General features: G+C 36.6%; 6 protein-coding genes across 6 annotated transcripts; 2 read left to right on the top strand and 4 right to left on the bottom strand.

The window, feature by feature from the left end:
- Positions 1–1,068: 1,068 nt before the first annotated feature.
- LOC580824 (polypeptide N-acetylgalactosaminyltransferase 13) lies at positions 1,069–26,718 on the top strand. The gene is made up of 9 exons (XM_030990006.1): positions 1,069–2,378; positions 16,898–17,075; positions 21,379–21,545; positions 22,246–22,453; positions 22,665–22,956; positions 23,704–24,018; positions 24,512–24,613; positions 25,450–25,584; positions 26,523–26,718. Exons 1-9 carry the CDS (start codon positions 1,667–1,669, stop codon positions 26,682–26,684), a joined length of 2,271 nt encoding a protein of 756 aa, XP_030845866.1. The 5' UTR covers positions 1,069–1,666; the 3' UTR covers positions 26,685–26,718.
- Positions 26,719–32,991: 6,273 nt separating this feature from the next.
- On the bottom strand, positions 32,992–34,057 carry LOC115926174 (allatostatin-A receptor-like). Its single transcript, XM_030990728.1, has one exon. It carries the CDS (start codon positions 34,027–34,029, stop codon positions 32,992–32,994), a length of 1,038 nt encoding a protein of 345 aa, XP_030846588.1. The 5' UTR covers positions 34,030–34,057.
- Positions 34,058–37,173: 3,116 nt separating this feature from the next.
- On the top strand, positions 37,174–42,740 carry LOC115925951. Its single transcript, XM_030990005.1, has 5 exons — positions 37,174–37,556; positions 38,644–38,786; positions 39,049–39,117; positions 39,739–39,834; positions 40,635–42,740. Exons 3-5 carry the CDS (start codon positions 39,059–39,061, stop codon positions 40,897–40,899), a joined length of 420 nt encoding a protein of 139 aa, XP_030845865.1. The 5' UTR covers positions 37,174–37,556; positions 38,644–38,786; positions 39,049–39,058; the 3' UTR covers positions 40,900–42,740.
- A 3,906-nt stretch (positions 42,741–46,646) lies between these two features.
- LOC115926173 (trace amine-associated receptor 8b-like) lies at positions 46,647–47,774 on the bottom strand. Its single transcript, XM_030990727.1, has one exon. It carries the CDS (start codon positions 47,772–47,774, stop codon positions 46,647–46,649), a length of 1,128 nt encoding a protein of 375 aa, XP_030846587.1.
- A 3,971-nt stretch (positions 47,775–51,745) lies between these two features.
- Positions 51,746–53,237, bottom strand: LOC105443377 (substance-K receptor-like). The gene is made up of 2 exons (XM_030990719.1): positions 52,310–53,237; positions 51,746–51,759 (listed from the first exon to the last, which is right to left on the bottom strand). The coding sequence occupies exons 1-2, from the start codon at positions 53,235–53,237 to the stop codon at positions 51,746–51,748; spliced, it is 942 nt and encodes a 313-aa protein (XP_030846579.1).
- A 3,631-nt stretch (positions 53,238–56,868) lies between these two features.
- Positions 56,869–58,359, bottom strand: LOC100889269 (substance-K receptor-like). Its single transcript, XM_030990717.1, has 2 exons — positions 57,387–58,359; positions 56,869–56,885 (listed from the first exon to the last, which is right to left on the bottom strand). The coding sequence occupies exons 1-2, from the start codon at positions 58,357–58,359 to the stop codon at positions 56,869–56,871; spliced, it is 990 nt and encodes a 329-aa protein (XP_030846577.1).
- Positions 58,360–60,948: the final 2,589 nt, after the last annotated feature.

The raw sequence follows: 60,948 nt of genomic DNA, 5'->3' as shown, positions 1-60,948 counted from the left end.
AGATACATGTTTAGGCCTGGCACGATGGAAACTGCTCCTTTTAGCTTTATAGATTATTATTGAATTTAAGGTTATGTTTAAAGACAAAGCATATTTCACTGGAATACGAAATGAACTAATGCACGAGTTCTAGAAAATTTTCATCAGCACATTGAATTGTTATAATTTTAGTTCGATGACTTTGCTCAATATAATTATTGTAATATTTTCCCGTTTATTAGAGATCATGAGTATAACGAGACATATGCTCAATAGGTCCAAAGTCTGCATTATAAAAGTTCGATTACGCAAAACCAACGAACAAACTTGCATGAACTAGGAGGGGTAAGGCAGCGAAACAAAACTATATAACCTCACTTATCCGTCGAGTATCCAATACAAATACACTCATGTAATTTCTATTTTTGTTTACAATTGATCTAATTCTTGCGAATAGCCTTTAAGATGAATAATTTAGTTGTTATGTGAAACAATGTAAATCATCGGATACAATAAAAAAATTAATTCTGATGATATTGTAATATTATGGCTGCATTGTGAACAGTTTCTTCACAAAATGGTTTAATTTGACTCAAATAAGATATCTAATTCCTTTTGATAACTACGTTGGCAATATCCAAAGTACGATATATACTGCAAATTATGTTTTATAAACAAACCTTTGGAATAATGTAGGCCTATTTTTCAGCGCGTGTTATTCAATAACAGGGAAATACAAACATATTTATTAGCGAGCTAGGCTGTTTCATTGACAAGACTGGGATTTATAGATAGCAAGCACAATCATTTCCCTTTTCTTTCAAATATTACCGTAATTGATTCGGGAATTGATTAATTTAATTCATTCACTTAAACGCTTTATCTGCGCATACTGTTCGCTCAGTGTGTATTCGAGACATTGTTTTGACGCTTTTACAACTCGCACAGGTGGCCGTTCAACGGAGCATGCGCGTGAGATGATATGGGATTGGTTGAAAGCTTCCATGACATCAACGCTCGCTACGGATTGGTGTCGCGTGCAGATACTTGACTAACTTACCGATAGGGTTTGCAAAAACATTTTGTTTCTCGCTGTTGCTCAGAGTCATGAAAGAGGCATATGTCAAGCGTGGAATCAAAAACAGTTGTCACACACTCTGCCTCGCCAGCGGATTTCTATACCATGGCTTCGCGCCAAAACTGAACTAATTTCTTTACAAGAGTCGAGTCGTCTGCCTCGAAAGCATGTTCCTTACGTGACAACCTCAGTCGACCCATGATCGACCTAAGCTGTGATTTCGGATATTTAGGCGTATGCCAGTAAACACTGGAAAGCTAGCTCGATTGCTTTTCAGGTCAGATTTAAAGGCCTGCCTCGCATCCTGACTTGATCAATGATCTTTAAAGGGAATATGTTTTGAAGCGAGCATCAGCTTGACTTTAATTCGAGATGCGAGAGGAAATGTTGAGCTGACGAAGATCCAACTCGGCTTGTCGGAATGAATTAGTGATCTATCATAGATGAACTTCTATCCACCACAATAGTACTACAATCTAATGCAAGTGGATTTACATTTGAATTGTTCGCATGTGTGCACAAAGTTCCTCCAACGTCATCATCTGCTACAACCTGTTTTTTTATATGTGACATTTTGTAAGCTTGGAAAGAGGGAGGATTTTACCAAATATGATAAAAATGGGGAAGTGGATTTCGAGAAGAAAGTTTTTGAGGAGTGGAGTTGTCTTGACGATGTTAACCACCGTCATGATAGTGAGTCTCCTACACTCTCATGGTTTAGTTGGCGGGCCTGGTGATGAGGGTAGGGTGGCTGGTAGGATGAAACATCTTCCAGAGAAGGGGCTAAGAACAGGTGTGAGGGAGGATGATGGACTGGAGGATGCTCCAGGGAACGATGTCGATGTTGGGCATCGTAGGGTACCAAGGCGGAGGAGCCGAGGCGGTGGCAGGGGTAGGGGTGGTGGTGTTGCTGCTGGTGGTGGTGGTATAGGGGGTGGGGGTGTCGTGATGGGGATGCAACGAAAGCTGGAGCAACAGGAGAGTCCAGCGTACTCTGTGGGTGGTGATGCCGGGGAGAGAGGGGAGGAACACATCCCTCAAAAGGGTATGGATTACTCTAACTCAGAGGAAAGAAAGAGAATTGCGGAGGATGACGCAGAGAGGATACTCGCGTTAAGGAGACAAGAAGATGATGAGGATGAGGGTTACCCTGGTTACTATGATCTGACGGAGAGGAGAGAGCTGGAGGAGAGGATGGAGAAAAAGAGGGAGAGAGTAAGAAAAAGAAAGAAACAATTTGGAAACATAGTACCACAGGATCATGGTGATGATGCAAAACAAATGAAGCGAGAGGAAATAAAACCAAAGAAGAGCAAAGGAGGTAAGATACCCCTCTACTGATTTACATTAATAGCATCATTTTATGCATCATATTCAGTTACCATAAACTAGTCTGTTTAAAGCCAGAAAGGCGTCTGCGCTATGTTTAAAAGCTAACTTCCTTCCTGCTCCAAATAGACTTAGTCAGTTTCTTGAAGTTTGTCTACAACAATCCCTCCTAGGTGAACATAATAATACGCAGAAACAGCTATTTAAATATCCATTTGGAGCTCGCTGTGGTAACTACTTGCTTAACCCAGTTGATTTGATTTACATGTAGTAGACAAATCTGATAAAATAAGATCAAGTCCATATGCATATTTCGATATAGAGATTTTTCGACTTGGAGTTTTACACGTAATATTTATTCAAGGGAGAAAATTTTGTCCAAAAAAAAATGATTTTGAAATCCCATTTACTTGGTGGAAATAAGAGTACTTGCATTTACTGTCCAATACTATTTCTACATAAGGAAGAGCCAAAATTCAGATTTAGGCATAAAAAAAAGAGCGTTATGACATCATACCCTGACTTTTGAAAACCTATTTTTCTTTTTGTCTCTATTCATTACAGTGCCCCCTGTTCTCTAATAGAGATAGATGTGTCACACTAACCCAATTGAATCCAAGAAAAATATGCCGTATTGTCCCAATTATACTCATTCTTAAACGGTATCCTTTCCGGAAACTGAATCATGATTATAACAAATAGGCCCCTTATCTTTGGTGTGTCTTCAAGATAGAGTAATTCATTGACAGTCAGTGTGTCGCAAAGACCCTGTAGACGTTATCCTGATATATATCAGTGTGTTTACACGTCAATGAAATGTCATGGTATTCCAGTTGAAAGAATAAAAAATAAAGCAGTTATGAGCTCGTTCGTTATGACTATAGTTACCATGGTTACAACATGGGTGAGGAAATGCGCTGCATGAATAATTCTTGTTTTCCTCCTACCCTCTTCCTTTGTCCCTTTCTTCTTCTTCACCATCATCTTATTATTAGTTTTTTCTTCTTCCTCCTCTTCTTTTTTTTCTTCTTCTTTTCTTCTTCTTTGTATTTCTTATTCTTATTCTTATTCTTTTTCCTTCTCATTCTCTTTTCCCTATCCTCTTCCTCCTCCTCCGTCTTCTTCTTCTTCCTCCTCCTCTTTTTCTTCTCCTTATCCTCTTCTTTATCCTCTTCCTCCTCCTCTTCCTTCTCTTTCTTCTTCTTCTTCTTCTTCTTCTTCTTCTTCTTCTTCTTCTTCTTGTACTTCTTCTTCTTTTTCTTCTTCTTCTTCTTCTTCTTCTTCTTCTTCTTCTTCTTCTTCTTCTTCTTCTTCTTCTTCTTCTTCGTCGTCGTCTTCTACTTCTTCTTCTTTCTCCTCACCACTTTCTTTCCTGTTTTGTTTTTTATCATTTATATATTATTCATTGGAGTTTAGTTCCAATTGTTGTTCGATTAATATAAATCAAACTGGAATGGGTGTTTAATTTATGAAATAGAGCCTCATTCCCTCCAGAGAAAAATCAAAGGAGCCTGAAGTTATTCCGATTTAAGTAATTGAATAAAAAAATAAAAAAACCAAGAAATATTTGACAAGTGCTGGATAAAAATAAACAAATAATCTAAAGACCAAGTCTTGACGTTAACCGACCGCATGAACGATGAACCAAAATGCATTCCTATTAATCTCACCCCAATCCCTCTGGGGGCACGAGGCGGGGTGTAACGCAGATTAGGATTAATAAAGGGTGCAGCTTAAACCGCTGAAGTTAACCTCTTTACATTTGATGTTGAGTCGGATCTTAAGTCGAGATGGATTAATACTAATCATCTTGACATGTCTGCGTGAAAGGGCGACCGAGATAGAAGAAATAAGAAAGTCTAGGTTCGGGCAAACGCCACTGGGAAGTGATTATTTATTTCACCAACAGTACGTGTAATCAGCTGGCTAAATATATATTAATCCTAATTAAGACTGGAATTAGGTTGGGCGACACGAAGCTTAATTATGTGCTACCTGACATTCGTGATAAACAATCTTTATATTAATGTAAATAACAAATGTCGAAATGCTTCAGCTTATCATGTTTCCAGATATATATAAAATATGAAAACATATTTTTTCGTAAGGAAGATGCAACATAAACGTATGCTAGTTTTTCTTGTTTTGGTATGAAATACCTTGAAGCTGGTCGCATCCGATGAAATTATGTGTGAGTCATGATGATTCTAATTATTTTTCATATTTCACGACATGATAATCTTTCTTGTTCAGACTTAATTATGTGTAGGCCTATTATTTATTGGAGCTCACATGCTTCTGATTTGAGGTCAAATGATAATCAGCAAATACTAGCTGTTCCTGAGCTAGCGCCACGAGCGTCCATAGACAGTGTGCGCGCTCTATAAGTTTACACTTCTATTAAAATTATTATCATTATTACATTTTTTTTCCTCCAAATCTTTAAAACAAAAATAATGCAATTTCCTTTGAATTTTTACTATACGTTTGATCTTAGATAGCTAGCGAACATAAATGTTTTTTCTCCAGAAAATTAGCACAAAGTATGTCTATGTCCTTCTCATTTGCCATCAGTGGAATGCCTTATCCAGTATTGGATGGGCCTGACGTAGCCCCCCCCCCCCACCTTCAAGCACAGACGTCTTCAAGCCCGTAAAATTTGCTTGGGCGTACATCACCTGCGTCTGTCCAGATACATCTCACATCCCACCCGCGGAAGATTCCACCCCCTCTCAGTGCGGACCCCACCCCTGTTCAATCATCTTCTGGATACCCTATTTTTAGTTCTACAGTGTAATCATGTAAGCTTCCCTTTTCGAGTCTCTTTCTTTCCTGTAGAAGAACCAGGTATCACCCACTTGCAACCATTGTAAACAAACAGAGAAACTCCTCAACAATTTCTCAACATCATCTTACTCACTTGAAATGTTGCTTTATTTTCGCTAAAATAAAATAAAAATATTATTTCCATCGTTACCTTGCATAGACATGACAGAGAATAGTTCAATTTGGCATAACTTATTATTTTCTAATTGACTACTGTGGAGATCGTGTATGCATCTCACGGGTATATGAGCGAGTAAAAAATTATGTATGCTGACGACAGGCGCAGCTAGCTGACGAATGATGTCAGCTACCCCTCCATTTTATTCCAAACCACTGCCTCCCCCGAAGAGGTAAAGATTTAACTGGAATTCATGTACAAAAATTGAATAAATCTAAACACGCTTGTTATCCAAATTACGCATTAGTTATGAATCGGTATCAAGAACGTCAATAACACGTACGTAGGCGAGACAGCTACTGGTAATATTTCCTTCAGCAAATCTACCATAAGTCCTCAGAACTAGTCTTAAAGTGCGATCCAACCTTTGTATGAAGTTCATTTGTATGAAAACATAAATATGAGAGATACAGAACTGCAAAAAATTAAAAAATATATTGACCCGATAATACGAGGGTTGTGAATGTTTGAAACATGAGATCACCAAATCTCAATTTGGCAATTTGGTCAGTGGATTGTGACGATGTCACGGACCACTCTCCCGTTTGTCGTGTACAAAAATATCAATAATTTCTGTTTTTATTCTCACTGCCTTCTCCTTTGGGGTACTACTCAAACCATATTTTGAGTAGCAACATTTTGATAGCAAAGACCCTCCTGGATCCTATATAATACGACATTTTAGTCATTTTGCTTTGTTAAAACATAAGAATAAGTTGTTCGGCATTAGGTCAGAGTGACATTACCGATTGAATTGCCAATATACATCATATTTTTTTTGTCACGATTTCATTCAAACTTTTGCCAATCTGCTTCTCTGATATTTCTGATTTCTCTTAGAGTAGTGTCTGTTAAGATTGGATCTCTTTCCTTTAATCATTCTATATTCTGTATGAATCAAGCATATCAGGCATGTTTGTGTGGGAAGGAATGTGGGTTAATGTCAAATTTAATGCAAAAGCTCACCACGTTTCCTATAACGATAAGAACATATCCCAATACACTGTTTTTGATATGTGTGTGATAACCTTTCCGTCTTTGTTATACGTTAGTATTTGACTCACCAATCTTTCTTTATGGTTGATCTTGACCCAAAACAGATACTAGTGTTGCTTTGGTAATTTGGGAGAGTCAATTCCTTTTATCTAAATGCATACTGATGCTTAACAGGCTCTTCAGTCGCATATTTAAAAAAAAAGTATAATGGATATTTTCTTCTCTGACACGGAATTCATGTCCTTTTGCAAGGCATTAATTTGCATTTGCCACTACATACCCGGGAGAGAAATGGGGACATGGTAGGATGACGAAAGCCCCTGTGTTAATAATTGCCATATGCCCTCACAGTGACCATATTGTAGGAATACCCCCTAGGGAATGGAGATGGTGCACATTGTGTTTGAATAAATCCGATGACTAGGAAGATAATATCGGTAAAGCGCTCAGAGACGGTAATCTGGTATAAGCGCTATATAAATCCAGAATATTATTATGATTAATAGTCCGACACTGTTTCTATCATCCGTTAGGCCATTACCAATAAACATTCCCATTGCGTATTATTTCTTCCTTTCTGGGTCCGGCTGTCTTGTAAAGAGTTGATACTAATTGCAACTATTTAGATAAGAGATAGTGGACTGCAAACTTGCGATTGATTAGAGACCTTGTGATTGATTTGGATCGATGGCAACTCTGTATAAGAAGGGGCCTAGGTGTTACAAGAGTAACTGTACCATGTAGACCAAAAAAGTTTATATGCAACTACGTCCTGTCTGACATTGCTTCGTCTACCATAACCACAATGAACACGCATTTTTCTATTCAATCCATGCGGAGTTTATGAAATTCCTGTTCCGATGACAAATCGATATTCTTTCCCTATACTGAAACGAAGTGACTTTGAAAACAAAATGATTCATTTATGTAACACCCCCCCCCCCCACCCACCCCCAGTAGCTACAATGGTTAGAGAGATTGTGACGACATTAATCAATTGACCATATATAGTTACGATGTCCCTAACAATTTAAATCTCGCCTTAAGTCTTACATGACAAGGGCCTTCAATTCATGTAATCGGTGTGAGCAATATGTCATAGTAATGGGATTATCAACACCGCAAAGAATTATTGGTGAAGCTTCGGAGGGGATAGGTAGCAAAAACCCTTTACCGAGTGGCAAAAGTAGAGGGGGGGGGGGGGGAGAAAATGGTAGAAAGATAAGGGGGATATGAATGTATTGTATTGTATTTATTTTCTGTCAATTAAAAATACATCAACATGTATTTACAATCATAAAGACACACTTATAGAAAACAAGGAAGACGGAGGGATGGCCCTACTCAGCGCTGTTAAGCATAACAATGCTGTTTTACAGAGGGGTCCCTATAGACATAGGAAACATGAAAATAGATAGGACAGAAGTAAGGAAACTTACAGCAAAATAAGAACTTACTATAATGATAAGAGCAAATTAAAGTAAAACAAGAAAAAGGAGAGACATATTTACGATATATACAAAAGAGAAAGCTAGACAAGTAAATTAAAAAGCATATCCGAAGAATTATCAACTATATTATTACGGCTGAAAAATGGGGGGAGGGGGAATCTTTTTTAATACAAATATTCATTTAAAGTGAAATGTAAGGGTGGCGTAGCCCCTTCTCAAGCATCACCCCTCTGTTACATGAACCCTTTCTTAATATCCCAGGAAGGCACGACGATCATGTACCATTTCAAACTTCTTTGTTCATGGTCTACTGAAATCCGAGGGAAGCAAGTATTTGTGATGAAAACAAGAACAGAGGGGTGCAGAGAGATACGATGGGGGTGATCGACTAATCCGTATTTCCTGCTCGTTCTTACCCCCTGATACACAATGATTTATGATTAATAGAACATTAATGATCCACATCCCAGCAGTAATTGTATCCTTCAACATCCTGCGCCTGGAGAAAAAACACAATGCCTTTCCTTTTACTTTTGGTCTGCTGATTGTGATAATAAAGCAAGCGGAATACATATATGAAATATAATATAAACGATAAAAGGCATGATCAAAAGTCATCACGGTTGCAGGAACATGATAGAGTTGACAATCTGGGAAGTGAAAAGAAATAAGAAAAATATTATTTTCATTTTCTTTTAAAAATGCCCAAATTTTCAAGATTGTTATTACCCATGGAAGGATGTTCTTCGTTTTATATACTCATGGAAAACCGTTGAGTGACCGGTTTTTACCATACTCGTTTTCCCCAATAGACTGTAGTGTTATGAAAACCGTCAGGCGAACGGTTTTTAAAATTTGAAATTCCAATCATAAATATCTTGATAATCAGACAGGCGATCGGTTTGTAAAAGTCATGGGGTTCCTGACTGATCTAAAGGTTTATAATTATCATTGCATCATGAGCTAAATCCAGAATTTTGTTTCAGAATCTGAAACAAAGTTACCGGATCCCTTTACGACCGACTGCTGATGCTTCTATAATACACAGCAGTCGGGGCATTATTAAAAATTACCCACACGAGGTACCTTTGGAACAGTCTAACACACCCGAGGCGATGGCCCAGGGTATTCAGACTGTTTTGAAGGTACCGAGTGTGGGTAATTTTACTAATGCCCGAACAAAATGCTGTGTATTATTTGTTTTATAAGATTAACATGATTTTGATAATGACCGGTCATTATCCAAATTACGCGTTAGGCAAAATAAATGCCTGGTCACGTGTACGCTTTCAACCAATTATTTGAATAGGATCATGTCATCATCTTATAACATAATAAACTGCACATCTTATACAAAACACAGGATGACGAATAAGTGTATTTTCTCCATTTTGCTCTTTAAGTGTCAATTTTTGTTTCGAATCTTGGCTTGATATCAGAAGCCTCTATAACCTCGCTTGCCCCAGATATCAAATACAGAAAGCAAACTAAAAATAATCCCGAATTCAACGATTCCGGGGGCTGATAAGTCTCTTGATTCATGTGTCCTCCCCCTTCCTATTTACTTTGGCAACAGTTTCATCTTTCAATACTTTGTTTCGTTAACCCTTTACCCGCCATGACCCCTCTTTGCAACGCAATCCGACCTACGCACGCTTCCAAGCAGGACTTTATGGGTTGAGATGCGTCTTTCCGCAAAGGAATTATGGCCATACTGAAAGAAGTCAATATTCTTAAAAGGCCTATATGGCTATTCATGCTTTGTCATAGCAACTATATTTGCTAGACAGTTATTCCACGTTTTGAGGAAAACAAATTTCAGACGTCTTATAGGATACAACCATGAAGGTGATAACTCAATATTATGTCATATATTAAACGAGGCGCACTGTTGCCCTTTTAGGCTTGAGTACCATCGCTTTCTACTGGCGCTTAGCTCTCCAAATATACTGACCATTTAGGCATCATGTAGAGATGCCGTGGTCTTGTGGATAAGGCATGAGACTGTGTATCATAAGGTGCGAGGTTCGAACCCATGCCACTTCGCTAACAGTGCTGCCTTCGCGTCAAGTTTCAGCCCTCGATTTGCTCACACAAACAAAATCTTTGTTTGCAAAACTTATAAAGTCGTTAAATTCTAACACGAAGCGTCAAGGAAACATCACATTTGAAAGCAAACCTTATGAAATTATTTTGTAAGTTTTATTTTAATTCAACACTTTAATTTGAAAATTAACTTGACTTTGACCTCGCCATAAGGGACTGACTGATATCGTCTTCGCGTTTTTCTTTTAGGCCGCCATCCTAGTCAAGTGTCGCTTATGATGGCGGTTTCCTACACTAATTTTCCACAGACATTTAGGATAATACTTTAAATTCATAATACTATATTATAGAAGTATTAAGTTCGTTACCATATGTAAATCACATTTTGTCATGAAATGTTTATTGTTTACATATTTGTATTACACCTTACGTTTACATGTTCTTTTTTTATTGAGTTATTGTATTTGGAAAATGCAGAACAGAAATCAAATAGAATTCAAAACTCTACATAGAGCAGTTTCAACTCCTCAAGTCCATAGATTTCGAATATATATAATGTAGGGGAGGGAGAAAGCGAGAGAGAGAGAGAGAGAGAGAGAGAGAGAGAGAGAGAGGGGGGAGGGAGGGATAGATAGAGAGAGCTTTGTCACCATCTGCACAAAAGCCATTTTAGCATTAGTCAAACCTGTTGTTTGCCATAATCAAATCAGGCAAGCAAATTAAAGTATCTTTCCCTGTCAAAATCAAACGAAACTATTGAATCAGTTCATTACAAATGAAATCTGACACATTGACAATGATGATTTACACCTTAGGGCCTCATGGATTACCAGTTTTAGCCATTTTTCATAAGCTGACCTACACTCTGTGATGACCCATACATCATCCTGTTATTAGATTCATTTCATGAAAACACAAATGTGTAACCGTTTTGTGACGGATGTTAAAAGTTCTTGAAACTTTTTTTTTGTCTGGAATACCTGAGTGAAAACGCGGGAAATTAGGTTTGTTATATCAAGATGGCTCAGACAACAGTTGTTGTATGCAATCATCTTGTCACGTTGACTTGTCATACATTCACACGAGGTAGACATCGTATAGAGCAGAGGCAGGTGGTGGAAGGGTGTCAAAAGAGACTTGAGACAAAGAAAATTGCAAAAGACAAAGCGAATATAAAAACACAATATAATAGGCTCATGCGTTATGCCTTGTCTAATTAGATTGTCCATGGTCTAATTCATTACACCAATGTTATGATGGGCCGCATGCACGACACAAACGAGTAATTTGTAATGTAGGTTTGTTTGCATCTTAACACACGTATGAGTAAAGGTAGTTCAAGTTTTGTTGTCAACTTTTAAGATATTGTATATAAAGCTATCAGCAAAAAGTGAGTTTTCTTTCCTTATCCTACATAAAGACGCGTTGTACGATTATTTCACGAGTTGGAGATACAAAATGTTGCTTTGTCTAACATGAGCCCCTAGCAATGGGGTATCTAGCATACGCCCCTGTATGAAGCCCCAATATGAAAACAATGCGTTGTTCCATATTGGGTCTCCCCCCCCCCCATAATACATAATAGAGATGATAATTATACGGCTTTAGTTATGAGTATCGGTTTAAAACGTTCAAAATATAATCTTTGAATGTGGTTTACAGAAGGTTATTGGCAGAAGTGTTGCCTTGTCGGTCGTCCTATTTCATTAGGGCTGGCGATGAAAAGAAAACGATGTTTTACAATCTGAGTGAGACGACATTCATTTAATGATATCTTCCCCGAATAAACAATCGAGAGAATTAGATAGTCTAGCTTCGGACTAAGAAATCAAATCAGATGGTGTTAGACGATTGATCAGACTGATTATGACTTGTGATCGAGAGAGAAAAACTTGTCGGATGACTAATCATTGACTAATCTTTGGCTGACCGGTGACTGACCATTGGTTTAGTGTCTGTGATGTCCTGGCTCAATTTTCTCCTTGACACACAAGCATATTTGGTCACATATTTATTGCAGCCTCCTCACCCTCCCCCTTCACCTGGGATGACCCTTCATTATTCATATTTATCTCCCAAGGGGAAATACTTATAAGCAAACAAAAATAGTAAAATAGCGGCGAAAGAATCAGAATTTTAAGCCCGTCTGTTCTAGTTAGACCAGGACGGATTAGACCTCCCAGGTGGTCACTGACAGGTGGTTATCTCATCAACTCAGCTCTCTATTAACATAAGAAAAAAAGGATCATGGGGGAACAACGGGCACCACTCAGGCATTGTTTTCAATAAAGAGGGAGCAAGTAGCTAAAGTAGTGCAGTGTGGCTTTAGATATAGCAATATTGGTTGCAAAATCCAACAAAATACAAGTGATACTTCTATAAAACAGGTAGAATGACAATTTACCGACAAGGTTGGTACATCTCTTTACTTTGCCGACATTCTCTTTATTTTGTCGACAACAGCAGCAACATTGCTTACGGATTTATGACAGATGTTATATACACGAATAGGCCTGATTTGGCTACAGCCCACTAGACCCGCGGCCCTTTAGACTGACAGCTCATGAGACCGATATTGTTCGTTTCGCGGTCTTTCTAGCCAATTTTTAGAGGGTTCACTCTACCTAAAACCAAAGAGAACGGCTGCCCACGAGACCGACTATTTATGTGCTGCCTCAAGTACTTCTTTGTTTTGTAGTTCTCTTAAGCGGTTAGCCTCGTGGACCTTTTGGAAATTTTGCTTTACAATATTTCCTTCTTTTGTCTGTCACGTGGTCTGTCGGTCTGCTAGGATGACCCCTTATAGGCTCTTTTCGGAAGGCGTATCACAATCTCACCTCTCAAACCTTACGACCTGTCTGATTGGTGGAAAGCTTACTAACTCTCTCTCGATCTTACTTAATATTAACGGGATGGCTATGCTAGATGGCATCATGACTTCCTATTGTCACACGCAAATGTGATCTTTGCATGCGTTAATGAAGTTAATGAGTAATGTTGATTGTAACATCCTTTTGTTTTGAGCCTAACACAATCATGATAACATAATTAGGACATTCTCATTTTGACTCATCAATTTGCAACGATCTTCAAGCACATACCCGGTCGTCTCAGGATCTTGAAAGGGTTTATTTAATTTAAGAAGAATCTATATTTATGAATGGGTAATTAAGTGTGATTAGTTAGGTGTCAGACAATGCCTGCATGAAGGAGCGGGATTGGGTTGATGGGGGCTGGCAGGGCTAGCAGGGATAGGGCAGCCACGTATGAACTTCAGAAGACACGACGTTGTCTCATGAGTTACCTAAAGTTAAACAACATACATTAGCGTGTATCATCAAAACAATAGGATTTAAAGGATTTGAAGGAGTATTGTCTCTCGAAACATATTGTTAAAACAGCAGGAAGGACCTCACGTCACTAAAACAATAGGGTTTAAGGGATTTTAAGACGTTTGCTAGCTCCTTTGTTGTCTGTAGACAGTTTTGAATTATATTATTCCCCTACAAGACTGCCATTCAGTGTTTCTTGTTTAGAAAGAGAGATAGATAGAGAGAGAGAGAGAGAGATATTGCAAGAGGGTGGAAATGGGGGCATAATTTATTCATAAAGGAGAATGTGAAGGAAAAAAAGGACAGAGACACTATCGGAGAGAGAGAGAGAGAGAGAGAGAGAGAGAGAGGGGGGGGGGAGGTAGACAGAATAGAAACTTTTGAATGATTTCTTTTCATTCCTGTTTGAGTGGGTGTGCTTTCCTGCAGAGTACGTGTGTGTGTGTGCGTGTGTGTGTGTGTGTGGGTGCATATGAACTTTTAACATTTAGTTATTGTTTTAATTATTTATTCATTTTTTTTTAATACAGTAGATTATTTCTATTATTCTGTCGCTCCAACAGTGTGTGGTATGTGTATGGAAGTGTCGTCGGGTGGTGTGTATGTGTCGTGTGTCGCATGGTGGTGGTCGTGGTGGGGGGGGGGGGGGGGTAGTAGTGTGTTTGGTTGGATGGGGTTATTTGTTTTACGTTACAATTGATTTCATCTTTTTCCTTCTTCAATCTTACAATCTATGTATTGCAAATGTATTGAATCATGTCAAGATGAAAAACAACTGTATTTCTAAGAATGATTTGTATTGTTTTGGAATCAATAACAAAAACAATTGAAACAAAATATAACCATAATTATTTTCACGTATGTTCTTTGATCACATAATGTGACGATGTGTGAACAATCCGTATTTACACAAAATTCACTCTATGCGTAGTAAAACACTGTTGCTATTAGGGGGGGGGGTGCTGATGACATAATATCCACACTCATATTACACCATCTGGTATTGTACTCTTTCAAGTGTCCTGTCTTATTTTAAAGAAATAAATCCATATTCCATTTATTTCACTTTTATGCCTTTCGATTCAAATACATTAGTAATAGCGAAGTCCAACTGCCTCATTTCTTAAGATACCAAAATATACAAGTTAATGAGAATAGCTAGGCTAAGAAGCTTACACTGAATCAGAAATCCGCCCACCTTTTCCTTTCTAGACATTTTCTTGTAAGCTCTAGTTTGCAGACATAGACTTGTAATTTCTTCTGCTGACGAATTCTAATCGATCTTACAAACAACAGTCACGTCAGTAATGAATTCAGCAGTGTCATTATCTTACAGTTGTTCCAACAAACCCCAAATCCCCAAATGACATAGATAGACTAAGGAGTTTTCTGTTCGCGATCATGGAATACAAGACATTGTCTGGACCCTGGGAAATCAATGACAAACACGTTGATGTTGAAAAACGGGGGTAACGATGCCACATCACCTGGAGTATCGAATACATTACGACAGACATAAGCACAATATCAATATCATTGTTACCATTATCATACAATATTATTATTATTACAATTACCATTGAAAATGAATAATAGAGTAGACATACATCTCCAAGTTCCAGAGAAAATGTTAAGGGTAGGAAAATGTTTAACAAAAAATCAGTTCGGTTATGTCTCAACAAAATTCCGATGTGTATAGGCCTAACTCAAAATGATCAGTTACGTCTGGCACCACTATTTGACGTCTTTATCGAACATGTCTAACAACTTCTTTGATTATAGTCTTGTAATTATGTTAATTAAGCCATTGGTGCTTGATGTGTTCCTTTCGGCCTTTAACTGCATTATACTGTTCAAATTTGCAGCTCTGAAGGTACAAACTGTGGTGTGGAACATAACATGAGGTCTATTAAACTATAAGTACTATTAGTAAGTTTGCTCCAGGGTTTATGCTTTTGAACTCAGTTGATGTACAGACTTATCGTGACCTTATTAATATGGGGATATATTTGCGATAAGTGCTTGAAGTGAAAGCAGGAAGGTCACAAATCTTCTAAAAAGTAAAAAAAAAGAATGATGAAGGAAGTCACACAATTTAGTTAAACGTGATGTAGGCTACTTCTCACGTAAGTACCAATGATTAAGTCACTGCATAGCACAGATGGGGACTAGGTATTAAGGGGGTAAATCTAATTGATTCAGACATGACCTATATTCATTGATTACTCAATTACCCTACAGCTATGTAGGTATGAAACACTTTAGATTAACATCTTGAAGCGGTTCTAACAGTCTAGTTTCCTCTGTTTCCCGAGACTTTTCATATATGTGGGATTCGACAGCAGGGTTTTGACAAGGGTGATACTCTAATTAGGGGTAAGGGTGGGAGTGGGCGTGGTGCCATATTGCTACTCGATATTCCACTTCGTAGAATGCAGTTGTTGCATTTATATATACATTTACATATGATATATGAAGAAGAACAAGAGGAGGAGCAAAAAGAAAAAAATGAAAAGAATGTGAGGAAGAGGATAAAAAGAGTAAACCACATGAAGGCAGACCTGTCAGAGAATCATAGGAAAAAGGAAAAGAAGATTAACAACAAAAGGAGAAGTAAACTTTGAAGAAAAGAAGAAGAAAAAAAAAAAAAGAATCAAGAACAGAAGTATATGAACTGAAATCCAAACATACAGATTTTGTGGAAACGTTTCAAATAGACATTGCCCCTAGGGCCCTACCCTGGCAATTGTTATTCAAAACTTTACAGCCCCCTTTCTCTCTCTGATCACAAACCACTCGATCTTAATGGTGCTGTAGAAAGGAAACAATGTCACAGTCTGCCATCAGAATGTTATTGACTCCTATACCATGCATGAAGGCGACAATGTTATAATGGCAATGTCCGCTTGTCTAACAGTTCAATGATCTAATATTGACAGACTCCGAACACATGCCATCCCATGTACTGAATTAGTTTGTTGATTTGAACATTTCACGATATAAATTTGAAATAAGGTTTTAAAGTATTTTTTAAGTGCTAACAAGAGAGCATTTTCCTACGGAGTTTATTTTGAGAAAAGGTGTTTGACAGAATAACTTATTTGATATAATTATGTACATCTTGAAACTAATAATGAAATTATTTTTGCAACTTTTACTTCACCTAATACTACTACTACTACTACTACTACTACTACTACTACTACTACTACTACTACTGATACTACTGCTACTACTACTACTACTACTACTACTACTACTTCTTCTTCTTCTTCTTCTACTACTACTACTACTACTACTACTACTATTTCTAATACTAGTACTGATACTACTACTACTACTACTACTACTACTACTACTACTACTACTACTACTACTACTACTGGTACTACCAATTATCCTCCTCCTCCTCCTACTACTACTATATTTGCTACCGTTGCTATACTGAAAATAATAATTATACTTCTAATGTTACATATGATGGATGATGGATGATAATGATATTGATAATTTGAGAGATACCGAATATCAAATTATTATCAGAAAACAATAATCGAATTTACCCATCAATGAAAAAAACTTTCACTCAACAATGATGTAAACGAAAACAATATCAATAAAATACATTTACACTTCCTCTCTTTCACTAAATTTCTATCTCTCTGCTTTCTACAAATTACAGCTCAGCCAATGAAGTACCAAGCCGATGTGGAGCTCCCAGGAGCAAACGGGAAACCCGTTCAAATCCCGTCAGAACTTCAGTCAGAAGCAGACGATCTTTTCATTATAAATTCATTCAATCTAATGGCTAGCGATATGATCGGTATTAATCGATCACTTCCAGATGTCAGACCTAAACAGTAAGTTCCACCTGCCATTTCGTGTTCTGTAATCTGTAATTGAATTAGATTGTGGGTTATTATTGATCTCCATAAATCCTCTGGTTTGAGATAATCCGGTTTCATGAATCAACATGAAATGTTTAATCAGTTCTGCAATTTGTGAGGTTCTATCCAAGCACTAACAAAATGAATTGGTTTGAATTTCAATGTATGAGCTATTATTTCGGTATTGTTTGCGAGACTCAATTCACCCCCTCCCAGGCTCCCCCACCCAAGAAAGAAAATACATTTTGTGTCTAACCATTCAAGGTCAACTAAATGACTTGGTCATGGGTATTTTTAAAGGGCTATGGCCAATTTAAGTGGAACTAAGAGATTTATTGCGATATTGAACACACTAGCAACAAAGATAAACTCAGCTTATGAAAAACATCAGTAAAAGTAACCTTGGATACAAAAACAAAAACACATGTCTCTTGCGCCCAGTAACCTCCGATTACAGGTCAGATCTCTTCAAAGAAGAAAGAAAAAATTGATGATTTGATCCTCGCAATCCCTGGATAATCATTGTTGAGTAAGGTTTCATAGTGATGCATGCATCTAGAGATGATAATTGATGGATGTAATAAGTGTTGTAAGAAGTGTATTGGCAGTCGTTCAAAATTTACGATCAGAATTAAATAATCATGATCATGAGAGACCTGAGTCAATGATACTTCTTCATGATGGAAAGGGAGTAGGAGAAGTTATTAGGAGAGGAAGGGTTGAAGGTTACAAATCAACACAATTGATTATACTTGTCATTGTTAATTTAATACCATTGGTTATCATCACCAGTATATTTAGTCTCTAACGGCGTGGTAGTGGTGTATTATTATCATATTTCAAGTCACTGACACATCATTGACCTTTAAACCAAGAAGTGATCTTTGCATGGATAATTAACTATTAAATGGCAGCAGATAATTTAAGGCCTCTCATCGAATAAAATTTGTCTAACGAGAAACACATTTAGAATGTTAACTTGAAACGCGGCCAAGAATTCAGATCTGCGGGGAATGAGGTGCACATACACCATAAGAGCTAGATGTTCTTTAACTTTACATTTTAACATTTTAATGATAAGGAAAGTTTAAGTGTTATGCCGGATGTTGAACATGCAAGATTAGAATGTCACTAATATTATGAATATGTTTCATTAAAGGGATCCAGTAACTTTGTCTCAGATTCTGAAACAAAATCCTGGATTTAGCTCATGCTGCAATGATAATTATAAACCTTTTGGTCAGCCAGGAACCTCATGACTTTTACAAGCCGATCGCCTGTCTGATTATCAAGATATTTATGATTGGGAATCGTAACCAAATTGTGCGATTTACTTACGGTTTTCATAACACTATATACAGTCTAGGGGGGGGGGGAACAAGTATGGTAAGATCGGTCACTCAAAGATTTTTAAAAACTTTTTCGAGACACTTCTTGATGATTTTAAAGCGCGTTGTTTTTTAAGGGCTTCAATATTACACCATATCACAGACACTGATAACACGTAGGACCGTGCATCTCAGAATTAACATTGTTAAACGATGCCTTTAATATCAATGGAATAACATTTCTACTCTTATTATTGTCCGTATGTTTTCTAAAATATGTACTGGATGAAAGTGACCCCAAACTATTACTGAACTAGTCTTACTAGGGGTGTATATTTAGATTTTTAAAGCACAGATTGCGTGCGGGCCAATATTCAGGCGAGGTCAAGATTCATGGCTGTAGATTCATAATTTTCATATAACACTAATTGAGAAGAACGTTTATGTATCAACACTATGTGACTCATACAAAGCTAAGACATCATACTAGCTACAATTACGTAATAAGCTCCCCGAGCGACTGGGGTTTTCTTTTTTTGACATTGTTTGTAATTATTTGGACAGGATTTCTACGAGGCATCTCTTGAAATCTACTCCTTTAGATTTAATTTCCATAAGGGAAGTTATTATCAACCATTAGTCACATTTCTTATTTTATATCGAGGGGATATGAATCAATATTCGAGTTTCATGGACAAATTGAAAGAAGGCGAAAAGTTATGATCTGACACGATTTAAAGATAAACGAAATGGTATAACCCTAACAAAATACAAAACAAATCGAAACAAAGTCATTAATTTATACTATAGGGTTGCTGGTTAGAACTACCAGGTATACATCACACTATTCTAAGATTCGTCTATATTTTTTAGGGATAGCTACGGAATACCATTCCAGATCGAGACCGAATCAAGATTAAAGGGTGCTTTACTATCACCCCTCTCTATCACCGCCTTGCACCCCTCACTACCCCCTCTCGCCCCGGAAACACCCTTGGAGGATCTAGAGTGATGTTCATGAGTGATTAAATTATCGTTTTGACTGAGTGATTATTGGAAGGTGAAGTGTCTGTTTTAGGTTTTTATTTATCTCACATGCATTCCAATTTGAGGCTATAGAGTCATTAATGTAAACCGGTACGAGACCCCTTCCACCGTGTTTAACGCTTATATGTGTAGACGTACATCAAAGTATATAAACGAACGTACAAACAAACGAATAAACAAACAAAATGAAACGAAAAATAAATAAATAGACAGACAAAACCATAAACTACATGCTTGTTCATGCAGAGAAATAAGAAAAGAGAGAGGAAAAAATTGGGCATACTAGAAGAGATATGGAGGTAGGAAGGAAGGGAGGGATTGAAAGCAAGGGGGGAGAAAGGAGGGAGGGAGATAGATAGATAGAGAGAGAGAGAGAGAGAGAGAGAGAGAGAGAGAGAGAGAGAGAGAGAGGGGGGGGGGGGTGAGTTTGTAATGAGGAGGGTAAGACAGGCGGCAACGAGAGGAAACCAGACCGATTTCACCGCGTTTCTCGACAAATTGAAAGATATCCTTAACCATTACTAGTATGTACATTCATAATTCCCTACGTGATTTTTCGATTTGCTTTCCGCGTTTTGAGGAAAGCTTGCAAGGCTTTTAAAGTCATGTTATCTTGACACAGGAAAATGGGCCCCGACGCAAACTGGTCATGTTTCCTCCTTTTCCTCTCCCGTATAATAATAAATAATAAGGATATAAATTGCAGATGAACGTTGACGTGACATCATCAGAATAAAAACAATAAAAATGGTATACCAAAATACCAAAAATCAGAGATTAAGATGCATAGTAAGTACGGATAACCGACATCTTTAATATAACAGATGGTTCTGTTTGTAGTTTGTATTTGCACATGGTACAAAATGTTGGAATTGATATTGACTGAAAACAAACAGACACAACATATCAAAGAGCATCTGGGAATCACAGCGATTTGGTATAGACAGGATGGAAGGCAAAACCGCCCTTTTTGAGCTGTGTAACCAGGATATATTTTCTTTTTTCAGGGGATGGGAGAGGGGGGGGGGGGGGGGGCACGCATCGCTGTAAGAGATAAAAGCCTATTACCATGTACTTTCTACCATGATCTACAAAACATCATTATACCTCAGTATCATCATTATGACCGCAATATCCAAACGTAAGTCAAAGGGACGAGTAAAAAAAAAAAAAAAAAAAAAAAAGTTTTTGATTTTAAACCGAATTTTAAGTTAAAGTATTTGCCAAATAATATTCGCGTCAAGTCTTGTGTAGTGCATGTTCAGCGTCCCCATAGTCTGATAGTAGTCCTGAAGCTAGTACTCCTACTAATTATAAAATCTTTTAAAGTGCGCCATGCCTACGTATATTCCTTCATGTTCATTACTCTTGTGCCAACTACAGGTTTACATGTAGATTTAAAAAAAAGTTTAAAAAAAATAGTATTATGTAATGATAATCTGTTTGAAGACAATAATAATCTGGTGAACCTCATACGTCACGGAACAGGAAATAACCCAATCATGCCGATAGGGGATTGTAATAAATTCAGATCAAACAAAGCAATTGACCTCACTGGTGATCTAAAAGTAGAGCTTTAAAAAAGCGGTCGAGTTAAAACTTCATTAGGCATCTGGTTCACTAAACTGGTGTACTAAACTGCATAATACTGTTTAGCTGTCAAAGGAATTAAAACAACGCTTCTCACCACGGTTCAATACATCATGAGAAGTAAGGAACCAAGGGGACAAAGAAGAAAAAGTACAATTTTAATGTGATCAATTTCATTTACTAGCAGGTGCCCATGTAAACAGTAATCTATTTGACAATTCGTTGTGATTTGATATGTTAACTGTTGCCTATACAAACAAAATTGTATGTCAAATATCGTGTTTTTTGTTTGTTTTTGTTTTAATTCGCAGGTGCCTATATAAACAGTACTCTTCAGCACTTCCAAATACAAGTGTCATTATTGTATTCCATAACGAAGCATGGAGCGCCCTCTTGCGGACAGTCCATAGTGTGATCAACCGAACGCCACGTCAATATCTATCGGAGATCATCCTGGTGGACGACGCTAGTATTCACGGTAAGGTGCAATGTACTATTAAAGAGAAGGTTGAGTTTTGGGAAGAGGTGACAAATAATTTGTGAGCGTTATCATTCTTGTTATGCAAGTGTGGAAGAACATTAGATTAGACATGTTCCCTGAAAAGCATGGCTCTTCAAATGCCTCCATATTCTAAATATGTCATGTAGCCTAACATTGTAAAACTCCGGGGTAGTATTTTTACACCACGTGTTCGTGTAGTACCATATACATCTTTATGTGTACAGTGTTTGTAACTATACCAAGACGTGGCCAAATTTTTTATCATTTTGATGATTCCAGAACCTTGCAATACACACAAATTCGTGTATGCTAGATGATCAACCTTTTCTGGTCGATTCCACACCGTTTCTTTCACGATGCAATCGCATGACCAGAACTCTACTTCATCTTTAAAGATCCCCTCGAGAAAATTAAAGATGGAAAATGAAATAAAGATATTGAGTGTTGAATGAAAGAGCTTCGTTGTTCAAAACAAAACCATACGATTGTTTGGAATATACCAAAAATATAAAAGATGATGAAATTAGTTTTTAGGTCAAAAGGAGAAAATGAAAAATTCATGATCAACATATTTCTGTTCAAAAATATATAAGCCAGCTTCACATAGGTATTTTGAGTATTTGAATGTGTCACCAATTCATCAGCATTTACCATGAGTTAACTGATTTATTTACAGCTCATCTTGGTCATCAGCTGGACTCGTATGTAGCCAAGTTACCCGTCCCCGTCCACGTAGAACGTATGGGAGTCAGATCCGGGCTGATACGAGCACGCATGCGCGGTGCTCTCGTAGCTCAAGGTCAAGTATTGACGTTCCTTGATTCCCATTGCGAGGCTTCTCATGGCTGGCTGGAACCTCTCTTAGCCAGGATAGCAGAAGACAGGTGATTATTAAAGATGGTGTTTAAGTCACAATAAGAAGTGAAAATGGAATCATTTGAAATATCACGACGAAATTGCATAGCAGAAGGCCTATTCGGAAATAAACATTATGGAAAACTATTAATCTGTATATTTTCGTGTCATACACTATGGTGTCATTGCAGTTGACCTAACAATTTTTTTTAAAATTCACTATCCCTGTCCATATTTTAGGAGCAACGTTGTAACGCCCGTTATTGACGTCATCAACGCACAAAACTTGGCTTACGAGGCTGACAACCAAACTCCAGCTATCGGCGTTTTTGATTGGTCACTTACATTCAGATGGCAGAGCATTCAAAGACGTGACCTTCCGCTGCTCAAACATGACCCCACGCACCCTATCCCTTCACCGACGATGGCGGGCGGGCTATTTGCTATAGATCGGAGTTACTTCATCGAAACTGGAATGTATGACTCGGGTTTTGAGATATGGGGAGCTGAAAACCTGGAGATTTCATTCAAGGTAAGCATGAAGTAAAACACGATCTGTTCCATGAATAATAATAATAATAATAATCAATTACATTTATATAGCGCTTAATACAAAGTTTCTAAGCGCTTAACAAAAATAAAATTAAAGTAATGTTAACCTACAAATTACAACAATATAATACATGATACATAATTATAATAACAAATTCCTAATAACAATCATACAATAATAATAGTAAATATTTACATAACGCTTTATAGTTTAACAAACAAAATATGATTACATTACATTACATGTTGAACAGAGAAGTCTTAAGTTTACTCTTAAATGTTTCTAACGTTGGGGACTCGCGTATTTCATGGGGAAGATTGTTCCAAAGTTGGGGGGCACAGAATGTTAAAGGTTGTTTAGAATTATCTTTGTTCAAGATGGCTATATGATCGATGTATATACATCAAGGAGATGGGGTTGTGCCATGCAATATGATTTAGGGAATTTTGTCTAATAGGCCGTAGTTTAATCTCTGAATAACCAGAAATGGTCATTCTACGGAAAAAGTATCATGTACAGAGTAATGAAAAAGATCGAACTCGATTTTTCGATGCCCCCAAAAAGAATTATTGTTTCATTTTGTCACATCGTTATCTCATCACGGAACTTAAATTTTACAGTTTGATATATAATGGTCGATACTTTAAATTAGCTAACTTCCAATATAGCCTATAATTTGTTGATTACCATTAAGATATATTTTTAACGCATTTTAATTGTTTTCAGACGTGGATGTGCGGTGGCCGAATTGAAATCCTTCCATGCTCACACGTCGGGCATATCTTCCGCAAGCATGCTCCATACTCCAACACCCTTACCGACTTCATCAGTTATAACAACAAACGACTGGCAGAAGTCTGGCTAGACGGGTACAAAGAGTTCTTCTACTTCATGTATCCCAGTGCGATCAAGGTGAATGCTGGGAACTATACGGACCGCGTCGAACTGAGAGATAGACTTGGATGCCGGTCGTTTCAATGGTATCTTGAGAATGTGTTCCCGGAAGGAGGATGGCCAGGCAGGAATAAATTATATGGCGAGGTATGAGTGCAATTTTAATGTACACTTTGCTTCCTGACATGATTTTTCTTTTTTGATAACAAATTACGCTCACCATTAAAACTGTTTTTTTTAATAATAAAGCGACATTGACCAGAGTTGTTGCATAACTACCTAAGAAACACATAAGAGATGAAGCTACCCATTTCGGAAAAAGAACTCACATATACGATTAAAGTTACGAATAAAATCATTGCATTGCCTTTTTTGTACCATTATCATTTTACCACTTAGAGAAGAGGAAGTTATTAAATGCCTCATTGCTAACATTATGCAAAGGCCGGACACTTTCGCAAACTAATGGGAAAAGGGTCTCCTTTCAAATAAAATAATGCAAAATCAAAAGAAAGAGTGGACAGCCTGAATCTGATGATTTTAACCAATGACTTTGCAAGTAACCTACCTTTTATTAATCAAAAACCGAGCCAGGTTTCCAGGAATTAACATCTTTGATTTGCTATTACCATGATTACAGGTACGACATACAGCCACCAACTGGTGCCTTGACACAGGAGGTAGGACCACGCCTATCACTGAACCAATGGTGGCACATCGTTGTGACAACAACGTTAATCAGGTATTGTTATAATTTGTATAAATATCGTATTTTATTAGCACTGTAAATACATGTACAGTTCAGTTTTTGACTGCTACTCGGGTTCTGATAAACCTTGATAGGATTGAACTGAACTGAATTGTATGACTGAAAATTACCTTAAGAAAAACAAAACATGAAAGGTTGCATAAGGGTTGGAGCAGCGGTATTGATAAATATCTTGGAGGAGGTGGGCTTTCGTAAACTTCATTTTAGGTAGCGGACATTGAATCAAGTTCAACACTATTTTCAGAGGTTGATATTAATGAGAAATGTACCTACCTAATCGAGAGGTGGCGCTATTAAGAAAGCTCTCTGACACCAAATTTTACTTCAATGTTGAATAGTCTATATCGATTTTGAGCAATTAAATACCCTTTTTTCATTCGTCTCTTCAACTATATCAATCGCGATTTCATTTCATGTCCGTGCCATTTGTAACTCAAAAACGAGGAAAAGAGTTAACGATAATTATGCGTTTGATATCTGGAAGAGAAATGTCACTCGTCTTACATTATCAACCTAATCATAATTCAAATGATGTACGATTCGACATTTTCATTAGCCAACATTTGCACATTTTACGGTTGTCAGATATAGCGTTTCAAGCAGATTTTAGGCTAGGTTTAAGGTTGGGGTTAGGACTAGGTATAGTATCTGGTCAAGGATTGAAGTGCAGAATGTTGTAAATGTAAAAATCAATTGACCCCCGGATAAACTGTCACTGGAACCTCTGTACTACATTGAGATCATGGAATAAAAATAAAGTATTACTAACATGAACAAATGATTGCTTTCGCTCCAACCATGTTACTCAGATCTGGATGTACACCGAAGAGCAAGAGATCAAACATAGTTCACTCTGTCTGGATTATGACGTCACAACTATGACCTTGACCTTGATGGGGTGTCATCAAATGGGCGGCAACCAGCTATGGGACTATGTCAGTGAGGTAAATTCGAATATTCATTTTATGATAATAATAATAATATTCCGCTTTCATATATCGCCCATTACACCGATACAACGATGTGTCTAAGCGCTTTACAGAATACCCCGTTCATCGGATTCAGGCTTACCCGCACACAATGTATGCACATTCTCCACTCCCTGTGGATCATTCCGACCAGTGCGACAGTGGCCATTTTACAAGCGTACACTTGCTCATTCAACCACACTCACGTTCGCATCCTCCCAAGGAGTTTGGTATGATTAACAGGATCGAAAAGAATTCCCCAAAATCGACATAAAGCAACTTCGGTAACCTTTAGCGTCGTCACATTTTTGAAATGTGAAACATGACAATGACAAATTAACTAGCCCAGAAATTATTTTTAACTTAAATTGATTTATTTATCCCTAATTTATCAGAACATGATGATAAACATCGGAGATCAGTACAGTAAGAATTTAATCAAATTATAAGGCGAGAAACTTGAAAAGCAAGGCTTGTGTTGATAAACGCCCATTACAAATAAAGACAAGTTACTATAAGAATATTATGATATGAATGCTACTTTCTTGCATCTGAGGAAGGAAACGACGATTTCTGAAGGTATACACTTTGTATTGGAATTGCCTCTGACTGAAATCAACTGAGTTGATATTTTGATCAAACCTTTGTGATCATGTTATATGCCTGAAAAACACAAATCAAAAGGCGCATATATACTATTCTATGTTAATAGTTTGACAAACATTTTATAATCACAGAAGAATACTATTTAAATGTCAACTCCCTTGAGCAAAATAAAAATTATCTTCAAATTTCATCTTTAACAATTTCGTTTCACAATGTCATCATGTTACGTATATACTCCGAAATGAAATCAACCAGTAATAAAATTTGCTTCACTGAATTTATTTTTCCTCCTTGCCACCTCTCAACAGACGGGTGAAATCAAGAACAGAGCTCGAGATTGCTTGGATCTGGAGGTCGATGATGACGACGACTCTTTCACGCTCACTGTACAGGAATGCGATGGACGAACTAGTCAACGATCATGGCAGCTTAATATGAAAGAATGGGACTTCAAGAAACACTCACGTTGAACACCATGATGTAATTTTAGGGTTAGATATATTCGGTGAGGAGGGTGGCGCAGGGCTTTATTTTCTTTACAATATCGATTGGATGGAGCCATCAATGGAAAAGAACACTTTAATAGTCTGTTCAAAACCAGAAGGACGTTAACGCCCTTATGGCTCCAACCGATTTGACCCTCAACATTCTACTTGAAAATGCACAACAAGGGGGTAATTTTGTGTCCAGCTTGAATATCTTTTGCTCAGTTTGTAGTAAAAGGTGGTCGGGAATGTGCAAAACGTTACTAAGGTTGGACAGATATATAAACGCACTCGTGTTGTACAATTAACCCGGTGTTTTAGGGATTGGCTAAAATAATATAAACCTTAGTACTTTAATCAAAATAAATTGATAAAACATTACATGTGTCATTCATGCTTGTATATAATGTTATCATTTATTTATGTCCATTTTGACCAAAAGTGACATTCCTTATCATATGTATATGTATAATGAAATTGAAATGTAATCATCTAAATACCATTTTATTGAATTCATGGGCTGAGACATGATGCTGAAGTACGAAACCATGTTTTCAGGAATAAAAAGTTATCATGGCGAGAAAAAGGTGGTATTTGTTTTTGAGTGTACAAGACGCACGAGACCGAAAATTGTCTGAAAGCCCAAGGAACCGATAGAACGCTTGTCGGTTTTGTGGGCTATCGGTCTTGTGGGTCGATCATCGGTTTATTGTGCCTTGAATAAGATTTGTCATCTTAACGTTTTACTTCTACTAGAAAATTGAACTTTTTAATTATTCTGGAAAAAAGAAACCCAACTAAATAGCAAAAATCATAATGCATAATACATGATAAATGTAAAAAGCAATGATGTATATGAAGCAAACATCATATATAGACAGAGACTGTTGTATTGCAAATGCCAAAATGCATTGAGAATGATTACATTTGAAAACATCATCACGAATGATCACCGTGTGATTTTAATGGAATTCGAAAGGTGGAAAGTGTGAAAAACGACTTCGCAGCTACAGTTACTTTATGTGGCAAAAGGTTGTTCGATGTACGTGAATGTATTGAAGAGCCTTTGATTCAGATAAAATAAATGATGTTGTTTTTAAAATGTGGACGATCTTGGTTGTATGTGTATTCAAAGTATTTTTTGAATAAAAGTAAATAAAACGAAAAAATACAAAAGCTAAAATGTTAGTGAGCCTCTATGTTTGATGTGTCTCGCAGTTAAATATTACATACAGGTTTGGGGCTTAATATACAATTTTAGTTTCATTGTATGGCGCAATCAGTTCAGTAAAAATTGTTTTCCGACCGTTTGTCGAAAAGTGCATTTATCATTGTCTCTGTATAATATAAAATGAATTGGCAAATTTTATTACAAAAGTCAGGCAAACGGTGGCGTCGAATTACCGGGTACAATATTATTGTCATTTATGGTAGCAAAATCTTCTGCTTCTTCTATTTCTTGTTCTTGTTCTTGTTCTCGTTCTTCTTGTTCTTCTTCCTATTCCTCTTCCTCTTCTTCTTCTTCCTCTTCTTCTTCTTCTTCTTCTTCTTCTTCTTCTTCTTCTTCTTCTTCTTCTTCTTCTCCTTCTTCTTCTTCTTCCTCTTCTTCTTCTGCTTCGTATGCTTCTCCGGCTTCTTCTTCTCCTTCTTCTTTCCCTTCTTCTCCTCTCCTCTCCTGTCTTCTCTCTCCCTTTCTGAAAAACGATTGCATGCAGGATGAATCTGATTTAAAAACAAACAAACAGACAAACAAACAATAAAGAGAGAGAGAGGAAGAGAGAGAGAGAGAGAGAAAGAGAGAAAGAGAGAGCAAAATATAACACTACAGTCTACTGGGGAAAATGAGTATGGTAAAACCGGTCACTCAAAGATTTTTACTTTTTTGAAGCACTTCATGATCATTTTGAAGCGCAATTTGTTTTGGGCTTCAATATTACACCATATCACAGACACTGATAACACGTAGGGTCATGCATATCAGATATATAAAAGTGGAAACATTGTTAAACAGGCCCAACAAATGAAAAGGTTAAATTCCAACGGCATTTGAAAGATGATACTAATATAGGGGGGGGGGGGGGGGCTTGAAAATATCTTTAAGTGGGAAAATAACGACTATTTGTTGTCGAATCGACTTAAGAGCTATAGAGCCAGTAAGTAATAGTCTGATGTTCAGACCATTGTACCGAATGGTCGTACGTTTTATGTTGCGCAAAGATTCAATCAGTTTAATTTTTGGCCATTACAAGAAGTGGGTTATTGATGTAGACAAATGCTCATGTACCCTTTACAGCTCTTTTAATGTATGTTATTACCAAAGACATGACATATCTATAATTCCTGCAAAGTTCTACAAAATTTGATGTTGTTTGCAAAAGGGACATATTATCTTTAAAGCACAACCCTTGAAATAAGTTAATTTGTCTGAAAGCAAGAAAATAGGAGAACCAGAATGACGGAGGTCTGTAATATATCCGACCAATAATGAGGAAGGTCATAATAGTTTGAAATATGAGATCACTATATTCATGCAAATCTCGCATTGGTAATTTGGTCAGTGGGTTATGACGGATGCATGGACTCCTCTCCCGTTTGTCATGTACACACATATAATTAACTTCTGATTTTTTTTTTCCTAAGCATTTCTTGTCTTCAGGCACTACTCAACGTATATTATGGAGAGCGTATCATTACAGGTTCTCTAAAATGAAAAGGCCCTCCTGAGTTATCAACTTTGAAAACAAATGACATTGTAGTCATTTGGGGGGGGGGGGGGGAATAAATGGGAAAGTTGTTAAATTAGTTTGCTATTAAGGTTGAATTTACCTTTGAGGACTATGTACATGTATACATTATACAAATATATTCAATTCAATTCAGAACTTTATTTCAGACTCAGCTGCACAAGACAGAGGTCCATAAAACATATGTTACATAGGAATATAGGGAAAAGAGCGGAGTACATGATGAGTATATAATAACCTCAAATCTTACAAAGAGTATAACAACTAAACTATGCTACGTATATAAACAATCTAAACTGCAACATATAATCTGTATCTGTAAGATTGATAAAAGTACATGTATAACAATCTATTGAAGTTGTAACTTTTAACAATCTCGGCTCAACTCACCCGAACAATATACTAATATTATAACAAACAACAAGAACAGACTATAGAGTGGTGAAGTGTGACATCATCAAAAATCTATTTTTTGGAATTTCTCAATTTTTTCTTCATATTCCGAAAGAAAATAAAAAATACTGTCCAACTGTCGAAAACCAATTGAATATGTTAAGTATTGGCTGAGATATGACCATCTGAATGAATATATGTCCTATGGGAACTCAGTGTTATATGCTCTGGCTCCTAACCATTAGGAGCCAGAGCATATAACACTGAGTTCATATGGGGAGTATATTTATTCAGATGGTCCTGAAAAGCGCTATATAAGAACGAGCTATTATTATTATTATTAAAATTAAGAAATTCTACAAATATATTTTTATGACGTCACAGCTTCGGTACTCTATACTGCAACCATGAGAAACAAGATAGTCCTTGGTAACAGTGTCAGCAGGGTATAAGGCCAACATTTCTAGAGGCCCGATGTGTACCTAAGGCAACTATACGAGGGGTTCACTAACACCTTTATGATACCTTTCTCAGAGACATCCACTCTCTGGACAGACTGTCACCGAGGCCCATAGTTTTTAACCAGTACCTCGAAAAGAAGGCAGAGATAACCATATTTACATTAAAGTAAACACTAGTAACATCCTGCACCGTACTATGTACACAATGAAAACAATCATTATATTAAAACCACAATTCACTGCCTTGTGATGTTCTGGTTGAAACTATGGGCAAGAGATGACTATTTGCTGAGGGGCGCAGCCCCGAAGTAAATGGTACTATTAGAGTCACCGAGGGCCCGAGGCCCATAGTCTTAACCAGTACCTCGAAAAGAAGGCAGGGTGTATTTGTTTTATATCCCGCATCATGCATTCCCTCCCCGCCAACAAAAATAATTCTAAAAAATGATCATACCAAATTTTCAACTCCCAAATGGTACTTCTACTCCCAAATAGTACTTTTACAGAGTAACCTTAAAAAAGTTGAAATATTTCTGGTCACGTGTAGAGCTCTCAACCAATCAATTTTTGATGCAGGATATAAATATATATATATAAAAAGAAATAATTATGAATATCAACATTGCCTGCGAAATCCGGTCATTATAATCAGCATCCTGATCGTAATCATTTTACCAAGGCCTCTCGTTGAGTATCATGCCAGCATAAAATTAATGATATTGAGTCTCACTGAACTAGAAAGTATATTTAGACGTTTTTAATGAATCGAATCGTAATTTTGTATAATATCAGTTTCAGCATTTCGTGGAATAACTTGACTTAATGGATAATGGAGATTCAATAAAAAGATAGATAGCCATGCCATCAATTCGATTAAGAATATTAAAACTTAGCTAAAAACAAATAAAAACAACAAAGAAACAAACAAAAAGGTACTTAGTCACTGCATATCTACCGACGACTCTAGAAATACAACTCTAGGAACAATATGTTGTATAATCTTCGGTAATTTAATAGCGTATGCTGTTATGATACACAACAATTACACCAAATTTAATATTTCCGACCCAATGACATTCATCGGCTATCGCTAACATTCATTCACTAGTTATCTGTGAAGGAAATAACAGTTATATTGATAAGAAATACCGTGCTAAAGTAATTTTCAACAAACTACGTGTGGTGACTCTTCAACTTTAAGATAATACCTTGTATTTTGGGGAAACTCATTTGTACTAAAATAGGTGTAGGGTAGAGTAACGTGTGTATCGAGAGAGAAGGAAGAGGGAAAATAGAGAAGAGAAGAGATGGAGGGAGAGAGAGAGAGAGAGAGCAAGGAAAGAAAACCAGAGAAAGTAAAAGAGACAAAAGAGAAGAATAAAGAAAAATACAGAAATCTAAAACTTATTATTATTATTATTATTATTATTTTTTTTTTCTTTCTAATAATTGTTTAATTTAAAGATTATTTGTACTTGCAATAACTGGTTCAACATTTATTATCATCCATCTATTATCATTTTTTTATTTATGTATATAACTTTAGGTATGAACAATAATTTTAACTTTATCTTTTATCATTTTTATTATACATTTATATGATCATTCCTGTTTTTATGCACATTTTATGTACACATTGCATTATTGGTCCCTGGACTACTGCATTGTACATTGTATATGTTGATATTAATAAACCGAAATTGAATTGAATTGAAAAAAAAAGAATAGCAGATAGGGAAACATTCCAATTTCCAGCGATCTTGACGCTTCAAACACACCTTCACACGACGCACATTCACCCTTCACACCTTCGCGTTTTAAGTAAGATTACAGTCGCCCTGCGGAATCATTTTAGAATGTCATTATTGGCATAGTATTCCATTATCTCTCTATCGGGAGTGTTTTACGCATGCCTTTTGGGGTAGCCTAATGGTCTGCAGCAAACGTCACTTTATTAATTAGCATCATGGTTATGCTAGAAAGAGTATTCAACGTTGACCAGGGGGTGTTTCACAAAGATCCCAAGTCAAACTTAACTCTAAGTTGGACTTAAATATTATGGAGAGCCATTTGTAGCCTTAAAATAAAATATATTCAAAAGCGAAAATTCAAGCATTTTAGACTTTTTATAAATTTCACACCAAGAACATGAAGTCTCCTTGATAATAGAAAATATGAATGATATGAATCTACATTTTATGCCTTTTAAAATGACTTTTACAAACTATTTTCATAGATGATAACGGCTTTCAATAAATTCTGAGTCCAACTAAGAAATAAGTTTAACTTAGGATCTTTTGTGAAACACCCCCCAGAAATCCTATTTTTGTTATGGAAAGGAGAAGATTTATGCCATTGTAAATGCATATTAGTTAACACTCACGGGAGAGAGGCGATACATTTAGAAGTAATCAGGAAATTCAATGTGGGAGTAAGACGTGAAGGTAATGATAATGCCTGTACTTATAACTAGACACAACACTATTTTGCAATGTTCCCCTTGCATTCACCTTCAACGAGATCACTCTCACATGGTGCGTCAAAGACCGCGCCATTCACTGACGCATTCCTACGTCAGCAAATAAGCAAATGATGCCACGTGTCTCGTTTGTAACGGGCATGATGGTAATACCGGCCCACATTTATACATTCGACTCTATTCGGCAGGTTTCAAGCGCTATGGACAGACACCATTCAAGTATCAGGGTGATCTGTTTCTGGTTTGATTCCAAAAACAGATATATTATCGCTTCCTTTTCGCGTCAACACATTCTTGACGGCAAGTCTGAATTTGGCATTGCTGATGGTATAGATAATAGGGTTAGCGCATGAATTGTAGAACCCCATGACTGTAAAGATACGATCCAGAGGACTATAGAGGAACCTAGGACCGATGATCTGTGTGCTGTAAAGGAGGAATGATATTTGACTAGGAGACCAACATACAATGAAAGTGAGGACTACCATGAGAAACATTTTGATGACTCTCCATTTAGCATCGTGTGACTTCACGGCATGGGTTGTCCTTTCTTTGGAGCCGTTCATGAACTTGAAGCGCTTCGCTTGGCGATGCAAGGTGATGATGATCATTGCTTGGGTGATAACCATGACGAATAGAGGACAGATGAAATGTAATGTGACCTGTGACAATCCACCAAGAAGCCGATAAGACGGTGGGTCTGTTGGCACCTGACAGGTGTGAGTAGCATGGTGTACCTTGATGAAGAAATAGTAGTAGGTGGCGTGGTTGATGACGCAGGCCGTCCAAATGAGAATGATATAGACTGTCGTACGACGCATTGAGAAGATACGTCGAAATGTGAATGGATAAATAACCGCCACATATCTCTCTACAGAAATGGCGGTTAAAATGAAGATGGATGCATTGACGAAAAACCACATGAAGATCTGCCCGTTGACTACTCGACAGTAGACCTCACCAAGCCATGTCGATGGGACGTACTTGATCCTAGGGACAGGAATGATGGCTATAGAAGATAACAGATCAGCCACAGCAAGGGACCCGATCAGGATATCGGTGGAGTTTTTAGAGACTCGACGGTTGAAAACGACGATGATGACGATGGCATTCCCGACGATGCCGATGATGGCGGAATTCAGTCGCAGAATCGAAGTCCACGGCCACGACATTGGGTACCAGGACCACGTTCCACTTGACCTAAAGACACTGTCACCATCATCGGTGTTTGTATCTGTCTCGAGTGTCGTCATGTCGTAGTCATAGGCTGTAAAATCCTCCTTTTCTGTGTCTTCTGTGCTATAGTAGAAAACTTCAGATATGTTATTTGAAGGCAGTACTTGCGTTGGGCTAAAAAGCGGGTGGGGTGTAGTTGTACTGGTGGTCTGATCATCACCGTGTGAAAATATGAAGAATGGAAAGGTTGAACACAAGAGCATCCATCCATGGACAATCATCGGGATGAACATTCGCCATGTCTGGAATAGATTGGATAAAGAGTTTACCATTTATCATCATAGTTTTGAAAAAAATAACATCAACCTTCAAGAAGATATTATAAGATTAATGAAAACCTTTCTCTACACATTCTAATCATTTCATTGGTATCTGAATTGCCATCTTAAGGGTCTAAGAATTCACCTGGACAACTGTGCATCGTTGCTCTTCCCCAAAACCATTTTCCATGTAAAATAGTTCTTCCTTTGCAATTCTAATAAGATGGATACTCGCATAGCATATATTGGTCTCTATTAAAAAAGAACCGACAACTTAATTTTGTCCACCATGTATATCCATTCATGACAAGTATATTGACACTTACATATAGAGAGGAAATTAAGATTGCCACACTTGTCAAGTCAGATGATCTCAGCGAAATTGTAACATATTTAATCAATACTCCTTTGAGTTTAGCCAATATGCCCTTGTATATTGTCTAATATCAGTGACAAAAGTGGTTTCGTGGTTTCGCGAGTAATATATTTTCACATAATAAAATTCTTCAGTAATATTATTGAACAATACAGAATTGAGACTTTCTGATCATTTTAGCTTTTTTCAAAGACCACGAGTCAAATGTATTTTTTTTCTCATGATCATACTCTAGATTTAGTAGGAATTTTCCTTTAAGTATACATAGTGGTTTTTTTCTTTTTCTCAGATGCAATATTAACGATGAACGGTAAATATAAACATTATTATGAGCATGAACAGAAAATATTTTATCTGCGGATATTCATTTTCTCTGTTGACTCCAATTGAAATACTAAAATGATACAAGACATAACGTAATGATCATGTACTATAACAGATTAAAAAATAAAAAACAAGGAGGAAACCTTACCATAGACCATGACCCGGCTCGACAAGATTCTGAGAGGCAATATAGCCAACTTTTTTTTTACAAGGCCTTTTGAATCGAGTACCTTAAAGAATTGCTGTTGATCAAAATCTCACTACAGAGCAAGAACAGCGCCGTCAACGACTATCCTCGTATATTTATTGTTTAGTAGGGCTTACAATAAATAGCTTAATAGTTTTGGAAAAAATGATGGTAATCATCGATTTTGCATTGTAGAAAACGAATAAGAATTTATTGTGACTATTTCATATCAATATATGCTCGGCTGTCAGGAGAAAAGAGAAAACCAAGGATTGATGACGGAGAGAACCATAATCACATTAATCTGACAGTTTCATGATAAACGTGGGAAGGTTTGACAGCAGGACATCATGAATAGTGAAGTCATGAATAGTGAAGTCCATTATCGTCTGTTCAAGGGCTGAAAGGTGGATAAGTTTGTCTTAAAGCCAATGGGTTCATACCGTTCTGGCTTTCGGCATACATAATATGAGAAAGAAGTAAGACTATTATAGACGTTACTGTTCACCCTTCCAACGTTCACATCATAAATACCATCGCACCATTGGAACCAAGGCAACCATCACATCTAAAACTTTCACTCTGACAAATAAAAATTGGTTAACATTTTTGATTTTTGAATAATTTTTGTAAAGGCAGATTTATTTCTGCATTTCTTAACAAAATCAAAATTAAATAGACAAAGAACTTTTTCTTTAATAAAATTAAAATAATAAAGCAATAAAATTAGAACAGTTATTCAATCATAACATATAAATGTGACAATAATTTTAATAATAATATTATTATAGAATTAAATGAATGCAGAAGACACATCATAAGCAGGGATGGACAAAAGTCTGGTCACTGGAGCCATTTTTCTTGACCTGTTCGACGTTATACCACATCACCTGATTTGTCAGAAGATGTTATTGTATGGTATTTTTGGGAGTTGAACTCAAGTGATTCGAGTCATATCTATCCAAAAGTCAACAATGTGTTTTCTTGCAAGGGATGAAGAGTAGTGTTCTAACTGTGAAATCAGGAATTCCACAAGGTTCAATACTTGGGCCATTAATTTTTTGCCTCTATGTGAATGATATTTGTAATCTGCAACTCCATTCTAAGACAAAGATTACCTTATATGCAGATGGCACGTCAGTTTTTCATCATGGAAAGGATTATGAAGTTTGTGAATGCAATCTCCAAACAGACTTTTCCAGTATCGTGAAATGGTTACAATATAATGGAATGTTTTTAAATGCAAATGAAACCACAACAATACATTTTGGTTCTAAAAGAAAAATTCAAAATAATAACATTTGTATTCATTACAGTGATAATGTACTCGACTCAGTCGAAAGTATGACATATCTAGTTGTAACACTAGACAAATGTCTAACATGGTCGCTACATGTAAGAAAAGTTGTTAAGAAAGTATCGAGTACGATTGCCTGCATTAGACGGGTACGCCATTATATTTCCCGTAAAATTTTTGATTACGTTATACTATTCTCTTATCCTACAGCATTTAAACTACTGTAATTCAGTATGGGGAAATACTTCAAAACAAACTCTAACAAAGTTGGAAAAATTACAAAATCGATATGCACGATTAGTACTTCGTGCTGAATATTTACACCCCAAAATATTTTAAAGGTATAGTTGAGTATTGGTAATTTCCAAAGTGCCCCTCCAAAACAAATTTGGTTTATTTCAGTACCATATGAAAGATCATCGAAAAAAACATGGGAGATGATAATAATTCCAAATCAAATGCTCTAATTGTTGTGCAATTTGCTTTCAAAACATTATATAAAAGTGTTTGACGTCCGGACATCACTTTTGACTTTCGACGGTTTATTTTTTGAATTTACGTGTTTAGCTCCCTCTATGTCATTTAACAACCAGCGTATTTACAACGAGTGTTTGAGTTCGTTGGTACGTACAGTACTACAGGTAGCTAGCAGGCGGGTATCCGACCGCGCGCTAGTAATACAGTACAGCTGATCATTTCCAATACGCTGCTTTCCATAGTAGTATAACACACACAGCTCATATCAGATTATCACCGGCGCCGATCGAACGCTAGACAGCTACAGACAAGCTTTGATTGAAATACGATAACGAGATCGAGATTGGAAAAGGAGCTCGAGGTCACGGACGATGGCCGACTCGGACTCAGCTAGTGCTAAGCCTAAGGACAAGGCTAAGGCTACGCTAAATCGGAATAAGACTAAGTAAGACGGTAAGAGGAAGGAGAGAAACAAGCAATGGCAGCTCGACCATCCGGCCCAGAGGAGGCGCGGGAGTGGCTGTGAACAAGGCCAGGGTACGGCGGAGAAATTTCGCGAGCTGCAGGCGGCCTTCTCGTTGCCGAGTCTAGAGGATGCAATAGACATGCCAGCTCACTGAGAGGTAAGTTGAAATGATATACGCCCCACTGCATTGGGTAGGCCTACCGTTTTAATTTGATCTAGTCTAGAGACTAGATGCATGGAATCGGCAAATTTAAGAAATTACGTTTTGTTATCTCTTGCCTTGGATTTTTAATTCAGATTTCATGAATCATATGATATTGATACTCTAGCCTAGGTCTACAGTAGACCGAAAGCTTCAGTCTCTATATCGTCGGTTGTTCCACTGAGACTACGTCTGGCTCCACTAGACCTCCGGATGAATTTGGTTCAAATGAAAATATTGGAAGCATATGCGATCCTACAATATTCAGTGAACGTTGTCGCGTTGAAATCGAGTCTAAAGTGATGAAATTGTAAAATATAATAATCTCTTTATGGGGTATACTATAACTCTCTCTCAAGGTCAATATATTAATTCAGCTATACAACAAGCTACAATTGACCGATTGGCTATGAGTATTACCTTTTTGAAATTATATATCACAACTACATATTCCGGGATTTTTATGGTAGCAGCTACCGTTGTACGACCGTAGGCGCTATTTTAAATTTATCAAAATTTACCGGGAGCACCGGTAAATTTTTATATTCAATTTTTTTCGAAAGCAGAAGTGTTTTAGGAGCTAAATTTTCTAGTGCTTATAATACTTCCACAGGGGCATCCAAATATATCAAAATTGTAAAGAATCACTATCCACCCAATTTTGAAAATTTCCCAAAACTTTGTAATAGACCCTACCTTTAATGTCCCTCGTTACAACTGCAGTTTTCTTTGTAATGATGACGTGCAGGGCTAGTCAACCGGGTAAACATCCTGCTCTTTTTAAAAGTCGACAAGGTTATACTATAGCTTGCTTGAGATGTGACTGTCTCATCTATATTTATCTCTACCAAAGAGTGTCTCAACTTCACATACATGTACATGACAGAGAACCAATGCATCAGTTATTAGTCATGCAAATTCCAAATCTGGCTAGCTGTGATAATTATTAGAGAATGCCATCTTCAAAATAATTTCTTTTGGTGATTTAAAATCTGAATGTTTTTTACTTTGTGAATGACTTTCGTTTCTTCACTTTTTACAGATATGAAGAACAGACAACACAATCCATCCCCAGCGAAGAAATTCCAAGCAGCAGTAGGGGAATTAGCAGGTGAATAGTACAAGTCACCTTTGACCGCAAATTCATGGAGAACTTGGCCTACTCTGCTGATTTGCTCGCTTCAGGTAGGATTCTGTATACATGTACGAAAGGCTCTGTAAATTGAGAGGAATTTAATGAGAATGCGTTCATTACGTACATGTTTGCAAGATTGAGCTCTTTTTCGGTTATGACCTATAAAATTGGGACATATCAGCAGGTCAAGATAATGCATCTTATTTGCTCATGTGTATGACATGGGATTTTCAATATTGATTTTGTGGTATGAAAATAATGAAATGCCCTATCATTTATATCAGTTTTTATTTTGTTTTCATAATTCCTTAGGCACACCAGCATGCTCGAGTGTTTCCACAACCATATACTGATGTATGCTTCCAAGCGGTATTCCTTTGAGTAAGTATTTTTAGTATCATTTTGTATGTTTGAAGTAAGATTGTGGAAAAGTTGAAACATATCATTACAGTACGGTTACAGTTACAATATCATATTTTGAAGCAAATAGCAAAGTTAATGAGAAATTATGAATGACATCTATATAAATGCTGAAATCACTTTTGGATGCATGCAGAGTCTTGAAACAGCAGACTTTGTATCGTACTTGTGTCGGTACCTGATGTTAAGTCAAGTTGGAGTGGTTGTAGCAGGGAAATGTAACTACCTTTAATTAAGAGTCAATAATTTACAACACAAATCCAGAAATGAAGTGAATGGCTCGTATTCACAAAGGAGGTTTGTACAAACCATGGTTTGGCCAAGGTTTACATCTATGGAATGCCATTTGTAAACTGATGGAGAAGGAATGTAAACTCCATACTTGTTAACAATGTTAATTTACAATTTACGGTATGCGAGCAGCATTCCATAGATGTAAACCATCGTCAAACCATGGTTTGTACAAACCTCCTACAAACCTCCTTTGTGACTACGGGCCAATGAGTCTGAGATTTGTCTAAAGCATTTACTATTCATTCATCATGGTAGTGGTAATACCAATTGTTTGTCTTATCCATCCAGCTACCCAGCAAACCGGGCAAGGAATTTGCTTGCGGTCATCGACTACATGGCACACAAGGACAGGCCCGACCAGATTGATGAACAAGGCAATACAAAGTGAGTGGAAATTAGAAAGAAAGAAAAAAAGGTTTTCTTTTCTTTCTTGTTTTTCCTATTTTTATTTGTACATTTTTTTTTAGATGGACAAGGCAATCCAAAGTGGGTGGAGTAAAAAAAAAAAACATGATTTTTTGTTTTCCCTGTGTAGTTGGACAGGGCAATCCGAATTGGCAGTTCTTTCCCATGAAATTTATCAATTTTGGGGAAATTATTAAATATCTAATTGTCCTTCCTGGGAACGCCCCTTTTAAATCGCCAAAATATGACGTCATCTAAAGAAGTTGTCCCTGTACACGACGCACATCTAAATTATGTAGATGACGGACTGTAAGCTGATGGTTTGTCAATCATGCTGCTGATTTTGGACCCTAAATGCGGACTTGGATTCAGTGTAATAATATACTTGGTGTGTAATGCAAGGTTCTGGAGTCATCAAAATCATCATAAATTTGGCAGAGTTTTGGTAAAGTAACAATCACTTACACAGAAAGATGTATATGGGACAACACACATGGTGTCGGCCTGTCGGGGCTAGTATTACCCTGATTTCCTTATCTTTCTATGCTCATTACTCAGCCAGTATACATTTTCTTCCAAAATTGTTTGGCACATGACATTTATTTGTAATCTTGAACATTCAGTGTAAGTTTCGTTAGATTCTGTGAGAATTCATTTTCTTTTTTTACCAGAACTCAAGTTTATCTTTAAGAGATATGAATCATTTCCAATTGACAAGAATGAGTGTGCGTATAATGCAACTTGTTACATTTTGCATGTTCTTTTATTTTATGATACAGATATGTTGCAGTATGGTCAAAGCGTGCCAACAACTACGTGGCCCGGAAGGAGAAGGTCCCCAAGACCTACCCCTACATGTATGTACAAGGACTCATCGGTGCGATACTGGAACGCAGAGAACAGGACCAAGGACCACTGTTCTCGAAGGCTGTTCTGCTCCCTGATGACCCTAGACACACAAGGCCCCGGCTTGCACCATTTCCTCCACCACAAGTTGATGTGATCCTAGCCAGGAGACTAGGCCGATTAGAGAAATCCATGTAATCCTCTGTAGTGAACATTTAGGATTGTCTGACTTGAGAACTGCTTTTTTTCGAGCAGAGACTAAGGGATCCAAATGGCGTCCTTCCGTCCATCCTCCGTGACTGTACACAAATTTGAATGAAGTCTAATGTGAAATCTTACCTGCAAAAATCAATTAGGGTTGCTAACTTTCCAACCCTGCATCTGTTTGTAACCATACTTGATTGGTAGATGCCCTTTATTGGCCTCCATGATATTCTGGAGTTGAAGGTCACATAAGTAGGTCAAAGGTCAAATGAGGTTCATTGTTGCATGATTGCATGCAAGACTCTTAATCGCCTCGATTTAATTTGTCCATGTGGCATGTTTTTAGGCTATCTTGAGGATTGGTTGGAACTTAACATTTTGGACTCATTTGGTTGCTAATGATTTTGTGGTCCGGAGGTGAAAGATTGCATGGCTTAGCATTACGAGCATGTATTCTTGATATGTCAGAGACCCTTTGACAAAATACCACCAAACTTGATACTAGAGTGTCCCTGGGGATCATGGGGATGTGGTTATCTGGAGAAAAAAAATCACATAACACATGATATACATGTACCAGAAATAAATTGTTATTGTTGCTAGATTAGCCACCATGCTTGGCACTTGTATATTGTATTACAATAAGAGGTTGGCAAGTTTACAAATGGAAGAAATGTAGGAATATAAAAGACAAATTGTGACATCGGTGTATAAAAGCTCTATGTGATTTATACAATTCATAATTTGTGATAAAATCAGTGCTTGCTCATGTGGAAATGGTGGATATTTCAATTTGTATCTATTTGGCAACCTATATTCCTTGAAGAAGTTACGGTAGTAATTATAAAATTTACAGCCAAGAGGTCAAACCATGAGTCAACAATGTGTTTGGTTTTAGTGACTGTGCATGTAACTGAGGTGACAGTCGATCATGAAAAAGACTATACTTCGGAACCTGTTGAAAATCAACATGGACAGAAGAAAGATTTGTAGAATATCTTATTGTAAATAGTCTTCATTTTTTGTTTAATGCAATCAATGTGACTAAAATAATGCAAGCGAAAAAGAGAAATGATCACAAGACAGCAAAACAGTTGGTTTCATGCATCATTTGAATCAATGAACGTGAATCAGCTCAACGCCAAAGTATTGCGGTTCAAGGTTATACCATCAAGAGATATGCTGCCTGTAACTACTTTGTAGTTTGAAAGGGTGTATAAAGGAATAAGGATACAGTTGGGCAGGCGAGTCTTTCTGTTGGTCTATTGTAAAAAACTGGGTCAAATTTTTTCCAATTTTTTTGCAAATTGTAATAAAACTTGGTATACCGATTGACCCGAGGGTGTGCAAGACACATTTGTTGTGTCTGTCTGTTAAGGTACCTCCATGGTAGCCAAGCTTTGCACAAAGAATACAATTTTGTTTTAATAATCTTGTGGAGCATATTCTTTCCAAGTTTTAGCAATTTTATAGTTTTGGTATCTTTGATGAGGCATTATAATAACAGTATAAAACTCAATGCATGTGCAGTGTGTAAAATAAGTATGTGAGCAAACTATCGGAAGCAGTTTGATCGATTCATATGAAACTCAGTACACACAACGCAGAATTGTCTTTTGTGTGCGTATAGGACATGACCAGTTTTGAAATGTCTGTGCTATTTTTTTGAAAAACCTTATGTTGGATGTTAATCACTTGAGGTGATATTCATAGTCGAGCATTAGGGAAGATGAAAGACATATATGTACCTAACTATACTTAATTTTGTGCTGAAACTGATATGATTCAGGATTTGAGATCGATATGGAGTATGTATACATGTATACTCGTACACATTAAGGAAAAGAATCACTCAGACAATTTTTAAAGCATTTATATATAAAGTAAGATGTGAAACTTAAAAGATAAAACCAGTTATGGTCATGCGACTGCATTGTGAAAGGATTGTTGTGGAATCGATCAGAGAAGGTTGATCATCTAGCATATAAGTCTTGGTGTGTACTGCAAGGTTCTAGAATCATCGAAATGATAAAAAAATTGGCCCAGTCTTGGTAAAGTTACAAGCACTGTACACAGAAAGATGTATATGGGACTACGCACAAGTGCGCGACACATGCGTTATATCTATCAAGTCCAAATAGATATAATAATTTACCAAATATATCAATTAGTAGGCAGTTTCTCGGCAAAATTTGTATGATCACGTACTAGTCAAAACATTGTGTGCGGGCAAGCACTGAATCAAATGACCGGGGTAATAGTATATTTGTCAAGCGCGTAGAAACATTACTGTTATAGATACTTTTCTTTGGTAAACTTATCTACACATTGCCTATAGAGTATGTCAAGTTTTTATGAAAGACACAAGATAAGATGTATATAAATAAGCAGTAACTAATAAGTAACAAGACATGGTGGTATACAAATAAAGTATATTGCTCCTTCTTAATGACGACGGTTAAAGTTGTCATAGCGATAGATGCTAAATAAAAATGTGCCTTTTTTAATACACATGATCTGTTTGTTTGTATGCAATGGTTGAAATCAACATCACGTTTAAATATTGCCTTCAGTACAGCAATTATAATTTGTATTCATCTCAATAATGTTGTGTAAATTTAACTGTTAGTTATGGCCGAATAAAGCTTTCAATGTACACCATAAAAATATGTTATGTATCTTCATTTTAGCATTACTATAATTATATTAAAATCTTATGTCTTTACACATTTACAAGTTATCACGTACTGACGTAGGTCATGCAATACACAGGCACTGTAGAACACAACTTATTTACAAGAAGTTACAATCACTTTTTTTTTTAAACTTTACAATTGCATGCAGTACCAAAATAAGAATACTGAAAAACACTGCATTATGGACAAGTATGAATCAAGTAAGATGTTAAATTAATTCACTACTGTTATTCATTATAGTATACTGATACAACAATTTTTAATTTTTTTTAAAATTTATTTCTTTTTATTTCTCCACTTTCCCTTTAGCCATGTACCTTCATGTTGTTATATATGTTAAAGGTGTCGCTCTGGACCTATAACATATGATAAGACAAAAAATCCACCAGTTATTTCTGATTTCTATCAAATTTTTAGATTTTGTGTTGTTGTTGTTGTTTGGTATTATCGGCGTTTCATTCTTTTTTAGAATATTTACGCCTTTCACTTTATTTCTTTTTTTTCTTCTATTTTTGGTACTATTTGTCAATTCATATTCATCTCTTTTTTTTGGATAATATAATCTCAGATCTACTGGTCCATGAAAACCCCTCACCGCAATTGGCACCTTCCTGCCAGACCGGCGCGGTACATTGCGCAATCTTCTCGGCCATCATTGGCCTAGGCAACTCTGGTGCCGGTGAGAGGATTCTGGGGTAGTCTCTTGTTTGGGGTTTACCGTCCTCAATCCGTCTTTACTCTTTCTTACCTTTTCTCTTCTAGTATTTTTCCATTTTGTAAAACCTTATTTTTCTATCAAAGTGGGTATCAACATCTTAGGGCATTTGGTTGTCGTGCGATATGTGCCAAAAAAAAAATGTGGATTTAGTAATTCCTTTTTGAATGAAACATGGATTTAGCTTCTTTTGGAATTGAATGGATTTAGCTCCTTTTGGAATGAAACTGTAATAATGTTGTTTACTTTCTTTTCGAAAGGTTATATTTATGTGTGATTTCACTATTACTATTTAAAAGGAAAGGTTTGCTGCTAAATTTGAATAAAATTTCAGTGACTTTATTGAGAAAATATGATTTATTTTTTATTTTTTAGGTACAATAACATGTTTCATTCCAAAAGGAGCTAAATCCACGAAAATAAAAAATCAAAAAATTTAGTAAACATCAGAAAAGCCGAAGGGAAGATTTTTTCTTATCATTATTGGCAGATAATCAGGTCCATGCAGGGTGACACCTTCAACATATATAACAACATGAAGGTATACATGGCTAAAGGGAAAGTGGAGAAATAAAAAAGGCAATTTACTCAGAAGTACCCAAAGTGGATTTGGCTCCTTTTGGAATGAAACTCTTCACATATTATAAAAGGAAGACAAGTAATATAAAAGGAAAAACGAAGGCCCACGTCATTTACATAGAAGGTAGGTGGACAGATAACCTCGATGTTTTTAATCTAATTTCATCTGGGAGATCATTCCACAGCTTTGTTCCTACAAACGAAATACAAAATTGCCCTTGCGTTGTCTCACATATTGGTTGATAGATAGAGTAAGCCACTTTCTTTACACTGTAGAAGTAATCAACTGGGTCATACGACGTACAATACATACACATACACTACTACTAGGTCGAGCGTACTCGCACTATTCGCATATCGCGCTCAAAAACAATAGCGCTACCAGTACCACAGACCATGCATGCAATTATGTGCAGGCTTCGCATACCATAATGTGTACAATATAAATCAGTCAGCGCGCTATAGACATGGTTCGGATATTACTTGCACGCCCATATCCGATCGTCGTCTTGGCGAAAATTCACGGTGTGCTGCCGCTTGACCGAGAGGTGGCGCTATACAATTACACTGAACACGCCTCGAAAGTAAAATTTTTGATAAATAAAATCATTTGCAGTCGAACAGGTTTTTTGCATATAAATTCACTCTAATGTAATATTTCGGATTTATATCTTCAATGATGCATTCTTAGACATTTATTGTATGTTTTTTATGTTTAGATCATAGTTTCGTTCGCTAATGTGAGTATTGACCAACACTCAACTATTCCTTTAATGAATACATTGAAATGGCAGTCAGTAGAAGAAAAGAATAAAATATCATAAATGCATCTTAATTTTTAAAATCATCAACGACCTATCACCACCATATCTAACTCCAATTAATAATAAAAGACCAGTATTATATTTTACTCGTTATGCTCTAAACAGTCCATTATTTATTCCAAAATGTAAAATAGATTTTAAAATGAAAACCTTAGCAGTCTCAGGGGCTAAATTATATAATAAATTACCCTGTAACATCCGAAATGGTAAGTCTTGGCAAAATTTATGTTCAAACTTGGCAGTTTCTCTTGTAAACATCTTTTCACGTTGATTTGACCTTTATTAATCACATTTCATTTTTTGTCTTTCTTATAATTGTTAAAGTGTGTTGAATTTTAAATTTGTATAAATGTTTTGAATTCATGTTTTGATTGTACATGTTTTTTATGTGACTGCAGGGCTCTCTGGGAGAGCAGGTCCAGAAATGGACCTGAAATGAGACCACCCTGTTGAAATAAAACTATAATAATAATGTTTTGAGAGTCTAAAAATGATGAACCCCCCCCAAAAAAAAAACAGACTTTATGTTTCATGTTTTCATACATTTAAACGAATGTCTATTAAACCGTGTAAAACTGTAAAGAAACAAAAAACAAATTTCATATTTTTATATAATACAAATATTTCATTTTACCCCAATAAAAACAGAGCAAATTGTTTTAATTTCTAAACAGCATCATTCTAATTTAATAGCCTTGATCTACCAGTTATGAAAACAATGATTGTTTGTAGATTTCGTATATACATATATCAATCTCTGATATCGATTACATATCTGGATTCATTTCGTTCATTGGTTTTTTGACTGAATTACAACTAGTACAGCATAAAGACTAAAGAGAGAACATAGGGCTTCTTATTTTACCAATTGACTACGTTAGACCAGGTTCAACTAAGTGCATCTTTATGATTATCAGCATGGACACCTTAAACATTGGATAAGGACCTTTTAGACCTCCTTGGATCTTTCGCAGTGACTTCTCCAAATAGTGCAGCTTTTGAATTTGAATCACCCCGAAACATATCGCACATGGCCTGACGAAATTGAGAGTAACGAATGGTATATATGAAAATATTCGCAAAGGAGTTGGCAAACGCGAGAACAACCAGGGACCGATGAAGAAGACCATGTAAAAGCGAAATGTCTAGAAGTCCGAGGTTGAGCATCAGATAGAAGATTTGAGCCGGTCCCCAGCAGAGGACAAACACCGTCGTGACCAAGAAAAGCATCTTAATGACGCGTTTCCTAGCGACGATATGGTTCATGTTAGCATTTGATCGATCGTTGTTAGAGTTACCCTCCTGGAATTGAAGTGATTGCCGGTGAAGAAAAACTGCTGTCATGATCTGTGCTAAGATCATTACAATCACAGGGATAAAAAATTCCACGATGAAAACAGAAATACCAGTCGCGATTAGAGCACTCCGAGATGTTGATATAACGATACATCTATTCTCAGCTGCATACGCTGCCACAAACAGGAAGCTATTCGTTGCAATTGCAGCGACCCATATAATGAAGATGCACATTGAGGTGCGAGCAGGGTTGACATTTCTTAAGAACAAGAAAGGATGTGCGATGGCGAGGTAACGTTCCAAAGTGATGGCAGTTAATGTTAAGACGGAAGCCACAACGGCTACCCACATGATTAGGGATGGATGAATGATACGACAGAAGACCTGAGCCAGCCATGTATCACTTGGTAGAGTAGCAATCTGCGGGTGTGGTATGAAGAATACAGAGGTCAAGAAGTCAGCAAAAGCCAAGGCTCCGATCAGAGTATCAGTTGACCGGCGGGCTCTACGTTTGTTGAACAACACCAACATCACCAGAAGGTTTCCACAGATTCCGAGTATGGCAGCGAACAGTTGAGCAATGATCCACCAGGACCACTCCATGGGTAACCAGACCCAAGGAATTGCGGTCGCATCGGATGCTTGACTATTGGTGGTTTGAGCGATGTCTTCTTCCAAAACCGTCGAAAATGGCATAAAAGTAGTGACAGTAACGACTTCTGTCATTAAAGTTGTGATGTTGTTAATCCAGCGAGCCATTGTCTTCGTTTGGACGATTAGGCCAAATAGTTGTAACAGGTTGAAGATAACAGTCTTTCGGGTATTCTTTTATATAGAAGGAATGTTCAATTCTTCAGCATTCACAAAGGCCCTGTGAGGAGACAGTATATGCAAAAAAAGTTCAGGATTTACTCTTTTATCGCAGTTTAACATCGTCCAAACATTTAGAAACAGCACAATAATTCTGGCTTATACACAAATTGGTTTGTAAGTGTATAATCAAAGTGGTTTCCTTCCTCGTCAAGACCAACACACTCTTGTGTCTTGATCAGTAGTGTTGTTTTCGTCGACTGTATCATTTTGTGATACTTGTGACCGGAGAAAGATCGTGTTAGACTCCGTACTTTTAATTAGATGGATACTCGAATAACATATATTGGTCTCTATTTAAATATTACCTGAAACCTCATTTTGTCCGCGCTATACATCCATGACAGGTATATTGACACTTACATTTAGAGAGGCATTTAAGATTGCTACGCTTGTCAAGTCAGATTATAATAGTAACAATACTAATGGATTTTTATATAGCGCACGTATCGCCTTTCAATCTCCTCATGACGCTCCAACATTATCTTTAATAGTTAAATGAGGTCAGCCAGTATGCCCTTGTCACTGACAAAATTCCTTTCGCGGTTTCGCGAGTAATGCATTTTCATATAATAAAATTATTCTGTAACATTATTGTACAATACAGAATTGAGACTCTCTTATGATCTTAGCTAATTTCGAAGACAAGGGGCGGATCTACGGGGTGAGGTGGGGTTAGGTCCCTTGGGCTGCCAAGTGAAAATGTGATGTGCATAGCAAAACGCCATCATGTGTCCTGACCCACACAGTATCCGCATCGTCATTGGGTCAACCCCCCCCCCCCCCCCTTAGCAAAAAGCTAGATCCGCCCCTGAAGACCACGAGTCAAATGTATTTTCCCCTCATGATCATACTTTAGAATTAGTAGGAATTTTCCTTTTTTTTAACTTTTTTCCTCAGATGCAACGTGAACGATGAACGGCAAAAAAAAATTATTATGAGCATGAACAGAAAATCATTAATCTGCACATATTCATTTTGGCTGTTGACTCCAATTGAAACGTTAAAACGCTACAATACATAATGTTACTGAACGCAATGATGATGAACTGTAACAGACTATCAAATAACAAACAAGGAGAAAACCTTACCATAAACCATGATCCGGCTTCTGGACGCTGTAATGTGCCAAGACAAGATTCTGCAAGGCAATATAGCCAACTTACGAAACGTTTTAATAATCTCGAACAAGAAAGCCTAGTTAAGAAAGAGATTTAATCTTTGCACGAATTTCTTTTTAATAATTTATTTCTCGAGTCAAGTACGTTAAAGAATCGCTGTTGATCAAAGTCTCACTAGAAAGCAGGAACCGCGCCGTCAACGACTCTCCTCGTATATTTATCTTTAGTAGGGCCTACAATAAATAAGCTAATAGTTTACAACAAAAAAAACGATGGTAATCAATATTTATCAGAGATACCTGGACAAAAATAGATGTTGCATTGTAGAAAACGAATAAGGATTTGTTGCGACTATTTCATATCAATATATGCCCCGATGTCAGGGGAAAACCAAGGATTGATGATGGGGAGAACCAAAATCACATTAGTCTGACAGTTTCATGATAAATGTGGGAAGGTTTGAAAGCAGGACATCATGAATAGTGAAGTCCATTATCATCTGTTCAAGGACTGAAAGGTGGATAAGTTTGTCTTTAAGGTAAAGATCAGTATTGGAAACGCCCCAATTTCAAAAAATGAAATGGAAGCTCTCTTTACCAATCATGTGAAAGAATATGTTTTGACTAATACATGATGATACAAAATTTGCCGGGAAACCGCCTACTAATTCATACATTTGGTAAATTTGTTTCTCTCATGGACTGTGAGAGATATAGGGTAGTCCCATATATATCTTTCTGTGTATAGTGTTTGTAACTTTACAAAGAATGGGCCAAATTTTTATCATTTTGATGATTCAAGAACCTTGCAGATGCTAGATGCTAGATGATCAACCTTTTCTGATCGATTCCACAACGTTTCTTTCACAATGCAATCGCATGACCATAACTGGTCTTTACTGGTCTTTACCTTTAAAGCCAATGGGTTCATACCGTTCTTGCTCTCGGCATACATGAGAAAGAAGTAAGACTATTATAGACGTTACTGTTCACCCTTTCAACTTTCACATCACAAATACCATCGCACCATATAAACCAAGGCAACCATCACATCTAAAACTGTCCCTCTACCCCCAAAAATGGTTAACATTTTTTAAATTTTTTTTAAAATTTTTTATTTTTTTTTAAAGGCAGATTTATTTCTGCATCTATTAAGAAAATCAAAATTAAATAGACAAAGAACTTTTTCTTTAATAAAATTAAGAAATTAAAGCAATGAAATTAGATCAGTTATACAATTATAACATATAAATGTGACAATAATTTTGATAATAAAATTATTATAGAATTAAATAAATGCAGAAGACACATCATAGGCAGGGATGGACAAAAATCTGGTCACTGGAGCCATTTTTCTTGACCTGTTCGACGTTATACCACATCACCTGATTTTTCAGAAGATGTTATTGTATGGTATTTGGGGAGTTGAACTTAAGTGATTCGAGTCATATCTATCCAATAGGAAACAATGTGTATTCTTGCAAGGGACGAGGAGTAATGTTCTAACTGTGAAATCAGGAATTCCACAAGGTTCAATACTTGGGCCATTAATTTTTTGCCTCTATGTGAATGATATTTGTAATCTGCAACTCCATTCTAAGACAAAGATTTCCTTATATGCAGATGACACGGCTGTTTTTCATCATGGAAAGGATTATAAAGTTTGTGAATGCAATCTCCAAAAAGACTTTTTCAGTATCAGTGAAATGGTTACAATATAATGGAATGTTTAAATGCAATTGAAACCAAAACAATACATTTTGGTTCTAAAAGAAAAATTCAAAATAATACAATTTATATTCATTACAGTGATAATGTACTCGACTCAGTCGAAAGTATGACATATCTAGGTGTAACACTAGACAAAAGTCTAACATGGTCGCTACATGTAAGAGAAGTTGTTCAGAAAGTATCGGGTACGATTGCCTGCATTAGACGTATACGCAATTATATTTCCCGTAAGAATCTGATTACATTATACTATTCTCTTATCCTACCGCATTTAAACTACTGTAATTCAGTATGGGAAAATACTTCAAAACAAACTCTAACAAAGATGCAAAAATTACAAAATTCGTGCCGAATATTTACACCCCAAAACATTTTAATGAATGAATTGAAATGGCTGTCAGTAGAGGAAAGAATAAAATATCATGAATGTATCTTAATTTTTAAAATCATCAACGACCTATCACCACCATATGTAACTCCAATTAATAATAAAAGACCAGTATTATATTCTACTCGTTATGCTCTAAACAGTCCATTATTTATTCTAAATGGTAAAACAGATTTTAAAATGAAAACCTTAGCAGTCTCAGGGGCTAAATTATATAATAAATTACCCTGTAACATCCAAAATTGTAAGTCTTTGCAAAGTTTTAAATAGTACGTTCAAACTTAGCAGTTTCTCTTGTAAACATCTTTTCACGTTAATTTGACCTTAATTAATTACATTTCTTTTTTTTTTTCTTATAATTGTTAATGTGTGTTGAATTGATTGTATATGTCATGTATATTTTTAACTTTGTATGAATGTTTTAAATTCATGTTTTGATTGTACATGTTTTTTATGTGACTGCAGGGCTCTCTGGGAGAGCAGGTCCAGAAATGGACTTGAAATGAGACTACCCTGTTGAAATAAAACTATAATAACAATGTTTTGAAAGTCTAAAAATGATGAGCCAAAACAAAAAAAGAATGTATGTTTCATGTTTTCATACATTTAAACGAATGTCTATTAAACCGTGTAAACTGTAAAGAAACAAAAAAAACAAATTTTCTATTTTTATATAATACAAATATTCTATTTTACCCCAATAAAAACAGAGCAAATTGTTTTAATTTTCTAAACAGCATCATTCTAATTTAATAGGTTTGATCTACCAGTTATGAAAACAATGATTGTTTTTGTAGATTTCGTATATACATGAATTAATCTGTGATATTGATTACATATCTGGATTCATTTCATTGATTGATTTTTTGACTGAATTACAACTAGCACAGAATAAAGAGAGAACATAGAGCTTTTTATTTTATCAATGGACTACGTTAGACCAGGTTCAACTAAGTGCATCTTTATGAATTTCAGCACGGACACCTTAAACGTTTGATGGAGATCTTGTAGACTTCCTTGGATCTTTTGCAGTGAAATTTTCAAAAAGTGAAGCTTTTAATTTTGAATCACACCGAAACATATCGCACATGGCCTGACGAAATTGAGGGTAACGAATGGTATATATGAAAATATTCGCAAAGGAGTTGGTAAACGCAAGAACGACCAGAGACCGATGGAGAAGACCATGCAAATGCGAAATGTCTAGAAGTCTGAGGTTGAGCATCAGATAGAAGATATGAGCCGGTCCCCAGCAGAGGACAAACACCGTCGTGACCAAGAAAAGCATCTGAATGACGCGTTTCCTAGCGACGATATGGTTCATGTTAGCATTTGATCGATCGCTGCTAGAGTTACCCTCCTGGAATTGAAATGATTGTCGGTGAAGGAAAACTGCTGTCATGATCTGTGCTAAGATCATTACAATCACCGGGAGAAAAAATTCCACGATGAAAACAGAAATACCAGTCGCGATTAGAGCACTCCGAGATGTGGATATAACGACACATGTATTCCCAGCTGCATACGCTGCAACAAACAGGAAGCTATTCGTTGCAATTGCAGCGACCCATATAATGAAGATGCACATGGATGTGCGAGCAGGGTTGACATTTCTTAAGAAGAAGAAAGGATGTGCGATGGCGAGGTAACGTTCCAGGGAGATGGCAGTTAATGTAAAGACGGAAGCCACAGCGGCTACCCACATGATTAGGGATGTATGAATGATATGACAGTAGACCTGAGCCAGCCAAGTATCACTTGGTAGAGTAGCAATCTGCGGGTGTGGTATGAAGAATACAGAGGTCAAGAAGTCAGCGAAAGCTAGGGCTCCGATTAGAGTATCAGTTGACCGACGGGCCCTACGTCTGTTGAACAACACCAACATCACCAGAAGGTTTCCACAGATTCCTAGTATGGCAGAGAACAGTTGAACAATGACCCACCAGGACCACTCCATGGGTAACCAGACCCAAGGAACTGCGGCTGCATCGGATGCTTGACTATGGGTAGTTTGAGCGATGTCTTCTTCCATAACCGTCGAAAATGGCATAAAAGTAGTGACAGTAACGACTCCTGTCATCAAAGTTGTGATGTTGTTAATCCATCGAGCCATTGTCTCCGTTTGGACGATTAGGCCAAATAGTTGTAACAGGTTGAAGATAACAGTCTTTCGGGTATTCTTTTATATATTAGGAACGTTTAATTCTTCAGCATTCACTAATACCCTGTAAGGAGACAGTATATGCAAACAAAAGTTCAGTAATTACTCTTTAATCGCAGTTTAACATCGTCCAAAACATTTAGAAACAGCACAATAATTCTGGCTTATACACAAATTGGTTTGTACGTGTATATTCAAAGTAGTTTCCCTCCTCGTCAAGACCAACATACTCTTGTATCTTGATCAGTAGTGTTGATTAAGTTGACTGTATCATTTTGTGATACTTATGACCAGAGGAAGATCGTGTTAGACTCCGCCCTTCTAATTAGATGGATACTCGCATAGCGTATATTGGTCTCTATTTAAATATTACCTGAAACCTCATTTTGTCCGCGCTATACATCCATGACAGGTATATTGACACTTACATTTAGAGAGGCATTTAAGATTGCTACGCTTGTCAAGTCAGATAATAATAGTAACAATACTAATGGATTTTTATATAGCGCACGTATCGCCTTTCAATCTCCTCATGACGCTCCAACATTATCTTTAATAGTTAAATGAGGTCAGCCAGTATGCCCTTGTCACTGACAAAATTCCTTTCGTGGTTTCGCGAGTAATGCATTTTCATATAATAAAATTCTTCTGTAACATTATTGTACAATACAGAATTGAGACTCTTTTATGATTTTAGCTATTTTCAAAGACCAGGGGCGGATCTACGGGGTGGGGTGGGGTTAGGCCCCTTGGGCTGCCAAGTGAAAATGTGATGTGCATAGTAAAACGCCAACATGTGTCCAGACTCACACAGTATTCGTATCGTCATCGGGTCACCCCCCCCCCCCCTTAGCAAAAAGCTAGATTTGCCTCTGAAGACCACGAGTCAAATGTAATTTTTCCTCATGATCATACTTTAGTATTAGTAGGAATTTTTCTGTTTTTTTTTCTTTCTCAGATGCAACGTGAACGATGAAGGGCAAATATAAAAAAATTGTTTTGAGCATGAACAGAAAATCATTTATCTGCACATATTCATTTTGGCTGTAGACTTCAATTGAAATGTTAAAACGCTATAATACATATTACTGAACGCAATGATGATGATGAACTGTAACAGACTATCAAATAACAAACAAGGAGGAAACCTTACCATAAACCATGATCCGGCTTCTGGACGCTGTTATGTACCAAGACAAAATTCTGCTAGGCAATAAAGCCAACTTATTTATTTACGAAACGTTTTTAATAATCTCGAACAAGAAACCCTGGTTAAGAAAGTGATTTAATCTTTGCACGAATTTCTCTTTGGTAATTTATTTTTCGAGTCAAGTACGTTAAAGAATCGATGTTGATCAAAGTCTGACTAGAAAGCAGGAACCGCGCCATCAACGACTCTCCTCGTATATTTATCTTTAGTAGGGCCTACAATAAATAAGTTAATAGTTTAAACACAAAAAACGATCAATATTTATCAGAGATACCTGGACAAAAATAGATGTTGCATTGTAAAAAACGAATAAGGATTTATTGTGACTATTTCATATCAATATATGCCCTGATGTCAGGAGAAAACCAGGGATTGATGACGGGGAGAACCATGACCAAATTAATCTGACAGTTTCATGATACATAGGGAAGGTTCGACAGCAGGACATCATGAATAGGGAAGTCATGAATAGTGAAGTCCATTATCGTCTGTTCAAGGGCTGAAAGGTGGATAAGTTTGTCTTAAAGCCAATGGGTTCATGCTGTTCTGGCTCTTGGCAGACGCAATATAAGAAAGAACTATAGGAGTATTATAGAGTTACTGCTCATCCTTCCAACGTTCACATCATAAATACCATCGCACCATATGAACCAAGGCAACCATCACATCTAAAACTTTCACTCTGACAAATAAAAATTGGTTAACATTTTTGATTTTTAAATAATTTTTGTAAAGGCAGATTTATTTCTGCATTTCTTAACAAAATCAAAATTAAATAGACAAAGAACATTTTCTTTAATAAAATTAAAATAATAAAGCAATGAAATTAGAACAGTTATACAATCATAACATATATTAAAATGTGACAATAATTTTAATAATAATATTATTATAGAATTAAATAAATGCAGAAGACACATCATAAGTAGGGATGGACAAAAGTCTGGTCACTGGAGCCATTTTTCTTGACCTGTTCGACGTTATACCACATCACCTGATTTTTCAGAAGATGTTATTGTATGGTATTTGGGGAGCTAAACTTAAGTGGTTCGAGTCATATCTATCCTATAGGAAAAAATGTGTATTCTTGCAAGGGACGAGGAGTAATGTTCTAACTGTGAAATCAGGAATTCCACAAGGTTCAATACTTGGGCCATTAATTTTTTGCCTCTATGTGAATTATATTTGTAATCTGCAACTCCATTCTAAGACAAAGATTTCCTTATCTTCAGATGACACGGCAGATTTTCATCATGGAAAGGATTATAAAGTTTGTGAATGCAATCTCCAAAAAGACTTTTCCAGTATCAGTGAAATGGTTACAATATAATCGAATGTTTTAAATGCAATTGAAACCAAAACAATACATTTTGGTTCTAAAAGAAAAATTCAAAATAATACAATTTGTATTCATTACAGTGATAATGTACTCGACTCAGTCGAAAGTATGACATATCTAGGTGTTACACTAGACAAAAGTCTAACATGGTCGCTACATGTAAGAGAAGTTGTTCAGAAAGTATCGGGTACGATTGCCTGCATTAGACGTATACGCAATTATATTTCCCGTAAGAATCTGATTACATTATACTATTCTCTTATCCTACCGCATTTAAACTACTGTAATTCAGTACGGGGAAATACTTCAAAACAAACTCTAACAAAGTTGCAAAAATTACTAAATCGATATGCACGATTAGTACTTCGTGCCGAATATTTACTCCCCAAAACATTTTAATGAATGAATTGAAATGGCTGTCAGTAGAGGAAAGAATAAAATATCATGAATGCATCTTGATTTTTAAAATCATCAACGACCTATCACCACCATATCTAACTCCAATTAATAATAAAAGACCAGTATTATATTCTACTCGTTATGCTCTAAACAGTCCATTATTTATTCCAAAATGTAAAACAGATTTTAAAATGAAAACCTTAGCAGTCTCAGGGGCTAAATTATATAATAAATTACCCTGTAACATCCAAAATTGTAAGTCTTTGCAAAGTTTTAAATAGTATGTTAAAACTTGGCAGTTTCTCTTGTAAACATCTTTTCACGTTAATTTGACCTTCATTAATCACATTTCATTTTTTTTCTTTCTTATAATTGTTAATGTGAGTTGATTTGATTGTATATGCCATGTATATTTTTAACTTTGTTTGAATGTTTTAAATTCATGTTTTGATTGTACATGTTTTTTATGTGACTGCAGGGCTCTCTGGGAGAGCAGGTCCAGAAATGGACTTGAGATGAGACCACCCTGTTGAAATAAAGCTATGATAATAATAATAATGTTTTGAAAGTCTAAAAATGATGAACCAAAAAAAAAAAAAATTATGTTTCATGTTTTCATACATTTAAACGAATGTCTATTTAACCGTGTAAACTGTAAAGAAACAACAAACAAATTTCATATTTTTATACAATACAAAAATTCTATTTTACCCCAATAAAAACAGAGCAAATTGTTTTAATTTCTAAACAGCATCATTCTAATTTAATAGGTTTGATCTACCAGTTATGAAAACAATGATTGTTTGTAGATTTCGTATATACATGAATCAATCTCTGATATTGATTACATATCTGGATTCATTTCGTTCATTGATTTTTTTGACTGAATTACAACTAGCACAGAATAAAGAGAGAACACAGGGCTTTTAATTTTATCAATGGACTACGTTAGACCAGGTTCAACTAAGTGCATCTTCATGATTATTAGCACGGACACCTTAAACATTTGATGGAGATTTTGTAGACTTCCTTGGATCTTTTGCAGTGAATTTTCCAAAGAGTGAAGCTTTTAATTTTGAATCACTCCGAAACATGTCGCACATGGCCCGACGAAATTTAGGGTAACGAATGGTATATATGAAAACATTTGCACAGGAGTTGGTAAACGCAAGAACGACCAGGGACCGATGAAGAAGACCATGTAAACGCGAAATGTCTAGAAGTCTGAGGTTGAGCATCAGATAGAAGATATGAGCCGGTCCCCAGCAGAGGACAAACACCGTCGTGACCAAGAAAAGCATCTGAATGACGCGTTTCCTGGCGACGATATGGTTCATGTTAGCATTTGATCGATCGCTGTTAGAGTTACCCTCCTGGAATTGAAGTGATTGCCGATGAAGAAAAACTGCTGTCATGATCTGTGCTAAGATCATTACAACCACCGGGAGGAAAAAATCCAAGATGAAAACATAAATACCAATCGCGAATAGAGCACTCCGAGATGTGGATATAACGACACATGTATTCCCAGCTGCATACGCTTCAACAACCTGGAAGCTATTCGTTGCAATTGCAGCGATCCATATAATGAAGATACACATGGATGTGCGAGCAGGGTTGACATTTCTTAAGAAGAAGAAAGGATGTGCGATGGCAAGGTAACGTTCCAGAGAGATGGCAGTCAATGTAAAGACGGAAGCCTTAACGGCTACCCACATGATTAGGGATGTATGAATGATACGACAGTAGACCTGAGCCAGCCAAGTATCACTTGGTAGAGTAGCAATCTGCGGATGTGGTATGAAGAATACAGAGGTCAAGAAGTCAGCGAAAGCCAGGGCTCCGATCAGAGTATCAGTTGACCGACGGGCTCTACGTTTTTTGAACAACACCAACATCACCAGAAGGTTTCCACAGATTCCTAGTATGGCAGAAAACAGTTGAACAATGACCCACCAGGACCACTCCATGGGTAACCAGACCCAAGGAACTGCAGTTGCATTGGATGCTTGCTGATTAGTGGTTTGAGCGATGTCTTCTTCCAAAACCGTCGAAAATGGCATAAACGTAGTGACAGTAACGACTTCTGTCATTAAAGTTGTGTTGTTGTTAATCCATCTAGCCATTGTCTTCGTTTTGATGATTAGGCCAAATAGTTGTAACAGGATGAAGATAACAGTCTTTTGGGTATTCTTTTATTTAGAAGGAACGTTAAATGGATATTTCTTCAGCATTCACAAATAACCTGTAAGGAGACAGTATATGCAAACAAAAGTTCAGTAATTACTCTTTAATCGCAGTTTAACATCGTCCAAAACATTTAGAAACAGCACAATAATTCCGACTTATACAAAAATTGGTTTGTACGTGTATAATCAAAGTGGTTTCCCTTCTCGTCAAGACCAACACACTCTTGTATAGTGTTGATTAAATTGACTGTATTATTTTGTGATACTTGCGACCAGAGGAAGATCGTGTTAGACTCCGCCCTTCTAATTAGATGGATACTCGCATAGCGTATATTGGTCTCTATTTAGATATTACATGAAACCTCATTTTGTCCGCGCTTTACATCCATTACAGGTATATTGACACTTACATTTAGAGAGGCATTTAGGATTGCTACGCTTGTCAAGTCAGATAATAATAATAATAATATTAGATTTTTATAAAGCGCACGTTTCGCCTTTCAATCTCCTCATGGCGCTTCAACATTATCTTTGTGAAATGAGGTCAGCCAGTATGCCCTTGTCACTGACAAAATTGCTTTTGTGGTTTCGTGAGTAATGCATTTTCATATAATAAAATTCTTCTGTAACATTATTGTACAATACAGAATTGAGACTCTTTTATGATTTTAGCTAATTTCAAAGACAAGGGGCGGATCTACGGGGTGAGGTGGGGTTAGGCCCCATGGACTGTCAAGTAAAAATGTGATGTGCATAAAATAACGCCATCATTTGTCCTGACCCACACAGTATCCGCATCGTCATTGGGTCAGCCCCCCCCCCCCCCTTTGCAAAAAAGCCAGATCCGCCCCTGAAGACCACGAGTCAAATGTATTTTTCCCTCATGATCATACTCTAGAATTAGTAGGAATTTTCTTCTTTTTTTTCTTTTCCTCAGATGCAACGTGAACGATGAACGGCAAATAATTTTTTTTATTATGAGCATGAACAGAAAATCATTAATCTGCACATATTCATTTTGGCTGTTGACTCCAATTTGAAACGTTAAAACGCTACAATACATAATGTGACTAAACGCAATGATGATGAACTGTAACAGACTATCAAATACAAAACAAGGAGAAAACCTTACCATGAACCACGATCCGGCTTTTGGACGCTGTTATGTGCCAGGGCAAGATTCTGCGAGGCAATAAAGCTAACTTATTTATTTACTAAACGTTTTTAATAATCTCGAACAAGAAACCCTGGTTAAGAAAAAGATTTAATCTTTGCACGAATTTCTCTTTGGTAATTCATTTTTCGAATCGAGTACGTTAAAGAATCAATGTTGATCAAAGTCTCACTAGAAAGCAGGAACCGCGCCATCAACGACTCTCCTCGTATATTTATCTTTAGTAGGGCCTACAATAAATAAGTTAATAGTTTACAAAAAAAACATGGTAATCAATATTTACCAGGGATACCTGGACTAAAATAGATTTTGCATTGTAGAAAACGAATAAGGATTTATTGCGACTATTTCATATCAATATATGCCCCGATGTCAGGAGAAAACCAAGGATTGATGACGGGGAGAATCATAATCACATTAGTCTGACAGTTTCATGGTACATGTGGGAAGGTTTGAAAGCAAGACATCATGAATAGTGAAGTCCATTATCATCTGTTCAAGGGCTGAAAGGTCGATAAGTTTGTCTTAAAGCCAATGGGTTTATACCGTCCCGGCTCTCGGCATACGTAATATGATAAAGAAGTATAGGAGTATTTCACATCATAAATACCATCGCACCATATGAACCAAGGCAATCATCACATCTAAAACTGTACCTCTGACAAAAAAAATGGTTAACATTTTTGATTTTTTGTTTTGTTTGATTTTTTGATTTTTTTTTTAAAGGCAGATTTATTTCTGCATTTATTAACATAATCAAAATTAAATAGACAAAGAACATTTTTTCAATAAAATTAAAATTAATAAAGCAATTAAAATAGAACAGTTATACAATCATAATATATAAATGTGACAATAATTTAACTATAAATTAATATTATATAATTAAATAAATGCAGTAGACCAACCATCATAAGCAGGGAGCCTGAATGGATGGTGCCCTGGGAGGGGGAAGCTACGTGGTGCCAAAAAGGCGTTGTATAATAATTATTCAGATCGTCACCTAAATGTATAATTTTAAATGTAACAAAAAATAAAACATAAATAATTGAACGTATTGATTATTTGTTTGATGTGATGGGGGCTTCAGTTCATGAAATAGAATAACTAAGTTCAAGTCATTAACAGTTTACACATCCTAGATTTCAAATGGAATGTGAACATTTGAGTACAAAACAATGGATACCAACTGACCCAGTTATACCAACAATAAAACGAACAACCCGATTCGTGTATTTGGTTCCAATTCTATAACCCCATTGGCACCCGCCGCATTCGCAGGAACGCAGAACATGACAAAGGATGACCCCGCGTTCTAAATTATACCGCCGGACGCCCCCGTCACGCCCAGG

Source organism: Strongylocentrotus purpuratus, unplaced genomic scaffold, assembly GCF_000002235.5.
Source record: "Strongylocentrotus purpuratus isolate Spur 01 unplaced genomic scaffold, Spur_5.0 spur5_scaffold_19, whole genome shotgun sequence".
Lineage (NCBI taxonomy): Eukaryota > Metazoa > Echinodermata > Echinoidea > Camarodonta > Strongylocentrotidae > Strongylocentrotus > Strongylocentrotus purpuratus.
The sequence above is the reverse complement of the archived record's forward strand: the minus strand, read 5'-3'. Positions and strand labels throughout refer to the sequence as shown.

Bases quoted from the DNA above. Each gene is read 5' to 3' on its own strand.
- LOC115925951 (XM_030990005.1), top strand. From the start codon at position 39,059: ATGCTCGAGTGTTTCCACAACCATATACTGATGTATGCTTCCAAGCGG. The intron at 39,118-39,738 runs GTAAGTATTTTT...TTATCCATCCAG, and splicing joins TCCAAGCGGTATTCCTTTGA to CTACCCAGCAAACCGGGCAA. The intron at 39,835-40,634 runs GTGAGTGGAAAT...TTTATGATACAG, and splicing joins GATGAACAAGGCAATACAAA to ATATGTTGCAGTATGGTCAA.
- LOC105443377 (XM_030990719.1), bottom strand. From the start codon at position 53,237: ATGGCTCGATGGATTAACAACATCACAACTTTGATGACAGGAGTCGTT.
- LOC115926173 (XM_030990727.1), bottom strand. From the start codon at position 47,774: ATGGCTCGCTGGATTAACAACATCACAACTTTAATGACAGAAGTCGTT.
- LOC580824 (XM_030990006.1), top strand. From the start codon at position 1,667: ATGATAAAAATGGGGAAGTGGATTTCGAGAAGAAAGTTTTTGAGGAGT. The intron at 21,546-22,245 runs GTAAGGTGCAAT...ATTTATTTACAG, and splicing joins GGACGACGCTAGTATTCACG to CTCATCTTGGTCATCAGCTG. The intron at 24,614-25,449 runs GTATTGTTATAA...CATGTTACTCAG, and splicing joins GTGACAACAACGTTAATCAG to ATCTGGATGTACACCGAAGA.
- LOC100889269 (XM_030990717.1), bottom strand. From the start codon at position 58,359: ATGGCTAGATGGATTAACAACAACACAACTTTAATGACAGAAGTCGTT.
- LOC115926174 (XM_030990728.1), bottom strand. From the start codon at position 34,029: ATGACGACACTCGAGACAGATACAAACACCGATGATGGTGACAGTGTC.